At 35.4% G+C, this 67,643-nt stretch overlaps 4 protein-coding genes, 1 long non-coding RNA gene and 2 other non-coding genes across 8 annotated transcripts; 3 read left to right on the forward strand and 4 right to left on the reverse strand.

Annotated features, from left to right (window-relative positions):
- The first annotated feature begins 7,704 nt into the window (after positions 1 to 7,704).
- Positions 7,705 to 10,037, forward strand: LOC112027457 (uncharacterized). The gene is made up of 3 exons (XR_002884470.2): positions 7,705 to 7,851; positions 8,460 to 8,515; positions 9,737 to 10,037. It is a non-coding gene; the product is annotated as an uncharacterized LOC112027457 (long non-coding RNA).
- A 12,665-nt stretch (positions 10,038 to 22,702) lies between these two features.
- Positions 22,703 to 28,073, reverse strand: LOC112009365 (protein SIEVE ELEMENT OCCLUSION B). The gene is made up of 7 exons (XM_065777303.1): positions 27,856 to 28,073; positions 27,230 to 27,322; positions 26,603 to 27,048; positions 25,764 to 25,858; positions 25,498 to 25,628; positions 23,699 to 24,157; positions 22,703 to 23,403 (listed from the first exon to the last, which is right to left on the reverse strand). Exons 1-7 carry the CDS (start codon positions 28,048 to 28,050, stop codon positions 22,807 to 22,809), a joined length of 2,016 nt encoding a protein of 671 aa, XP_065633375.1. The 5' UTR covers positions 28,051 to 28,073; the 3' UTR covers positions 22,703 to 22,806.
- An 8,230-nt stretch (positions 28,074 to 36,303) lies between these two features.
- Positions 36,304 to 37,476, reverse strand: LOC136061532 (gamma-glutamylcyclotransferase 2-2-like). The gene is made up of 3 exons (XM_065777304.1): positions 37,289 to 37,476; positions 37,084 to 37,163; positions 36,304 to 36,973 (listed from the first exon to the last, which is right to left on the reverse strand). The coding sequence occupies exons 1-3, from the start codon at positions 37,435 to 37,437 to the stop codon at positions 36,759 to 36,761; spliced, it is 444 nt and encodes a 147-aa protein (XP_065633376.1). The 5' UTR covers positions 37,438 to 37,476; the 3' UTR covers positions 36,304 to 36,758.
- Positions 37,477 to 43,727: 6,251 nt separating this feature from the next.
- Positions 43,728 to 47,682, forward strand: LOC112032344 (trihelix transcription factor ASR3). Of its 2 annotated transcripts, none has more exons than XM_024065115.2 (3): positions 43,728 to 43,869; positions 44,263 to 44,844; positions 46,902 to 47,682. In XM_024065115.2, the coding sequence occupies exons 2-3, from the start codon at positions 44,361 to 44,363 to the stop codon at positions 47,429 to 47,431; spliced, it is 1,014 nt and encodes a 337-aa protein (XP_023920883.2). In that variant the 5' UTR covers positions 43,728 to 43,869; positions 44,263 to 44,360; the 3' UTR covers positions 47,432 to 47,682. The 2 variants fall into 2 exon arrangements, with proteins under 2 accessions (XP_023920883.2, XP_023920880.2); XM_024065112.2 differs by having other exon boundaries at positions 44,268 to 44,844.
- Positions 47,683 to 47,866: 184 nt separating this feature from the next.
- Positions 47,867 to 47,939, reverse strand: TRNAR-ACG (transfer RNA arginine (anticodon ACG)). The gene has a single exon. It is a non-coding gene; the product is annotated as a tRNA-Arg (tRNA).
- Positions 47,940 to 49,457: 1,518 nt separating this feature from the next.
- LOC136069112 (uncharacterized) lies at positions 49,458 to 50,066 on the forward strand. Its single transcript, XM_065777285.1, has 2 exons — positions 49,458 to 49,470; positions 49,537 to 50,066. The coding sequence occupies exons 1-2, from the start codon at positions 49,458 to 49,460 to the stop codon at positions 50,064 to 50,066; spliced, it is 543 nt and encodes a 180-aa protein (XP_065633357.1).
- Positions 50,067 to 50,501: 435 nt separating this feature from the next.
- Positions 50,502 to 50,574, reverse strand: TRNAR-ACG (transfer RNA arginine (anticodon ACG)). Its single transcript has one exon. It is a non-coding gene; the product is annotated as a tRNA-Arg (tRNA).
- Between the last annotated feature and the right edge of the window lie 17,069 nt (positions 50,575 to 67,643).

Genomic DNA, 67,643 nt, shown 5'->3' on the forward strand with positions numbered 1-67,643 from the left:
TTTAGACTTAATTGAAGAATGAAGAGAAAATGGCATGGTCCAATTGGCCTATTACCAACATAAGTTCAAGTAAGGATACGATGTCAACGTGAAGCTGAGACCACTGACACTTGGTGACTTGGTGTTAAAAAAGGTTTTAGGAGTTGCAAAGAACCCATCATGTGGAAAATTGGGACCCAACTGGAAAGGGCCATATCGTATCACATCAGTGGCTGGAATATGTGCATATTATCTTGAAGACCTGGAGGAAATGGCTATACCACACCCCTGGAATGTAAATAACTTGAGAATGTATTATTATTAATGAAAACTTTCTTCACCATATTTGGGTTTGTTATATTGTGTGTCATGTGTTCTATTATCTATCTAAGTATCAAACAGAACCTTAGTCCAGCTTGGATCCTTGGACTACATACTTTAGGTAAATTGATATCTTACAATTATTTTTCTAAGTATTAAACAGAACCTTAGTTATGCCTGACTCCTCGGACTATATGCTTTGGGTAAATTAATACTCTCTAACATCTATCTAAGTATCAAACAGAACCTTGTTCATGCTTGGATCCTCAAACCATATACCTTGGGTAAATTAATATCTTACAATCATTTTTCTAAGTATTAAACAGAACATCAACTATTCCTGGCTCCTCGAACCACATGCTTTGAGTAAATTAATACTCCCTAACATTTATCTAAGTACCAAACAAAACATTGGTCATGCTTGGATCTTTGGACCACATACCTTGGGTAAATTATCTTACAATCATTTTTCTAAGTATTAAACAGAACTTCAGCTATGCCTGCTCCTCGGACCATATACTTTGGGTAAATTAATACTCCCTGACATTTATCTAAGTATTAAACAGAACCTTAGTTATGCCTGATTCCTTGGACCACATACTTTAGGTAAATTAATACTTAATGACATCTTTCTAATGCACAAATAGAACCTCAGCTATACCTGGCTCCTCAGACCACGTACTTAAGGCTCAAATGGATGCTCATGAGCATCACTTAAAGCATTTACAAGCATACCTGTATTTGTTTGAGAATTGACTATCCCTTTGGCCCTTTAAACTCATTGATGAATATGGAACATAGTAAGTTTAAATCTATATGTATGCTACATTATTGTGTATATTCTTAAAGTTAAAATTACGCTTTGCCGAGATGATGGACTTAGTAGATTTAACTTGTTTTTCTGCTAACCATATTGGATGGGATAAATTTTCTACTACTTATGCAGATTAATGAGAAGAGTTTTACCTTATTACTACAATCATTAGGTATTAGATAAGATGCAAATTGTATCAACAACAGTATGTGAATCACAAGAAGAAAGAAAATATGCATAACTTTCATTAATAAAAGCCCTGAAGCAAGGCAGACTAAATACAAAGGGGTAACTTGGTTACAAACTATGAAAACCAAAACAGAAGTTGCAAAACAAAACAGAAAAAAAGAAAAAAAGAAAAGAAAAAAAGAATTGTACTAAATTCTACTTCTTTTTTATTACAATTTTCCTTGAGGCGGGGCCTGGGATTGTAGGATTGCAGCCTCCAAGGATCCTTGGCCTGTGCCTTTGGGGTCACCTTTGGCAGGAAGTGGAAGAGTTGCAAGAATGATCTCCATCCTAGGTGCCTCCTTGTCTTTAATGGGATCTTGGGGAGTAGCCAGGGGCTTGGTTGCATCAAGGGCCACTCCTTTGGTCATCTCAGCCTCTTTTCCATTCGCCCCAAGCTACTCGACCACTTTTTAAGGGCTGCTGAAAGGGGGAGGGACCTTGCTAGGGCTGCTTTTCTCAGGATTTGCCACCTTATGAGGGGTGTCTACCTTGGAGCTGCTGAAGGAGGAAGCACGGATTGCTTGAATGTAGTAGACACTTTCTGCCTTCCTAAGCATGGAAGAAGCCTTAACCCCAGCTCGGTTGAGAGCTTCATTCCATACTTGAAAATAGTAAGTCCTACACACCCCCTAAGACCTCAGCCTTAAGGGTTTCCTCGATCTCAACCACTCTAATGTCATACCCATGTTGCTCTGGCTCCTCTCAAGCTGTCTCCGCCTCTTCCCTAGCCTTCTCGGCTTGGCCTTTAACTTTCTTGACATCCTCCAATCTTTTCTTCAAGGTGATGATCTGCTCCTTAGAGGTGGCCAGTTGATCCTCGGCGTTCTGAAGAAGCACTCGTTAGCCTTCGGCTTGTTTTTCAACGTTATCTAAGGTGGCGGTAAAACTTTTTCTTTCTCGCTCTACCTCGATTAGCTTAGCCTTCAGGTCCTAGTTGCTCTTCTTAGCCACCTGGAAGGCCTCCACAGCGGCATTATGCCTTCCCTCCTCCTCATTCATCTGCCAGTGGTAGTTGTTGGTTATCTCCTCCACCTGGAAGGAGGCTTGAACAGCCTGCCGAGGAAAGAAACATGGATTAGTAAAAGAAAAAGAGGAAAGTAAATATATATATATATATATATAAGAAAAAAAAAGTGGTCAAGTAGAGAACATACCATAGCAAGATACCTCTTTAGGCTGAGGAAGATCTCGTGCCTCCTCATTGTTAGGAATAGAGGAATTAATCAATGGAATTTGTAGTAAACCAAGCCTTCAAGAACAGAGAAGAGGTATGAACATAGAAATTGAGAGAGAATTAGAGAGAGAGAATTGAATAGAATTGAAGAATTGGAATTAAGAATGTATTATCTGATACAAGCTCTCCTCTTCCTAGCCTTTTAATACCTTCTCCATGTCTCATTCTCTAACTGCCTAACTGCCAAGCCAGCTGTTAACCAGCTGCCAATATTCTAACAAACTAACCGTATGTAACTAACTCTTATTTGGGTACAATCACTAGTGCCAGCTCAGCATATAATGCCAACTAAGCAACACCTAGCAACACCACCTGATGCACCTCCTGATGCACACCTCATCAGCTACTCCTGCATGCCTCATCAGCTACTAACACACTCACCTCACCAGCACTCCTCATGCAACATCACTCGTCTCTTCATGCAGCATCATACACACATAGCTACCCCACATCACACCCATCCATCAGTAGATACTCACACTAACATAGTCACACATCCTAACAATTTCCTCCCCTTCAAAACACCTTGCCCACAAGGTGAGGGAACTTCTGTTGCAGCATAAAAAGACTTTTCCAAGTTGCATCATCCTTGCTTTCATCTTGCCACTGCACCAGCACCTGAGTGATGAGTCTACTCCTCAACTGATGTGACCTGGTAGCTAAGACAGCCACTGGTTCAGGGTTAGGAATCTGGTCCACAGTCACAGCAGGTAAAGCAGGCCTAGGAACCACCTTAGCACCTAATTTAGCTTTGAGATTGGAGACATGGAACACTAGATGGATCTGAGAACCAGCAGGCAAATCAAGCTTATAAGAAACCTCTCCAACCTTCTGCACCACCTGGTAAGGTCCATAAAAATGAGGGGCTAACTTGCCAAACTTCTTGGACTGAATTGAGGACTGCTTGTAAGGTTGCAGTCTAAGATACACCCAATCTCCCACAGCAAAAGACCTATCTACCCTCTTCTTATCAGCAAACCACTTCATTCTCTCTTGTGCAGCCAATAAATTGTGCTTGAGTAATGAAAACAGTTGCTGCATATCCTGCAGAATTGAATCTACAGCTGCCACCCTTGTAGTTCCTGGAACATAATCCACAAGCTTAGGAGGAGGATATCCATAAAGAGCTTCAAATGGCGTCAGCTTAAGAGAAGAATGGAAATTAGTGTTGAACCGAAACTCAGCCAAAGGAAGCCAGGCCACCCAAGCTTGAGGTTTGTTAGCAGCAAAGGCTCTCAAATAATGTTCCAAACTTTTGTTCACAACTTCAGTTTGGCCATCAATTTGAAGGTGGTAAGAAGATGACATAGCTAAACTAATACCTTGCAATTTCATCAACTCAGACCAGAATTTAGAGGTGAATACTGGGTCCCTGTCACTTACAATGGTTGAAGGCAGTCCATGTAACTTAAAAACGAATTGCATGAACAACTGAGCCACCTTAGCAGCAGTGTAAGGATGAGCCAATGGAATGAAGTGAACATATTTAGTGAATCTGTCCACAACAACAAACACCACTGACTTCTGCTGAGATTTTGGCAAGCCTTCCACAAAATCCATACTAACGTCAAGCCATGGCTTATTTGGAATGACCAAGGGCTGTAACAAACCAGCAAGTAAGCAGGTCTCACTCTTCAACCTCTGACATACATCACATTCTTTAACCAAAGTCTTTAAGTTCCTTCCCATTCCAAACCAATAGAAGTCCTTCTTGAGTCTATGGAAGGACTTTAAGTATCCAGAATGACCCCCTAAAGGGCTATCATGTACTTGCTGCAAGACAAGAGTCTTCAAAGACTGGTTTGAACTTCCCAAGTATAGTCTACCCTTATAGAACAACAAATCATTACAAAGTGTGAATCCCACTGGAACATCCTGTCCTGATTTAATTGTCTGTATTGTTGGCTGGATGACAGGATCAGTTTCATAACTTGCCTTGAGGTCATCAAGCCAACTAGGAGTAGGAAAGGAGATGATGCATAGAGTACCAACTCCACTACAATCAGCATCAACATTCCTAGTAGCTTCTCTTCTGGAAAGGGCATCAGCAACTAAGTTTTCTTTACCATGCTTATAATCAACTATAAAAGCATAACCAAGTAATTTGGTGATCCACTTTTGCTGAGCAGGGGTACCAATCTTTTGTTCCAGCAGATATTTCAAACTTTGATGGTCTGTTTTGATTACAAAAGGTCTTCCAAGAAGGTAAGGCCTCCACTTCTTTACAGCTACTACTAAAGCCAACAATTCCTTTTCATAAGTGGAAAGAGCAAGTGCTTTGCCCTTTAAAGCTTGATTGTGGAAGGCAATGGGCCTTTGGTTCTGCATCAAGACAGCACCCACTCCCAACCCAGAGGCATCACATTCCACAACAAACGGTATGGTGAAGTCAGGTAAGGCAAGCACAGGTGGGCTGGACATAGCATCTTTGATCAATTGGAAGGCATGAGAAGCCACAGGAGTCCAATTGAATGAATCTTTCCTTAACAGAGCAGTTAAAGGGGTTGCAATCAAGCCATACCCTTTCACAAACTTCCTATAGTAACCAGTCAAACCTAAAAACCCTCTTAAAGCCTTTACATCATGAGGAATAGGCCACTATTGCATAGCAGCAGTCTTCCTTGGATCTGTTTTCACCCCTTCACCAGAAATTAAATTTCCTAAATACTCTACCTCTTTGCAAGCAAACACACACTTTGATTGTTTGGCATACAATTGATGATTTACCAAAGTTTCCAACACCAATTTAAGATGACCAATATGAGCAGCCAAATCCTTACTATACACAAGTATGTCATCAAAAAACACCAAGACAAATTTCCTTAAGTAAGGTTTAAAAACTAAATTCATAATTGACTGAAAAGTTGAGGGTGCATTGGTTAAACCAAATGGCATTACCAAAAACTCATAATGACCCTCATGAGTCCTAAAGGCAGTCTTGGGAATGTCTTCCTCCTCCATCCTAATTTGGTGGTAATCGGATCTTAAATCCAATTTAGAAAACACAGTGGCACCAAATAGTTCATCCAACAATTCATCAATGACAGGTATGGGATACTTATATTTAATGGTCTCTTGATTCAAGGTTCTATAATCAATACACATCCTCCAAGAGCCATCAGCCTTCCACACAAGAAGAACAGGTGAAGCAAATGGACTGTTACTATTTCTAATGAACCCCACAGACAACAACTCCTTAACAATGTTCTCAATTTCATTTTTTTTGATAGTAAGGGTACCTATAAGGCCTCTGAGATATAGCTGGAGCTCCCTCCTTCAAAGTGATACGATGTTCATGATCTCTCAAGGGAGGAAGACCTTCAGGAGTAGCAAAAACAGCCTTGTAATCCAGTAACACATTAGCAATAGCTTCAGGAATCTGTACTTGTCCTTCTGCAGTCAACAATTGAGGCTGCAACTGAACTGAAATCTGGAGAATCAATCCTTTCTTCACTGATTGTTTCAAAAAATTATTACCATCTTACAGTTGTGAATTAGCACTCTTCAACCCTTGTAATTGAACATGCCTGTGTCTATAAAAAAAACTCATTGTGAGCAATTTAAAATCCCATTGGATTACTCCTAAATTTCCCAACCACTGAGTGCCTAAGACTAAGTCACATCCCCCCATTGACAGCACATGTAAGTGTACCAAGAATTCCTCTCCTTGCAACAAGATAGGTACTGCCTTACAAACACCCTGAGTTTTAATGACATCACCATTAGCAACCTTTACTTCCAGAATTTGAGAAGTATCTATCTGGATATGTAACTGTGAAACCAGCACAGCATCAATAAAATTGTGAGTGCTCCCTGAATCAACTAGGATCACAAAGGACCTCTGATTAATCTTTCCCATGACTCTCATTGTTCCTGAAGTAGGGGTGCCACTCAATGCATAGAAAGTAATCTTTGCATCTTCTTGATCATGCCCAAGCTGTCCAATATGATCTGCATGTCCATTTCCCTCCAATTCAGTTAGGTGAACCCCGGGATTTGCATTCTCATGAGTCATTTCTGCATAATCCAACAAGAATAACATAGCACTCTTGCACATATGGCCAGGAGCCCACTTTTCATCACAATTGTAACACAACCCCTTCTTCTTCCTTTCTTCCATTTGAGCAGGAGAAATCCTCTTAATAGGTGGCCTTGGTTTAGACTCTAGCAGAGAAGGAACTTTTGGAGGAGCTCCCAAAATAGAAGGCTTGCCTTGATCCCCTTGAATCTTGGAAAACTTCCTGCAACTCCAATTATACTCCTCCTGAATTTTTGCCAACCCAAAAGCCTCATTCAAGGACTTAGGATTAAGCATTCTCACTGGCAGCCTTATCTCATCTCTTAATCCACTTAAAAAACAACTTAACTTGTGAGCTGCAGATAAGCCCTTAATCCTATTGGACAACACCTCAAATTGGGCCTTGTACAATGCCACTGAAGCAGTTTGTCTCAGTCTAGTAAGCGTTTCCATAGGATCATCATAGGCCGTAGCACCAAATCTAATGTGCAATGCTTGAATCAATGACTCCCAATCAACAAAGAGACCTACTTCTTCACTATCTTGAAACCAAACTAGAGCCTCACCCTCCATATGGAACGAAGCTAGCATCAATTTCTCTATAGCTGGTGTATTGTAATACTTAAAGTATTGATTGGCCTTGTAAACCCACCCTGCAGGGTCTTCTCCAGAGAACCTTGGAAATTCCAATCTCACAGGATGAGACATAGCCATTGTAGATGAATTCGCATCCCTAGGCTCACCATACGTTGGAGACTGAGGCAATCCGTTGTGGTCAGGGCCATTACACCTCTGCACCAGGATTGCTAGTTGTTGATTCATCTCATTCATAGTGCGTGTATGCACTTCTTGGATAGTACGCATCTCTTGAATCTTTTTACCATGATGATCACTTGCAGTCCTTAGCGAAGCAAGAGCCTCCTGAGTCGCAGCAGAAGTTGAATGAGTTTCAGCCATGGCTGAGGAAAGCCTTTGTAACAGCCCAGCCCAATGGAAGGAAAAAAAAAAAAAAAAAGTCAGATTTTTTAGCCCCACACGTGCCCTACCTAACCCCACTACCCACTCCCTCTTATTTCTTTTTTGGCCGGCACCCTCATCCTTGTTCTTCTTTTCTTTTTCTTTTTCACTCAACACAACACACATACACACACTCCTCTCCCACCAATACACTCCTCATCATCACCTCCACCATTTTTCCGGCAAGATCACCGGAAAAGCCTCAAGAACATCACACCTTCACATAAGTTATTTGAGGTAAAAGTTCTAATCTCTTTTGATAGGTATTATGTTTTTTTGTTGGAGGTTATTTTACCCAAGCTTTAATAATGATGTTCTTGAGATTTATGAGCTTCTTGGGTGATATTCTTGTAACTTTGTATATGGATTTTTGATTTGGTGGATGAATTTGAGTGAGTGGGTTTATGGTTTCACTAGTGGTGGCTAACTAAGGTTTATGAATGGTGAAAACTTAGGGGTTTTGAGGTATGTCATGTGAAATAAATGGTGAATATAATTTTTATGGTTTATTTGGAGCTAGTAAAGATTTAAATTGTTTGTTTTGAAGAATATTGTGATTTTGGTGTCATGGGTCCCTTGATGATGTTGTGAAAATCTTGTGGAAACTACTCATAAATTATTGAGGTTTTGATGTTAGAGATAATGCCTTGAATGATTCATAAGTATAATGAGAGTCTATGCCTTGTAAAGTAATTGGTTGAGAAACTTTGGAAGTGGAAAATATTATTTGTGAGGCTAAATTTAGGCTTTCCTAATTTAGTGCTTATTTGGCAATTCCTAATGTGTAACTAGATACTATTTCAAGTTTTATGCTTATTGTGATAGGTTTGCTTGGTATTGTTTAGGTTTTAGCTAATCTTATTTGGAGCTTGGAAAATTAGGCCTTTTTACGGGTTGCAAGGTAAGTAGCTTTTAATGGGATTTTTGGAAAATAATCATGTTGTATAAACTTTGTTGGGGTCAAACATATTTTGGAAAATTAATGATGGAACTATGTTTTTCTAAAAATATATTGTGTTGTGACCCTACTACTTATGATTATATATGAAAATGTATATTCTTATTGCATATGGGGAATTGCATGATTTGTTAGCATGGAAAAGATAATCATCTTTTATAAAATTCTTGGGAATGAATTTTATGAATTTATTGCATTATTTGCAAGTTCTAAAGATGCTTTATCTTAGTTTGTATTATTTGGTAAATGCACACAAAATATTTATGACAAGAAATAGTTTAGAGGACGTTGAAAATATTGTGGCTATTTGGTTATTGAAATATTTTATGAAACTACTTGGAAGTGAACTGTTTATTTCAAATACATTAGCTTGTGAGCTTTTGATGTGGCTTTGCCCTTGTGTTATGATGTTGGTGATTACCCTTCTTGGCAACAACAAGCCAAGTTGTAGACTCACACTTCGCATGACATGGGTAAATCCTTGAGTGTGTGGGTGAGGCCGCTGCCTATAGGGCCAAAAGACCACATGCAAAAGGGGTACTGTGCGACACGTTATTCCCTGCTGCCCATGTGGGGGTGTGGGGGGGGGAGGGGGGGGGGGGGGGGGGGGGGGGGGGGGGGGGAGAGAGGTAAATCCTTGAGTGTGTGGGTAAGGCTAGGTAGGGCCAAGAGACCATATGCAAAAGAGGTACTATATGACATATTATCCCCTGCTGCCCATGGAGGGGATAGGTAAATCCTTGAGGGTGTGGGTGAGGCTTGGCAGGGCCAATAGACCACATGCCAAAAGAGGTACATATCATGCTAGTGTGTTTGGACTCTAACTTGTTTGTGGCGTTATGATGTCTGGGTGATATCTCTATCCTTGTTGGTCCTTGTTGCATCTTGGGTGAGGTTTTGTAATTTTGAAATGGTATTGGATGCTTATATAGCTCACAGTAAATGGAAAGTAGTTCATAGTTATTTTTGGAAGCTTGGTACTAAACTATTCCTATCATTCTTGTCAGGTGGTTAATGAAATTGTTTTTGCATAGATTAAATGGAAATTCCCAAATTGTAACATGTTAAATGTTCATTATCATGAAACTTGCATTTTCCCCACCCCCGTTAATTATGCTACTTACTGGGCTCTGTCTCACCTCATTATTTTTCAAACCTTTTCAGAGTAGGCAACAGTCTTTCGAGACAGCTTTTTGGTGGCTAATAGTAGTTAGACTAACTACTGATAGAGGCTGAAACTTTTGTAATGGGTATATTAGATGGTGTACATCTTAGAATAGGCTTGACTCATTCTTTTGTATTTTAAAGTGGTTGTGACGTTATTTCCACTGATGGGACAAGCTGATGTTATGTAATTAATATTCAGACCTCTATTCTTTTGTGGCCAATGGTCCTTGTAATTACTGCTTAGAGCTCTGACTTACTTTGAGAGTATATTCAATGAAATTATTATGATAATTCTTGATGTTGGTATTGGACATGATTTATGTGGATTGGATTGTTAAAAAAAAGGGAAAATCTACAGGTTCTTTGAAATGTCTTTTTCATACTTTGGACCCTTTGGGGTTTGGGGTGTGACAGCCTTGCTCTGATACCAAATGTTAGGAACAGAGGAATTGATCAATGGAATTTGTAGTAAACCAAGCCTTCAAGAACAGAGAAGAGGTATGAACATAGAAATTGAGAGAGAATTAGAGAGAGAGAATTGAATAGAATTGAAGAATTGGAATTAAGAATGTATTATCTGATACAAGCTCTCCTCTTCCTAGCCTTTTAATACCTTCTCCATGTCTCACTCTCTAACTGACTAATTGCCAAGCCAGTTGTTAACTAGCTGCCAATATTCTAACAAACTAACCGTATGTAACTAACTCTTATTTGGGTACAATCATTAATACCAGCTCAGCATACAATGCCAACTAAGCAACACCTGGCAACACCACCTGATGCACCTCCTGATGCACACCTCATCAGCTACTCCTGCATGCCTCATCAGCTACCAACACACTCACCTCACTAGCACTCCTCATGCAACATCACTCGTCTCTTCATGCAGCATCATACACACATAGCTACCCCACATCACACCCATCCATCAGTAGATACTCACACTAACATAGTCACACATCCTAACACTTATGGACCGGAGCTCGGCCATGTCCTCAAGGAGCAGTAGAGCCTACTCCACTGCGTCAGCCACATAGCTCGCTGTCCTTCCTTGGAAGTCCCTGATGGAAGCACTGGCTGGCAGAGGAGCCCCATCTAGCATTGGGACGGGGAGCCTAGCTGGGGGTGCAACTTGAGGATCACTTCTTTTCTCAGCACCCTTTTGCCCCACCTTGGCTTGCTTAGCTGCTCGTTGGGCTTCATCCTCTTAAGAGGGGTGGGTTTTTCCAACTTCCACCACCTCCTTGCCATTTGGCTCCCTTTTTCTTTTTAAGTTAGTAGGTTTTGGTCGGAAGGGCAGGGTAAGTTAGGGGGGGGGGGGTGGGGTTGGGAAGCCTGGTCTGGGCTGCCTTCCTAGGCACATTTCCCCCTAATTAGGACTCTAGTAATTCTTGCAAGGTAGACCTTATTTTGCGTTGGATGCCTATGTTGTCTAGAGGGGAAGTAGCTTCTTGGTGTTGGCTAGTTTGAGCTGGAGAAGAGTGGTCGAAGTCACCCAATGAAATCTCCAGAGACAAAAGTTGGTTAAACACTTCAAAGTCATCCTCGGAGTCAAACACTTCAACTACTTCTTCTTGTTCTTGTTCTTTTTCCTTTTCCTTAGTGATGGGGCAGGAAGAATAAGCCTCTACCTTGGGTATACCTTTAGGTATGGGGTTGGTGGAGAGAACGCCTTATGGGATTGTGCCATTGATCAGAAAGTCGGGGCTACAACACTGATCCATTGTAGTTGAGAATCCCTAGCTTTAATAACGCACTTAGGTGCCTGGAAACTCTTAGATATTGAATGTAGTCCAATATCAGGTAGGCTACCCTAAGCTGGCCGTCAGTGTGGACGAACACCTCAGCCTTCAGGATCTTATCCAAACTCGCTTAGTTCATAAGATTAAAATTGGGAATAGTCGCGTTCCTATCTGCAAAGCCATCAAGAGAAGCAAAAAAATATATCATTAATGAAATAAAATAGCGTAAACCGAAGGAAATTTCATGTACAAGCACGATCAAAAGAGAAAGAAAACGAGGGATAACTTTAAAGTAATCATTCTAGGTCTAAAATCCTACCTAGTTGCCCTTCTCTCCTCAGGCAGGGGAGGTCATCGTGCCATTCCCCTGACACGATCAGGAAATCTTTTTTCAGGCCTTTGTTGGATTCAGGCAGGCACTAAATGAGCCTAACCTCAGGGTACCTAGATTTCAGGTCATACCCCTGCCCCTTTAAGTGATGGAGGTTGTAGACTCAATTGATATCATGGTGAGTAAGCCCTAACCTCATCCTCTCATTAAGGGCATCTACATAACCTAATATTTTGAACATGTTGTGCACACACTGGGTAGGAGCTAACCTATGGGCCCTAAGGTAGTTCCTAGTAACAGTACCCATAGGGATTCTCATCCCTCCTTCTATGAAGGCAATCATTGGGATCAACACTTCTCCCTCTTGTCTTTTCTCATGCCACTCTCCATCCTTGCAATACCTAATGCCTACTCCTGGAGGGATCCTATATTGGGCCTTAAATCTCTCTATTCCCTCCTCGGAGTCTACCAAACTCTTGAATCTACCCATTTCTAAAAAAGTTTGGGAGAACTAAAAAGATTGAGAGGAGAAAAGGGAGCCAAGGAGAGGAAAAGTACAGAGAAAAGAAAAATATATGGAAAAATAAGGTGTAGAGATTTTTGAAGACTTATAGAAAGAAGAAAAGTATCCTCGAACTGGCTTTGGGTATTTTTAAAGGCACAAGTGAGTTAGGGAAAGTTGCCCAGTTCAGAGTATATGTGCTAGAATGAAGTGAATGCTAAAGTGAGATGAGTGATTGATTTGAGTGGTATTTGTATCAAAGAGAAAGTTACAAAGTGGGAAAATTCCCGCCTAAGTCCTAACAAAGTCCTTAGTCGTTGGATCCGTATCGCGTTGTAGAACATAGGGGACAAGAAGCCACAAAAAATTAATGAAGGAGTGTCTTGTATGCCAAAGCATTAGGAGCATGTCTTAGGTAGTTAAAAAGGCATCTACATAGGCGGATGTGATGTATGATGAGCTTGGACTAAGGTGACATTGAAATCCTCATTTCTTTCCGAGGAGTAAGAAAGAAGAATCTCGAGGGGCTATTGTAGAGGTATTGGGCCCAGAAGCTCGTTATTTGTATATATATTGGGCCTGGGGCCCAATCCCAGGATAAAAGGTTGTCTGAAGAGGAGAAAACATTGTCAAAGGGGTCCGTGTTAATAAATGAAGAAGTTAGTTTTGGTTATAAGGGCCCAAAAGGGTAGGCCGAGGATGAATGCCTCCTCGGCCAACCAAAGCCGAGGTTCGAAGAAGTGGTATGCCATCCAGGGAAATGTTCTAGGAAGTCATGTAGGTACAGATAAAAATTATAGAAACCTAGGACAGGGGAGGGGGGAGTCCTAAAATATCTAAGGAGAAGACTGCTACCACTGCATTGAATGCTCTGTAGCTAACTTTCTGACTGGATTAATGTGGAGAAGACCCCTGAACAATGCTGCACTGGCTTCCCCAACGCATAGAGGGCCTAAGAGGGTGTCCAATGGGACAAACACTTAAGTAGTATTTTGGACAATCAACAAGTGAAAAGTCAAGATTGTCTAAAGAGAACTATATAATGGAAGAGACCTTATACATGTGAAGGGATCGAAACTAAGAGAAAAATACTATAGCATCAAGAACTAACTTTGTAATCAAACTTGAAAGAGATATATTAGAACCAATCTCCTCGAACTTTGCCGAGAATGATTTTCTTCAGTTTAAACTTGTTTATCTTCATTCTTTTGTCTTCAAGATCTACCTTATTTGTTGTTTGATTCACTAAAGCCTAATTTTTTGAACCCACTCTCTACAAATGCATTCTTTTGGGCTTCTTGGACCTGAGTCTATCTATCTTTTGGGCTAGGGACTTAAATCTGGTCTTTACAACACAGTATATTCAAATTCTCTTTTTATTAAAATTTGTTAATTTAAGTTTCTTAGCGACCCCCTTCAAGAAATTTCCTGGAGCGGCCATTGTTTTGAAAACATTTTTTGATTAATTAGCTCTACCAATTATCAGTACAAATTAATAGGAAGTGGAAGATTTGTCATAAAATAAATTAAAAAGAAGGTAGAAATATCTTAATGATTGAATTAATATTATATCTTTTATTTTTGACAAATTTTTAATTCCATACTTTAAGTGTTTTTCTAAGACTTTATCTATTTTTAATTTAGTCCTTTTTAGTTTTGTCGAATGTCATCATTAGTTTTACTTATTTCATTATCAAATTTTTTGTATGAAAAAATAAACGAAATTTGTGTAAAGTTAAGGGGTAAAACCAATATTTTAACATAATATTTGTATATTATTCTTAAAAACAATTAAGGGAAAAAAATGTTAACAATCATAGAAAATTAAGCTTAAAAAAGAAAATAAAAATAAAAAATCCAAAGCATAGAAAATTAATATCAAGAAAAAAACAGTGTTGGTTGCTATATTCTTACCCTTTCACCACTTTCATATATACAGCTAAACAAATCACAAAACATCTAATCCATAAAACCGAGATTCAAAAATTGCCAAATCAATCTCATAAACCACCTATACTATCATAAACATATAAACCATAGACAAGAAAAGAATTAAAAAATAAAAAGTGTCCAATTTTACAAAAAAATAAATAGGAAAATGGAGGGACGATTGTAATTGGTGATAGCTTAAGGTGGATAAAGTTAAATAATTTTTATGTATTTTTAGAACACTTACAACACTAATTGAAAATAATAAAATATAAGTATACATTGTGTTCCCACGTTTGTAGTCTTCCTGTCCTAGACACATTAGGTAATTCTAAGGAGGAATTTCATAAGATCAGTTTGTCTAAAATACAATACTGGCTAGAGGTTTCAAATCCAAAAAGCTCATGGATCTTATGCGAATTAGGAGCCCAATATCACATCAAACACACATGGGGTAAATACAGGGATGAATCCCTTAGAAGTGACTTTAAAATACCAGCTAAATATTTCGAACGCAATATAATCTCGTAAGGTCTTAAGAACCATTAAATCAACTTGTGGTTATAAGTAAATATGATATTATTCACTTGCAAAGGCGCCATTCTTAAATTACAAATAAATTTAGTAAAAACACAAAATAAATTTTATATATATATATATAAGAGAGAGAGAGAGAGAGAGAGAGAGAGAGAGAGAGTTCCTTCCTTCAGTAACAGTTATGCTTTTATATTCAAACAAATATAATAATTATTCATTAAAAGATATACAAAAATCATCTGTAGCTTGATGGTTGACATGTATTATAATGAATGGGAGGTTTGTGATTTAAAACTCTCCGCACAAAACTCAACTATATTTCAAGGGTTTTAATTGATATTATTTAAAAGTCCGATATTCAATTTTAAATTAGGGTTCTTCTCAAAAAAAAAAAAAAAAGAAAAAAAAAAAGAAGGAAAATTATAAGATTTAATTTGTAACAATCTTAAATTTTAGAATATAATTTAAAACTTCTAAAACTATAGGGTTCAAGTTAAACCACCCATTTTCAACAACAACAAAAAAGTTAAGGGCCTATTTGGTAGCAGTATTTAAGTATTGTTATTTAGTTTTTAGTGTTATGAAAATACATATTTAAATGTTATAGAAATATTTATCCGAAATATTATTGTTGTTTAAACGATTAAATTTGCTGTTTAAACAACATTTCCAAACAACCCCTAAACCAACAAAAAAAAAATGTAAGTTTATAATTTGTCTCCAGTAAAATATCATAAAAGATACAATGTGAGAAAAATTACTTAAAATAAATAAAAAAGAAATAGTCCAAATTTGTCTAGTCAATAGCAACCACGCGAGCTGAAGTTATTTCACCAACCAATCATAAATATTAAATAAATAAATAAAAACCAACTCAACTACTAAAGTCATACTTTATATCTTAATAAATCTATAAAAAAAAATGCAAATGTTGTTAAATCATAAATATGATAATAACTTCGTATTTATTACTAGGCCTATCCATTTTAAGAGTAATTGGTAATTATAAGTACATCTTTTACGATAAATATGTGGCCCAACTTCAACTACATATTTCTAATTCTAGAGTCTATCAAAAAAAAAAAAAAAAAAAAAAATTCTAATTCTAGAAATCAAGAATCAAGGTAAGGTTATAGCAGTTTGTCGTGAGTGTTTTTGACAGATTTTTAATTCCATACTTGTACTTTAAGTGTTTTTCTAAGACTTAAGGTTTGTTTGAGATCTGCTTATTTTGTTGAAACTGAAATTTTTTTGCTAAAAGTATGTAGATAAATGTAAATGTTAGTTGAAATAGTACAATGGGATCTATGAATAGTACAAAAAAATACAGTAAGACCCATAAATAGTAACAAAAATAACCTGAATAGTAAAATAATTTGGCAAAAAATAAGTTAGTCAAACAGATAATCTACTTTTAATTTATTCCTTTTTACTTTTTTAGTTTTGTCGAATTTAATTATTAGTTTTACTATTTTCAATTTTCAAATTAAAAAAAAAATGTGTAAAGTAAAGGGGTAAAAAGTAAAAACAATATTTTATTTTAATATTTATATATTATTCGTAAAAGAAATTGAGGGAAAAAAGTTTAACAATCAAGCTTAAATAAGAAAAAAAAAATCCAAAGTATAGAAAATTAAATCAAAAAAAAAAAATGTGTTGGTTGCTATATTCTTACCCTTTCACCACTTTCATACCAACTAAACAAAGCTCAAAACATCTGATCCATATAACCCAGATCCAAAAATTGCCAAATCAATCACCACCAACACTATCACAAACATACAAACCAAAGACAAGAAAAGCATTTTAAAAAATGAAGAAGAAGAACCAGTGTCTAGTTTTAAAAAAAAAAAAATTAAACAAAGAGGAAAAGAGAGGGACGATTGGAATTATTGACAGCTTAGGATGGAAAAAGTTAAGCAATTTTTGTGTATTTTCAGAATACTTATAACACTAATTAAAAATAATAAAGTATAAGTATGTATTGTGTTTCCTTGGTGTGTAGTATTCCCGTCTTATATACACTAGTATGTAACTCATGCGGTAGCATGGGAATTGATATATTATTAATCATAAGTTTATTTATGTTTAAAAGGCTCAATTAAGTCTAAATTCATATTATTAACTATAAAATTTTATTAACAAAACTTTGTAGTATATATATATATATATGTGTGTGTGTGTATGTATAAAAGAAAGTGAGTTGAACCATAATATATTGATATTGTATACAAGTTACAGTTACAGTCATGCATATATTGAAAGGGTAACTAAGCCCATACAATTAATTGGTTCTTAAGTAAATAAAACTTTAGAGACATTTGGCACATCAATCAAACTTAAGTAAAAAAATGTTCAAAAGTAGCACAACTATAAGCCAAAATAGAGTAATATGAAACTAAATTGGCAGCCATGAAGCTACTAAGAGAGAGGTGTTTGCCATAAAGGGGACTAATTAATAGGTTTAAGAATTCACAAGGTTGACATTGGATATTCTTCCCATGTGCTAAATATTGTTTTCAGTAAGGTCACACCAAATAGGTTGAAAGTCATCTTTGTGCAAGATTGATAGTTGCAAGAGAAGTCAATCATCAAGCAAGGACCAAAGGATTTCAAAAAATATTAATATTGACTCAATGTATGCGCATACATACAAACCCATCACTATATCAATTAAGAGAATCAAAACTAAATAAAAATATTACACAGAAAGATGAACCTTGGTGACAATGTTTATCCAAAAGATTCATTCACGCTTTTGAATCTTCAATCTCTATTGGTGATTGAAATTTTCGTAGCTTAAAAAATTAAAAAAAAAAAAAAAAAAAACCCTCAGAGTTGTTCTCATTTTGTAGTTTTACGATGGGTCATTTTGTAACAAGACGGGCATTTGTGTGAAAAAAAAAAAATCTCTGAAGTTGCATGGCTGATAAAAGAAATTCTCTCCAATCTCTTTTTATAGAGAGATAGATTTGTGCGTGTTTTTATACATCCTTCATAGTTGTATTATCACGAAGCAAGTCCAATAAATTTAGATTGGTACTACCGATTCCTAAAGCATGAGTATTTAATGTTATTAATTTCATCTCATCTCATTACCAAGTCCAATGAATTTTAATTGGAATTCAATTTTTCCAAGTGGTGCATCTCTTGCAATATTCTTTCATTTTTTATTTTTAATTAATTTTTTTGAAATTTATTTTCAATTCCCATGGCCACTTTCCATATTCAGCTTCTTGTTATAGTTCCCTAGGCACTTTGAAGTTTCAACCAAGAGAATAATGAATGTACGTAAAAATATATAAAAACAATGAATCAAAGTAATGGTTCTCTCGAAAACAACTCCAAATCATATTATATTTTTCTGATTATTTTCTCTTTACTTCACCTTTTATTATATATATAGATTAGGTAATTATAGGAAAGACTTTTATAAATAAATAAATATATATATATATATATATATAGAGAGAGAGAGAGAGAGAGAGAGAGAGAGAAAACCCCTTTAGTAACTATTATGCTTTTATATTCAAACAAATATAATAATTATTCATTAAAAGATATATAGAAACCATCTATATATAGCTTGATGGTTGACATTTATGATAATGAATGGGAAGTTTGTGATATAAAACTCTCCGCATAAAATTCAAAATGTCAAGGGTTTAGAGAAATTATAAAATATAATTTGTAACAATTTAAAATTTAGAATTTAATTTAAAAATCTTCTAAAACTATAGGTTTCAATTTTTTTTTTTTTTGTTGTATAATTGCGAGGGATAGAATCTCCAAACTAAAAAACACATAAAATCCCGAGTGCCACTAGGCTACACGACTAGTGGCACTATAGGTTTCAAGTTAAACCACCTAAAAAAAATGTAAGGTTATAATTTGTCTCCAATAAAATAACATAAAAGAAATAACGTGAGAAAATCAGTTCTTATTTTATTAAATATTTTTTTGTGAGCAGAGAAAAATTACTTAAAATAAAAAAGAAATAGTCCAAATTTGTCTAGTAAAAAACAACCACGTGAGCTGGAAGTCACTTCCAGTTATAAATAAATAAAAATAAATAAAACCAACTCAGCTAGTAAAGTCATACTTTTTGTCTTTTGTAAACAACTACCATCTTAATAATTAAGTGAAGTCTAGCAAACCTCAAAAAATAAAAATAAAATGCATGCAAAACTAGTTAAATCATAAATGTGAAAACAACTTCGTTTTTATTAATGGCCTATCCATTTTAAAAGAGCAATTGGTGATGACTCACACATCCATTTGGATCTATCTAAGCGGAAACTCCAAGAAGGGAAAAAGGTTGAAAGACATCTCATTTTCACTGTTTGGTTGTACCAAAGCGAATATAAATGGATAAGGTGGAATGATATTTCATGGGTCCATTTTGTTGATATCAGCTCAATATGGGCGGAAATGGGAGGAAAGAAAGGAGATTACAAATTTATGGGCCTGTCATTTTATACTATAAAATGACTAATATATTTTTAATATTTTAAAAAATTACAAGTGTTATATATGAGGCGTTTTTTTTTTTTTTTTCCGCAGACTAAACAAAAGAAAGATGCAATACTCAACATCAATTTATTTTTCTTTTCTTTACCCATATCTAAACACATTAGCAGAGAAATATCGTCTCCCTTTCCCTTTCTCTTTTCCCTTCTCTTCCCATTTTCCAAGTACAACCAGACAGAATAATTGGTGATGACTTACACGCCACACCCATTTGGAGCTATACGCGGGGGAACTCCAAGATAAATTCACGTGCAACACGCAGCACTACCACTGCAAATGAAATAGGTGGGGCTGGTAACGATTTTTTTTTGGCATATCCAATGAGGCGATAACACATCAATCAATCAATCAATCTATCACATTGTCTTTGTTTTTAGCTAATTAGTAGTGACCACTGACCACATTGTCAGGTAAGGTACTAAGCCCCATTGCGCCAACAGCAGGAATAGAATATGCTCCTTTCCATTGGAGAATATCTTTTATCTATTTGTGGCTTCTTCCCCTTTCTATTATTTTTTTATTTTTTAAAATTTTTTAATTGAAAGTGTAATATTAGAAATATAAAATTTTATTTATTTTATAAATATAATATTAGTAAGTTATTATTGTTAAATAAAAAAGTTGTATTAATGATGAGTTTAAATGAAAACTAATAGAAGTTGATTACATTAACTATTTGTAAAAATATTGTAAAATATTTATAAATATAGTATTACTTTTACTTATAAAAAAAAAAAAAAAACTATTATCTTACACTATAATGCCAAAAAAAGAAAAAAAAAAAAAAAAAGGTTTGCCTTTAGACAAAATTTGTGCACAAACCTTTACTTGACCGACAAAGGCATAAATCATTAACATGACAATAGGGTAGTAAAATTGTCACACATTACTCAGTTTCTTTTTTTTTTTAAAAAAAACCATCAAATCAAGTTTCAAATATTTGTTTCTCTAGTCAACTAAATCCATAATCACAAGCATTGAGAAGCACCAGGCTCTAGGCTTTCTGATTAACATTGTTGGCAACTTTACTGCATTCATAAACATAATGTCCAAATCTTTAACAATAGAAAGTGATACATCTACAATATTTTTATAATAAATTATAAATAGTTAGTTATTATGTGTTTTAATTTAAACTTATCACTAAAATTACATTTTTTTTCTAACCTGTAATAATCTGCCATTTAAAATTTATTTTAAAAATATTGTAGATATAACATTTCTCTTATAATTATACATTTTACAATTTTTTCCTGTATGTCTTTGAGAAACTTCCTCTTCATAATTAGCAGGGTTACGACCATTTCTTCGTAAGATCTTCTTCCTTGACCGTCTCCAAATCCTTGACCTCTTTGACTACTTTGACACCATCCTTTGTCATATAAGGTAAGCTAGCTTTGATTGTAAGATTTGGTCCAAAGGCTCTTATTTCTTCTTATTGTTGAGTCTTTCTTCAAGGGATGGTAGAAATCCCAAAAGTTTTGTCAACGTTCAATACTCCAAACCTTTTGACTCCTCAATCGCCACGATGATATAATCAAACTTTATAAGCTAATGACTTGAGGATTATTTCTACTACACATTAATCATCAACCAAGTTCTCACATCTTTTTATTTGATTCACAATGACCAAAACCCTTGAAAATTAAATTAAAAGTAATCCAAAGCTAATTTAAATTATCTCATGTGCAAGCTTTCGTGCTAATCTCTCAATATTTGAAGGTGAACTTTCTTCACCTCATCAACTCCCTTAAGAGAGTTTTGAAGAATCTCCCATGCTTACTTGGATGAATTTGCAATTTTCTCGACCATAATTTCATCCAAACCTCGATAAATCAATGTAGAGGCTTTTTTTTTTCCCAACCATTTTGTTTTGCCAGGCTTACTTTGATTTGAAGTCAAAATGCTTTACATTGTGACTAAACATAACTCTGTAACCCTATCTTTTATGCATATTGGGATGTAAGCAATGCCTTCATCCAAATACTCAAGTTATCAAAATAAAATTTTCTTGGTAAGTCAATAAAATTGGAATGACACTATCCAATTGGAAATTGCCATTATCACCACAAATCAATTAGCTCTGAAGCCAATTTGTTGGAAGTTGGTAGAGTTGGTATTTTTGTTTTGTTTTTTTTTTTTTTTTGGGGTAGATGACACTAAAGGACACTATTTAATTGGATATATACATGGTCAACGACAAGTAGTGTTGGTATTGAATGACTTGCAATTTGCCTTATTAAAGTGTGTTGTGGACCGTAGGTCAAGCATGATATCCAAGTGAAACTACAACCTGTTTTTTACTCTCTTATAACAACAATTGCATGACGCATCGTTTTAATTAAAAAACTTAACCAAAATCTATTTTATTATTGGACTTTATTAATGAGTATTTGTTAATAAATCATTTTTAAAAAAATTTAATACTACTTTTATGAGATATATAAAAAATTGTTAAAAAAAATGGTTTTTTTTTTTCTTTTCTCATAAAACATTTTTAAAAATATTTCTTATAAACTAATACCCTTAGAATATCTATTAACTTTTTCATTTTACTATTATAGCCTTTGTAATTAGTTCTAAATAATTATAGACTCTATTATGAGTTAATTAGAATAGAGACTACTAGATTAATCATGCTCATCTAGCAAACTATAAATATCTTGTACTCGCTAATGCCATTTGTTTTCAATTTTTTTTTTCTCATTAATCTCGCTCTCTCTAGCCTTGAGATCAGTTTCTCTTTCTATTCAATTTTCTTTCAGACATTCACGTGCTCAAACTTCCAAACACTCACACACCACTCACAATAAAAGAGACTCACTTTCACAAAGCACTTTTATAGAGTGGAGAGAAGAGGAAGAAAACTCTTTCTATTCTTAGTTCTTCTAAATGAAATCAACCATGTCTTTTAAGTTATTTAAAATAATCCAAAGGCTAACAAATATTTTTATGGCAAATCGTGATATCAACTATGAACCCATTCCATTCACATCTCATAGCCTTTACGTATCCTCTTTTATAGTTCACTAGTTGAATGTAATAAATTTTTAGACATAACACTTTTGATGTAGCATGATTTTTATGGTTCGGGGTGCTAAAATAGCTTTTGCATGGTTTTACGTTCTCTATTGTGAATGTTTTAACGAGGTATTATATTTCTTCAAAGTTCCATCTTTTAACCTAGAAAAAGATTATTTAAAAAAAAAATGCTAGCAAAGTGTCATACTTATAAATAAAGATGTCTTCCATTATTGCAATGTCAAAATTTGACGTTATACAAAGATGCAACCCACAAATGTGGGCATCAGTCACCAAATTAATCAAGATGTACGTCTTTTATCGAAGCATTACTCAAACACACACACCCCCATACTAGTGGCACTGATTACTAACCAAAAAAATCTTAAACATTATATTAGCATATAAAGAAAAGTCTTAAACATAATATTATTATTTAGTAGCGATACAAGCTAGCAGAAAGAGAAGTAGGGATCTAATGCAGTCCATTCATAGCACTGTCAATGTGGCAACACTTGAAACTAATATAGGCCTCCATGACTCGTGGACACTCGGGACATTTCATATGCTCTGGGATCTTTCCAGTAGTAATGGGGATATCCACACGGCAACAACGTCGAGTAGTGTGAAGAAGCTTGTCATGGTACTCCTTGAAGCAAACTTCGAAGCCTATTTGGCGCACATACTCTTTCCATTTCTCAAACTCCTCTAACACCTTAAAAAATGAGGTCCCATGTCCACTCACCACCACTCTAGACCCTTTACTAAGTACAGCCCATCCACTCTCATTCTTGTACGAAAGCAGCTTTTGGATTTCATGTGTCACTGGGTCGGGTTCACTTTTCCTTTGTGTTTTGGAAAAGAAAAAGCTATCTATACGGTTCCAGAAATGCCCTAAGATACTGTGGTCATCCTCACCTTTGTTGCTCTTTCCAACACAAAGCAACTCAATAGAAACCCTTGCATCCTTTATCACTGGATCGTTTACAAGGGCATTTGCACTTTTAGTAAATTGTTGAATCCACTCTTTGTCCTTGCCACCATAGAGGAAAATGTACTTCTCCTCTTTGATCTGATTGAGCAAAATGTTTTAATCATCAGTTTTTTTTCTGCATGAACATCACTAGTTTAATTATGTGTGAGATTAAATCACAAATGTCTACTCCTCAGTATTTCACTTTATATACTATCAATTATATCAAAATTTTTGTTATTTTAAATGGGAAAAAAAATATGCATGACAAAATGTGCAGTATAGAAAGTGGAACATTTAGAGTAAAATAAAAGATTTTTATTCATTTCTGAATGTGTGTGCTAGTGCCTAAGCAATTGTGTTTTAGGACTTGTATTAGTTAAGTTAACTTTACCCAATTATGTAAATTTGGGTTTATGCCAGTCACTATGGATCCCATCCAGTCTCTTCCATTTGATAAAGCTTCTTCAACAGAGCTACTGAAAGGAAAGGCCCTCATTCCCCATACCCGAATCATATGGATTGCATTTGGGCACTCCACCTTTCCTTTTGGGTTCATCACCACGATAATAGGCTTGTTCTTGAAGTGCCACTCCTCTTTTATGACCCTGATACCAGCTATGGGTGAAAAGTACTGCACTACGTACCATGGCATCTTGGACTTGAGCATCTCAAACTTCTCACGCGTGTCATCGTTCCATTGGTCAACAATCGGGATCCATACAATCTTGTACTGCTCCTCCTTCCTTATTTCATCATAAATTGGCTTTAAGATTGAAATTTCATCAATAGAGATGTCCACGCCCGAAATGCACAATAGAATATTCTTCTTTTTTAACACTTCAATGCTGACCTGTTTGTCAATACAATTGAGAACATCAGAGTCTCTATATATTAGCACCAACTTTTTGCTCAAAAAAAATATTAGCACCAACTTCATACCTGATAACCTAATTATTCTTTGATTTTTTTTTTTTTTTTTTTATTGCATGTGATTCAACGAAATTAAATTACCAGTGGGTTCTAAAGAACTTGGTATTCGTTATGGTGACACGTGGTTATATCTTCGTAATGATATTATGTTTTCTTTTCTGAAAAAATAAAAGTTATCACTTTAATAGCAGGAGTTCAACTTTCTTCCATATTAAAAATCAGTGTTTTAACTTGATGAGAAAAACTATTGTAATGAAACCAAACATTATATATTCAAATTTTTATCGTCATTATTATTACTCCATCCGTTCCACTTTTTTTGTCATGTTTGAAAAGTCAAACTTTATAAGGAAATATAATTTATTATCTTGTCTATCTTTTAAAAATGTATAAGTTTCCAAAACTACTCTTAAAAAAATTTATCAAAAAATTGAATTAGTAAATTGATAGGGGGTATAATATGAACATTAATAAATTAATGACTTTTATTTTTAAAAACATGACAATATTTTGGAATATCTCAAAATGAAATAGAAAAAAAAAAAAAAAAATAGGACGGATGAAATATTATTTTTTAGAAAGTCTATATTATTAGTCAAGTTAAATTATAACTAATGAAATGTTTAGATTCTTCGCACCATTTTAGCCGGTATAATGACAAAGATGCTTTATTCTCTTTCCAATCCCCTTTTCTTTTCTCTCACCTTTAGAAAATGCTTTTACCTTTTTTCCTCGGTCCTATTCCACAATTATTTCTTGACAAAAGATGAAGTTATTTGGACCTTGGTTGCAACATTGCATGTGTGGTATTCTCTCCATATATAAAATATTTGGTGTTTTATCATGTGTTCCACTGTTTTAGAACATGGTATCTGGAAGATATTATCTTACAGAATTTTTTTTCCTGAGAATCTTAAAGACAATTATGAGTGGCAAACATATAGGGCTTTTTTAGTTTATAATGCAAATATATATAGGGATACAATTATTATAACCTTTTTGGATTCCGTTTCCATAAGCTTTGGCTAAATATGACCTGATTATATGAGTTCTAATTAACTCAATTCATCAAGTCTCTTGTGATCGAATAAAAAATTTAAGTTTAATCTTCGTTTATTTTAAAAATTAATTGGTATTCTTAGTCTAATAATAAAAAATAATTATAATAAAAGCAGCTACCAGTACAATTGAACTTGTGGCTGTGATAAGGGTTAACAGTCATGGTAACAAACTATATAATGACGTGTAAAAAGAGCGCACCGTTTTCTGAGTAGAACCATCAATGAGCAGCTGCAGATTATTCTTGGCATAAATAAGTGCCTTGAAAACCTCCATAATCTCATTAGGGGTTTGTAAGAGTTTCTTGATCTTTCGATGAGCCTCCAGATCCTCTGTGTAAACAAGGATTTTTCATGAGCAGTGTGGTCCATTTTGAAGACATTGCATTGCATTTTGCAACATAGCTATGTAAGATAGCTTTCAGCATCTATGCATTCTTAAGAACGAAACCGCTTAGTGGCCTTTACCTATTTGTTGTTTGCAAAGTTGAATCTGCTTCTTTAATATGCTGAGGACAATGTTGAGCTTCTGAGCAAAGTGGGATAGTTCCTGCACCTGGTCCCTGAAAAGTGGGCAACCATTTGCGTTAATTTTTTTATGGAAAAATTACAATTTATTCTATGTGGTTTGCTTCTATATATTATAACTCAATTTAGTTCTCAAATTTTTAATTTTATAATTGATCCCTTTAATTGAATCAAATGAAATTGATAAGCTTTTGTCCAAAGTAACGGATTTTGGGGGACGAATTTCAATTACAACCTATTTTATTTCTTGTAGTTTAACTCTATTACAATCTAGTCACACAAATATTTTAATTCCTAAATTTTGAAGTCCTAAAGTTTCTATAAGAATAAAATTATTAAAGGATTTTTGAAGGGGATTCTGACGATTTCATTTTGGTCACGGACACCCATATCCACCAAGAGCTGTATGGTAATTTAGCCCAATTTAATAAAAAAATTTATAAATAAATATTTTTAATGGTAAATGATAATATCTTTTTAGAACTATCAACAATAATTAGATTTCTTTCTATTAATTACCCACTTATATTATAACAACAATACCATTTTCACAACTTCTATTGAAAAATCTTTCACAAGATAATTTTCACTCAATTGTAAAAACTAAATACCCATTTCAAAACAGAAAACGTGGGGATGAAACTTCACAAAAGGTTTTTGACTAAAGTTTGTGAAGAGAAGATTGCTCGTACGGTAATTAATAAGACTTATAACTCGTATAGGATAGGGAAGTACTTCAAAGATTTGATCAAAACAATTTGACATAGATAAAAACTTACTCTTCATTAGTGAGGCCACACATCTTAGTTGAGCAAGCTACAACAGTTATGATAGCCCAATAGACATCGACTGGAATACGGTCCATGGCAATTAACAATGCAGGTACATCCCTTGTATCATAGATAGATAGCTTCTCCAACTCAAAGATGCACTCTATCATTTCCAATGTGGCCTTGATCAGGTTGTTAAGTTCAACCAATGCTCTTCGATGTTTTTGAAGGCCTGGGCGCCTTAAGATAACAGGTACTCGCTTTAAGATCCCAATTGATTTGGCGAGTTGATCTGATGGGTGAAGTTGGGCAAGTAGCCAGAAATCCCCATATTCTAAAGCAAAAGCAGCAAGTGTGAGCACTGCCTTTGCATCCCACGAATAGCTTGACAGTTTGTTAAGTATTGACATTGTTGTCTTGTGTGCAATTTCCTCACCAGGAGTCTTGCATTGCATCTGACATTACAGAGCTTTTATTATGAAAAATTTTAATCTAGTAATTTAAAATGATGCTTACTGGTATAATAATTGATAAATTTAAAAATAATGAATTTAATCACTTAAGCATTATTTAAACACTTTTAATTATAAATATTAATTTAATTATTTTGAAATAAAATTATTTCATTCTGATTACCTCGCTGGAAATTTTCTTCAGTGTACACAATGGTGGATTAAAGTTGGCCTTAGGGGTCTTGTCTTCCAAGCTCTCCAAGTGTACTTGGGTACCCTGCAGTGAGTGTAAATAATTGTATTGAGAAGAATAAAGAGGAAAATTATTTTTCTGAGTAATGTTAGTTGAGTTGGCATTTTTATTGGTTCTTGTTTGGTCACATCACTTCATTAGTTATCATTAACCATCTACAATAATTAAGAAATATTTTATGAAAATTGTTGTACTTAACTCTAAAATTTTTATATTTGTCCGGCCTCAGTAATCTAGAACACACCCAAATGCTTCAACTTTGATTCTCATACCTATGCTCATACCAACAAAATGGACTTGCATTACATATCCCTCATTTTAAAGAAACAAAAAATGAAAAGCAACCTGCTGTGCTTATTCCACTTCGTTAAGGCTGAAGTGGTTTTTCAATTTCTTTGTTAAAAGTAATGGCTAGCCTACCTCACTATAGTGTATTCCAAACTATGGAATGCTTCAGTCCAAGTTAAAATTCCGACTTAGGAAAAAGAAAATTAACCAGAGAGAGAGAGAGAGCGAGAGAGAGCATCTTATTCTAATAAAGAATTATGGTAGTGTACCAGTGCAACATGGTCAACAATCAGGGTGGCACGCTGAAGGATGTTTTCGACGAGAACGAAAAGAGACTCAACATCAAACTTTTCGTCACCATGAACATGGGTTGCATAAATGTGGTTCATGATGTCGTGGTCGGACATGGTTAACACGCTCAGCTCACTTTGTTGTACTGAACTCGGCACCAACTTGCTGCCCATAATGGATTACTAATTGGGTAACACAAGAAAAAAAAGAAAGGTTAGAAAATCACAAGGTTTGGGGCAGAAGAGTGAAGGTTTGCTTGAGTTCTTGTTGCGAAAAAACTTAGAGCTTTTTATAGCCATCCAACACCGAGTACTATAGGTCACAAGGAAAATCTAGTACTATATTATTTTCTTTACGAAATAAGCCCCCAGAATCCACGTCAGCGAGATATTAACATTAAGCCAAATGCACAGGTACACTACCACAATTAATTGTTCTTCTTTTTTTTGATGATCTACCACAATTAATTGTTCTATTTCTCGCCAATCGAGAGTGGTCCATTTTGTTCGCTTTATCCACATGAAATGTATGCAGAACAGGAAGAAGTGTGTGAATTATTGAAAAAATAAGTCACTAGTTTGGGCCCGATCATTCATTTCTGTCTGTTGTTTTGGAGTTCCTGCCATTTGATTCAATAATTGATGCCAATGGGAGAAGGGGTCTAATCAATAAATAAGGAAAATGGTAAAGAGTTTTCGGATTTGTGGTGGAGTTGGATACTTGGATGCAATGATAATCGTAAACCAGCTAGCTGAAACAATCTGGGAATGAAACTTTTCAACCTCACCCTTTGAGTGTCTTGATACTTGATTGCAGGTACCTTCTCAACAAATTCCACTCTCTTGAAGTCAAGTAAAGAAAAAGGAAAGGAAATTTTGGTGTAAACTTTTTCGCAAGGGGGGTGTGAGATAAATGAAGCTTTTATACTTTATTGAGATCCCATACATGTATGTTAAGCCTAATGCTTCGGGAGTTTTCTACCCTACCTATGCTGTACTTAAACTTCTTTTGTTATTAATTTCCAAAAAAAAAAAATTCTTTTGCTATTTGTTAGGACATATGTGTTTCACTTGTTAAAAACATATGTCACTATTTTATGTAATTGACTAATCCTTTGACAAAACGCACTTTACTTATAATTGGGTAGATCTAGGCATTCTTAATACTTCAAAAAACAAGGTTTCAAAATCAAGTGTTAAAGCAATTCAAGTTTGTCCAAGAAACAAGCTGAATAGTGCAAGTTCATTAAAACTCGACAGCTGGCTCAACAGCTGCATCTATTGAGCTTAAGAAGCTATTTCAGCCCCGTGTGCTCAACACCTGCTCGACAACTCCTATTTGTCAAGGTTTAAGAATTTCAGGATTCTGATATGATTTTTTTGGGATCTGTGAATGTGTCTTTGGGCCTTCTTTTCTCCTAACTCTAGACTTATAAAAAGATTATTTTAAGGGCCGTCAAAGAGTACACAAGTTGCACAAACTTTGAGAAAAGTTTGCTCAAGCAAATTGTGACCGGAGATGAAATTTTGCCCTAATTCACCTCTTCTGAAAAAGTTGTTGTATTTGTACACCGTATGGTTTTGTAACCAAGCATCTTCTTGATCTTTATCGTGTGGATGAACTGAAGAACTTTGCAGCTAACAATCTTCTTTATTTAGTGATTGAAGTCACGTACTGGGATCTGCGCAACTGGTTAGTCACGTACTTGGGAGCCATGCATCAAAAGGAGAAATTGTCACTATAGAACAAATCAAATTGGGTATTGGGGTAAGGGTTTAACTGTAGGTTGGTATAAGGTACTGGGATTCCTTTACTTGTAACTGCTTGTTGTGATAATAGTGGAGTTTCGAGAGTGGTGACCTTAAAATCACCTGGTGAGATTTTTACCGTGTAGATTTTTCCCATTCGTAAACAAATCACCATATTAATTTATTTTCCACTGCATACTTTAGTTATTGGTAATTTGTTTGTGCTACTACTGCTTTGCATGTTAATTTGATTAATTAATAAACTTGGGTAATTAATCAATTAATCCATCACAAGGGGGTCAATATGTTTTTGGCCTATCATTATTAAAGTAGTGTCTTAACTTGCAATCCCAAAAAGAATGCCAGTAAAAATGTTGCCTAGAAATCATAGGATAAAAAAATGACTGAAACTATAGCTGTTACAAATTATGTTTTAATTTTTAGGAAAAAAGTTTCTCCTGTAGTTTTTTTTTTTTTTTTTAATTCTATTGAATTACAATTTTAATCTATTTTTTATTTTTAAGAATATAAATTATCTAATTAGATTAAGGATATTTTTGACATTTTCTGAAGTCATAACTAATTTTTTAAATCCTCTTAATATATAGAGATATATAGAGATAATCATATATATTTTAAAATTTTCCTAAAATGGCATATGCTAGTAAAACTCATAATAATTATTATTTACAAAAAAAAAAAAGCATATTATAATCACCATACACTTATATATATATATAGCATAAGACGTTTCATTTTATTTTATTTTTAACTCTTCCATATCATGCCACATAAGCTTTGGTAGCCTTACAATTTTTCACATAATTTTTATATATTTATTTGACACATAATTTTTTTAATTCCTTATTTATTTGATAAAAACTAATCAAATGTCAATAACTCATTTTAATACCCAAAACATAGTTTGTATTTAGACTCCCATTAGGATTTTTTTTTTTTTTTTTTTAATGGTGTATAAGTCTTTGACTTGCTTCCAAAAGCATATTTGTATACTCTCTTAAAAATCATGTAAGATTAAAAAAGCTAGGCTAAGCTAGACTCATACATTTATATAGGAAGCAAAAACCCTTATAGAAAAATTAAACAACATTGTAGTTGTAGTTTTAACTTTCGAGCCATGGTAAACCTGCTGTGGAAACATCAGCGAGACATATAAAAGAAGAAACACACCATGACTAAGTACAAGAAGATCATCCAATCTTCACATGCTAAATATGTGTAGAGCCCATGCAATCAAACCATAAATTCAACTACAATAACAACTATGTCACTTTATATATATATATATATATATATATAATATTAATTTGAAATAGAAGTCTACTCTAGCCTAATCTAAATATATATGTGTTTGAATTTCTCTCTTGGAGATTTAAACCCCAGCCCTTGTTCCTTGCATCTTACAAGCACTTACACTTGTAGAGTGATCATCGCATCAAGGGTACAGGGGGATAGTGTCACCCTTTTTATGATGTCAAATACATCGAAACTCATATTGACAACAAGGTGCCAAACATTGAATGTCCTATATTTATTTATGATGCATGAATTGCATGTTTAAATAAGAATTAATAAATAAAACTCAATATCATATATATTCTATATTCATATTTACTACCTTGCTTTGAAGGCTTCAAAACATCATTATTTTATTTATTTTATTTTTAAAACAAATGTTACCATCACAAACGAGGTTTCTCTTATATTTATGTTGTGTACTTTAGTCCACTTTGATCATATTTGGTCAACTTTAGTCCATTCTATTCACTTTGGTTATATTTGGTCCCCATTGATTACTTAGTCCACTTTGGTCATATTCGACCCATTCTATCCACTTTGGTCATATTTGGTCCAATTTGGTTATATTCGGTACATTCTGTCTTGGTCCATTTGTTCTTATTTGATCCAATTTGGTTCTATTCGTTCTTATTTGGTCCACTTTGGTCCTATTCGGTCAAATCCGGTCCATTCTGTACTTTGGTCATATTCAGTCCAATTTGGTCCTAATGGACCACTTTGGTCTTATTCGGTCCATTATGCCACTTTAGTCCTATTCGGTCCATTCTGTATAGTTTCGTCCATTTGGTCTAGTTCAGTTCTATTCAGTCATTTCGGTCCATTCTGTCTACTTTGGTCATATTCGGTCCAGTCATTCTTATTTGATCCAATCCAGTCCATTTTGTTCACTTTGGTCATATTCAGTCCAATTTGATCCTAATCGGTCCATGTTCATCCTATTCGGTCCATTTTATCTATTTCGGTCTTATTCGATCCACTTTGGTCCATTTTGTCCACTTCCGTCCAATTCGGTCCATTCTGTCCACTTCCATCTAATTCGGTCCTATTCGGTTCTATTCAGTCATTTTAGTCCATTCTGTCCACTTTAGTTATATTCAGTCCAATTTGCTTCTATTCGGCCCATTCTGTCAACTTTGGTCTTATTCGATCCAATCTGGTCCATTCTCCTCGGTTGTGTTTGGATAAGAAAGTTTTAAATTAAGAGATTTGAAGAAATGGTTTGGTATTTATTTAACCACATATAATAATGTGGACTTTAAAATTTTTGTCCAAACAACAAAACTTGTAATATTATGAATTTGAAATGACATATCATAAAAAAAATCCACATATTAGTAAAACCCAAATCCATCCATAAATTTCACTAATGGAAAAAAGGAAAAAGAAGAAGACTTTTTGTACTCTATTCAAATTATTTGAAATAAAATAAAAATATAATTTTTCATAGTCTAGCACACCTTAATGCCTTTTTTTTTTTTTTTTTTTTTTTTTTTTTTGAGAAAGACCCTTGTAGGGGTGATAGGCCCAATAGTGTGTATCTATGTATATATTGGGGGGATCTAATCCGAAGACATTAAGTAGTTCGAGGACATGTAAAACATTGTTATGAGAGTCTGTGTTAGTGAATGAAGATGTGAGGTTTGATCATAAGAGTCCAAGAAGGTAGTCCGAGGATGAATGCCTCCTCGGCTAAGCAAAGCCGAGGTCCGACGATGTGATCTGCCATTTAGGGCAATGTTCCAGAAAGTTCTGTTGATAAGGACAAGCATCCTAGAAGCACAGGACAGAGGGAAGCTATATAATATCTAAGAGAAAGTTGCTATCACCGCATGAATGCTCTGTAGCTAACTCTTTGGTCGCATTAATGAAGAAGTGATACTTGAAAAGTAATTTTCAGCCTTACAGCTATTCTCCAAAGATTTCAAGAATGTGTTGTTGAGATAAGAATCAACACCAACAATCTAATCTACACGTGGAGGGTAGAGATGAAAGAAGAAAGATAGTATAAAATAGAAAGAAGACCCTAAAGGGAAAGTGATCGGAAAATCGCGAAAAAAACATTGTAACAACAAGAACTGTGCTTGTATCCAAATTCAAGAAATATATACAAAAATTGATCTCCTCAGATTGTGCCAATGACGATTTTCTTTAGATAAAACTAGTCTATCTTTGCTTTGTTGTGAATTGGATCCATTATAATTGTTACCCAACTCACTAGAGCCTAGTTTTCGAACTTACTCTCTACAAATTCATTGTATTGGGCTCTTTGGGCTTAGATCGTTTCTATCTTTTGGGCTTAGGAACCAAATTGCGTCCTTACAATCCTAATACCTAATAGGATTCTTTATTATTATTATATAGGATTCATCTTCTTCATAATAGAATTAAGGCAGAAGATTTAAAAAAAAAAAAATTGATCCAAAAAAAATCATTAAGTAGAAGTACAACTGTATTTTTAAAAATTTGATTCATTGAAAAGCTGTGCATAAAGTGACTTAAAAAAAAAAAAAAAACTAATAAAAAATGACCAAACTTATAATGTTTATTATATATAACATATATGTATGCAATTTTATTAATAAAATTTTAGAAAGTACAAAATTACAAAGCATGTATCAGAGACCACCAGGGGGTGTAAGAAAAGAAACTGAGGACATTCCTTAACCCACACATGGTTACAGTCCTGGAAAATGGTATAGTGTGCTAAAGCTTTGGCCGGTTTGTTTTTACATTGCATTCCTAAGCTAACCTTCCATACACAAACGCTTTGCAAATTGCAACAACAGCTTAATATCATTAATAAGATGACCCCATGCAGAAAATGATGGAGCAGAATTACTAAGTTCCCTCAAAGCCTAGTGATTAAGTCACCAAGGTCAACTTCTTGAGCAATTTTATTTCAAAAGAATTGAAAAATCATATACAACAGAACACCTGAACCAAAGAGGTGAGAATAATCAGCTCTAATACAACCTACACCAAATCAATAAGAAACACTGAAACAAAAGGGGATTCAACCTAAAGAAGTGTCCCTAAAAACAGAATGAGAAACACACCAAAAACAACAAATGGCTTTGTTAATAACAGAGTTACAGAAATCTTTCTGAGATTCCAATCTGCACTTTACTTCCCATTTGATCATCTTCAATATATATACCTTCCTTTACCCTTCAACCCCGCCTCTCCCCAACTTATGACTTCATTCAAGTGGAATTTTGGGTGTCTTACAAGGCACCAGTTTGAAATAATTTTCAAATTCTTTTATAAAAAAAGGGCATTGGAAAAACAAGTGATCTTTGTCCTCTATTTTGTTCCTACATAAAGCACATTGTGGATCAATATTGAGCCCCCATTGTAGCAATCTACCATTTGTTGCTAGTCAATAACCAGCCAACCTATAAAAGCATGCTAGGGGTATGGCTAGGAAACCAAACCACTTTCCACTAGCTCAATTATGGGTTTTTGCTTCTGATGTGATTCCAGGGGTTTGCACTAGTGTAATGACTAGATTTGGACGGAATCCAAACTGGCTTGTCTTCCTCTCCCAATACCACCAAACCAATCTTGCTTTGTAGGTTCACTAAGGGTCCGTTTGTTTCGGGTGAAAACGTTTTCAGGAAATGATTTTACGGAAAATGGTGTGTTTGGTTGTTACTTCAAATTTGGTCAAACTGAAAATAATTTCCGGTTGACCGAAAATAATCCCAAAAACGGGTGAAAACGTTTTCCGGTTTCATTTTCACTTCAAATGAAATTTTCCGGAAAACAAACCGAGAGAACAAAGAGAGAGAGACAAAGAGAACGACGAACCCAGAGCACGGCAAACCCAGACCTAGACCCACGAGCACGACCAACCCAGACCCACGAGCACGAGCACGACGAACCCATCGCCTTCACCCAGACCCAGACCCACGAGCACGCCTTCACCCAGACCCACGAGCACGACGAACCCATCGCCTTCACCCAGACCCAGACCCACGAGCACGACGAACCTAGACCCACGAGCACGACGAACCTAGACCCACGAGCACGACGAACCCATCGCCTTCACCTAGACCCATCGCCTCCTCGAGCTCGCCGATCCACGAACCAGACCCATCACCTCCACACTCTCTCTTCCTCGATCTCTCAATTTGTTTTTTTTTTTTTAATTTGATTGTTGTTGTTGTTTTTTTTTTTTGGATGAACTGATTGTTGTCGCCGGAATTTATTGTTGTTGTTGTGTTGTGTTTTTATTGCCGGAATTTGTTGTTGAATTGGTTGTGATGTTGAAATTTTTTGTAATAAAATTTGTTTGGATGCTGAGAAAATGTGAAAAATTTTCCAGAAAATAGCATTTTTAGAATACATCCAAACACATGAAAATATTTTCCACAACAATTTTCATAATTCAACCAAACACTTAAAAATATTTTTCTTTTCCAGAAAATAGCATTTCCGAAAAATATGTATTTTTCGGAAAACGTTTTACACGAAACAAACACAGCCTAAATTTCTTTGGATGGAATTCAAAGCACCTATTTTTCAACAAATTAGAATGAACCCAAATAGCCCATAGTGAACCTGCTTGAGCAAATAAACTCCATATAAACCCCATGATAGCTGCCTAATTTGTTCCACTCTCTCAATCTCCTCAACCCTAAACCTCCTTATTTCTTTGGATTACATACCAAATCCAACCTTACCTTAGCTCCTGTAGTAGTATGATCAGATCCCTTCCACAAGCATTCTGGACCAGTAGCCTTACAAGCTAAACAATACTGATTTAATTAGTTGCAATCATCTCTACTGAAACTACTGTGAGAGGTTCCAAGAAGTTATTCATTGAATTTAATTGCCATCTCCTAGAGTAGTGCGGGATCTCCTACTGCCCTTGATTGTAATAATAAAGGCATCTTATAGTATTCCTTGCATTTCTAATGGACACAAATTTATTTTAAAAAATGAGGAATTATGATCCCCCCAAATTGTGGCATCTGATTCTTTCTTTCCGCCTAAAAAATCTCTCTGCTGTCTACATTAAAGATTGGTACATATAAGGGCTCTCCCTCTCTTGCCTAACAAGGTTAGGATCATTAAGATTTGTAAGCATGCGATTCTGTACCAATTCCAAACTTAGTTTATCTTTTAAGACTAGTGATGCAACCACCGGGGTCAACTTCAGAAAAGACTATAATGAATCAGAATCTCAACGGTTAACTGGATGTGATCATCCCCTACCAGAATTATCGTGGTAATAAATATTGGCACATCAATGTAAAATTAGGAAAATCCATAACACGAAACAATTTGCTCCTAGGTTATGGGTTTTAATCTGCATCTGAGTTTCAATTTTGATTGTTGATTTAGTGTCAAAACTGATCCAATCATCATCTTGAATAACATTAATAATCAAATTATCAAAAATAAACTAAGTAATAAAAATGAAGGCATAATTGTCACCACAACACACACACACACCATATACTACTGTATTTCGCATGAAGTAACAATTGATTTCTCTTCGTTGGAAAATGGAATTAGCATATCACCATCGTCTTCTACTTTCTGTATTTCGTATGAAAATTGTTAGTCACTCATTTCAACTCCAGTTACCACTTTCTTGCAGCGCCTCAAAGCTAAGCTAAGCAAAGATTATTGACTTCCAAAAAAGGAGTGACTAACTGCCGTGTAGTAGTTTTGAAAGGCAAAAAAACTGCTAAAAAAACTGCCCTGTTGTAGGAATAGAATAAATAAGCGCCAAAATAAGGTAATAAATGGGTTAGCAGACTCTGGAAGCTTGTGCAAATCCTTTAGTTGGTATCTTTCTCAGGCTAGGAGGAGTCCATAGCAATGGCTTCTGGAAGTGGATGTAGTTGAAGGGTGGGCATAAGGGACTTGTTGTGTGGGATGTGGGGTGGCCCAACCAACTTCCTCTCCTTCGGAATTCCTTCAATTTCAAGTACCGACTTCCTCTCCTTCGGAATTCCTTCATCAAGTACCTTCCTCACCTCGTTTGCAAGCTCTATCACCATGTCTTCCTCATGGCCTGTTAACAAATGTTCCAGAAACTCCGTCAAAGTTTAAACCAGGTCTCTATGTTCAACAAAAGGAAAGTCTGAATGTATTATGATATTTCATGTTGGGTGGAAAACTCACCAATTTGAGACATGGCCTTCTCTAACAGGAAAAGATAGTCTCTATTGTTTCCGCATGGCCCATTAGCAGTTGCAATTTGCCTGAACAAAAGCACAAAAGAAATCAGCTTGAGGAAGAAATTTTCACAAAATGAGGGGTAGAAGTAGAAGAACCAAATTAGGTGATGGTGAAAAGGAAAAAAACAAAGAATTACTAATCACTTTACCTGGCCATTTCCTCCAATGGCGCAGGTCCAAGATAGTACTTGTTTGATTCTCTGTCTGGAGTGGATGTGAAACTGCAAAAATAAAAGAAAGGTTCTGTTAGGAATATTCCACCAAACATACCATATCTAAATGCACGATATGCTGTCATTATATCATTTAAAGGTAGAGAGAGAAACCAATTTTTTTTTTTTCGNCCGAAAACCCAAAAAACCATGGTTGTGTAACACCTGCCAAAAGAAAATGATCCTCAGGTTCACATTTAAGCAAATAAATGCTTTTTCAAGCAAATGGGTTGGGATTTATTAGTTTGTGCAGCTTGAAGCTGGTTAGACATTATTAGATTGCTTTGTTAAGTTAAACATTGTTTACGGGATTGAACCAAAACTCAAATCAGCAGTTGCCACCATACAAACACAAAACCGCCCAAAACTTGATCAATCAAATACTATCAAAATATATAGAAGTTTTGACTTAGGAAGCACGAACTCTTCATTTAGGTTGCCATCCATGTCTGTGCTTCCTAGGTTTTGACCAGTAATTTAAATGGATTCGTTTATATGGTAGCTTAAATCCAAGTTTGTAAAAACATTGAAACACTATACCTTTTATTTTCTTTTAATTACTAAGTTACACCAGCACCAACTGGGGTTAAATCACAACTTTTATCTTACTTATACCCTAAATTTCAGAATTCCCAAAAACCCATCAGATTGAATATTAAGTATTGACCATAGTTTCTTGCACCCTTTACCTAACACCTTTGACTCTCAACTCTCAAGCCTATTTTGCGTACATTCCCAAAAAAACAGATCTAAACCTAAGTGAATGACTGAATTCCACAAAAGCATTCAACAAGTTAAATTAGTCAACAATTTCTTTCTTTTCTTACTTATGTTCTAATTCTGGAACAATATGACTATTTAACCATTGACTTCATTCTAATGAAATAAATTAAGAGGCAAAAAATAGACAAAACCCAAATTTCTAGGAGTTGAGTTTTCCATTATCTTGAAATCAAAATAATGACATAAAGAGGGCTTAAATTAAAATTTTGTTTTTCGTTCTACGTTTTTTTCTCAGCAACCAAACAGAAAGCTCAAATCACAATGCATAACCACAATTCAACTTATATAAAAAAAAAAATAATAATAATAAAATAAAATAAAAGAAGACACACAAAAATAGAAAGTCACCAGCATTGTTCAACGCATCAAAAGTAAAACCCACATTACACTAATTAATCAAAACAAAAATAAATAAATAAATAAATATTAATAATAAATCAAAGGGAATCGGTTCTTACAAAGAAGATCGTGGAATTCTTTTTTTTCCCGAGAAAACTCTAGAGAGAGAAAGTCGTTAGATTTTCAGATTTATCGTTGCTTTATGGTGGCAAAGAGAGAGAGAAACCAGAAACCCGCGTTTAACTTTCAGCGATTAGGGTCTCTCTCTCTCTCTCAATCTCTTTGTTTCTCTCTCTAACTCTCTGTCTCTGTGTCTTTGTGTTTGGTTGGGAGAGCGGAGACGAGAGAGTAGAGCATTTATAGGAAGCTCACGCCCATGGCCAGGTCGTAGGAGTAATGCACGTGACTCGAATGGATGATGTTTTGTTGATGTGTCTTTATGTATATGTCTCTATATGTATGCCAAATTAATGTTTAAGTTTTAAAAAAAAAAAAAATTCATTTAAGTATATATTGGTTTATTTTTTTTCTTTTTAAGGACCTCGAATTATTTTAGGAAAAATGTTAAAACGATTTTATGGAAAATATAAATAAGTTATTTGTTTCTTTTTTCATAAAATGTTTCTAAAAATATTTTCTAAATGAATGCTTTAACAAATTACAAAATCATTTTTATTATTTTTATCATTAATTTTTTTTTCAATTTATTAAAGATAGTATGTGTCTTGCAATTTAGTTGGTACTTATTAGAGATTTAAGATTCAATCACTACTTACACAAAAAACCGATTGGTGTTTTAATCTTATGATAAGTAGCTATCATAAAAAACAGATGTCATATATTGAAACTGTCTAAAAAAAAATTTTAGTACTTATTAAATTGACTTGTCAAACATAAATTAGCATGTTATTAGATTTGAGTACTTTTTTTCCCTTACAATAAGGGATTTGAGTGTTTGATCCGTAATCTCATACAAATACATCACCAATTCTAATTTTTCTTTTTATGAATAAGAATATTCTTAATTTTCTTTTTATGAATAAGAATATATTAAGAAGAAACCAAAGAGGAGCTCGTTCTATTCTTAATTTATCATATTCTTAATTTGTTTAGCTTTTTTTTTTTTTTTATCACATGATAGTCGAGTTATATAACTATTTTCAGCACAGAAAATCTTACCTATCTTAGTAACATTATCCATTTCTTTCCACCAATTTCAATAGTCATAGAACAATTCCTTTACTTAAAAAAAAAAAAACTTATTAACAATTTTATATATTATATATTATGAGTTATTCTATAAATACAACAAAATATTGCAATATTTTTACAATAAATTGAAATATAAATTTACCATATGTCAAAATAAAATAAAATAAAATAATGCTATAATTCATTATGGTATATCATGTGTTTAATTTGTTTCTATTTTAAATTTTGTTTATTTTATATAGAAAGTCCAATGATCACATGACATTATAATTGGTGGAATATTAAAAAAATGTAGTGCAAAAGATAATTTTTCGAAAATGAGAATGTGAAATTATTGTAAGATAATGAGATTTTGGGTTTTGGGTTATCCCAAGTTTTTCTTTTTGTATGTCTATATAATTTATTCTATAACCATAATAAGTTATATATATATATATTCACAGTTATCTTACGTGGTAGGTTTAGACTAACTTAAAACTTATTACTTTTCTATAAACTTTTAATTTTTTTTCCAACCCCACAATCAAAATGGGAGTGAAATGTCTTAAAATTTTTCATTTGACATACATGAATAGTACGCATAATCTACGGAGTACTTAAATTTAGGAGCATAAATCATGCATCCATGTCATGGAGTACATAGACGACAGAAATCAAATTGTGAATTTAATGAAGGTTCATTGAACCTGGACGTATTAATTTACGAATGCGTCCTTTTAGAGGCAAGTAGAGATCATCGTTAATCGAGTCGCATCTGCCTACAGTGCCTTTAGCTATTACCTATTACTTGGTACCACAAAACGTGTGGTGCACTTGTTCCAGTCAAAAAAAGCATGAAGCTTATTAAATTTTGGTTCATTGAACCTAGATACAATTTCGCCACCAATCCTAGATGTTAGGTTTAAGCAATCTTTTGGGATTTCAACGCAATTGGGTGTGGTTCTCCTGATCTAGATTGCCTTTATAACATCCACGTAAAGCACCATTCCTCCATATAATCACCAAGAAAATATATATATATATATATTTTTTTTTTATCTTAATCATAATCCACGTAAAGCACCATTCCTCCATATAATCACCAAGAAAATATATATATATATATATATTTTTTTTTTATCTTAATCATACTAACGAGTGCTCTTAAAATAATAATTAACAATTTATTTTAAAAAAAATTTGACACAATTTTTATAGAAAATAAAAATATATGTCAAAATATTTTTTTTCTCATAATAACTTTCTTTAAATGGATTATTAACCATTACCCTAAGGCATTCGTTAGCATTTTTCTTTTTATATAATAAAGTCATACTATCAATTTATATATAATAATCATATTATCCATGCAACTATGCAAAAGGTGATTGGTAAGCAAAGGTTATCCATGCAAGAGAAGCTGAACATACCTTATTTTGAGTGAGATTGACAAACAAAAATAATAATAATAAAAAAAAGGCAAAGAAAGAGAAGATTGTTTAATACATGAAAGTGGAGAAGATCTTTACTATAGCTTGAAGCTTTTGAAAACTCATAACAAAACAATTCTTGTAGGTGAAGAGAAGTTGAGTTTGGTAAGAATAAAAACTTTCCAAAGGAAGAGAAGATTGAGAAAGTAAAAATTAACAAGTACCTTGCTCATTTTAAGATCCATGGCTCACTTTGTCATCCAACAACGAGACAAGTGTTACTGGTAAAAAGTTGTAATAATACAGTTGTATTGATAGATGAAACTTCAGTAGAAGAGGTTTGTTTTGAGAAATACACTGAGTGAGTGCAAAAATTGGAGGAGAAAGTGCGCGTTGTAGTGGGAAACTTATATATACATGTGTGGTGCCTGAACCTAAAATGCTTAATAATTTTTGGGTCAGACTCCCCAATTTATTTGTTTGGATGGGTATGGAATTTCCTAAAATGGGAAAACCTCCGAGAGCCAACCCAACAACACAAGAGAAGGTTCTTAAGCCTACTCTATCTTCTTTACTCTTGTGTGTCTGTTTCTCGAGAGGCCCAAGTTATATTGAGCTGAAACCTTCTCTCTCTCTTTCGTCGTTCTTCACTCTTCTCTTGTGTATCTCCCCCCAAAAAATGCTAGCCTTTTGTTATCTAGTACACTTTCCCTTTTATAACGCCCTTCTAGTGAGGTCCCAATGACGATGTTTCTTCCACTTTGTCACATAGACTTCACTTTTGTTCAAGATTTTTGATCAGGTGGGACCTTTTGAGAATTCTCTTGAAACTTGCACTTGACACTGAAGGGTGCTCTGCAAGCGATTTTCCCCCAAGACACTATCATTCTCATTTGTTCGGGCTGGATTTGGTCTCTAGCCCATCAAGGGCTAATGGGTTGGTCTCGACTTGATGTTGGATCCCGACCCCATAACTATATGAAGGCTAATGGGTTGAGCCCTGACCGAATATTAGGCCTCGGCCTCTTAACCATATGAAGGATAATGGGTGGGGCCCCGACCTGATACTCGTTCAACATGCTTTTTAAAAAGTTTTTAATTATTATGTTGTCTCTTTCTTATAAATCATGGTAGATAAAACTTAACTTAAAGATGTTTGTTTCAAGAATTACATAGATTAAGGGCATAAATTGAAGGGGAAAATGTTCAGTGTAGTGAAAAACTTATGTATATGTATATATGTATGTTTGCTAAATCGTTTTGAATTATTATCTTGTCTATTTCTCATGATAGAAAAAACTTAAGTTTTTTTTTGAGAAAGTAGAAAAAACTTAAGTTAAAGATGTTTTTCAAGAAATACACTGAGTGAGTACAAAAATTGAATCATAATGTATTTAGTGAAATGAAAACTTACGCAATGTATATTTGATAAAAAGTTTTGAATGCTTTTTTTAAAGAAGAATAAAAAGCATTCAAAACTTTTTATCAAATATACATTGCGTAAGTTTTCATTTCACTAAAGAAACACTAGCAACACTCTTCAAAAGTTTTAGGATGAATACTCTAGCAACACTCTTCAAAAAAAGAAAAAAAAAGAAAGAAAAGAAACTAGCAACAAGTACTTAGCAATTTGCTCAATTTACTTTTGAAAATTTTATTTTAGAATAATTTTTTTTGAAAAATATTAATTTATAGGTCCATCAATAGTTAGAATGTCATATAAGAAAAAAAAAAGTTGGAATGTCAATTTGACTGGTATTTTTTCTCTTCTACTTTTGACAACTCGGTGTTGAAAAAGAATTAGTCAATGAGTATATGCGGCCATAATAAAGTGAAAATTAATTGGGGATGGGGTTGTTGTTTGTTGAAAACAATGGAATGGTTAATTTGAGACGTGAAAACGTGCGACTACACGGTCTGGATTTGGGGGCAAAAGTGGGACCCTTGGCTGCTAAATATATAAATATTTTCTTATGCCATACTTCACCCAAAATATGGAAAATAGTAAATATGCCCAAAAAAAGAAGAGAGAGAATTTTTTATTGGGTCGGCCAGCCCATCAAGTTTCAAAATTTACTGGAGCCCAAAAGGTATAAAAATCTGCTCACTATTCTTTTTTATAAGAAGGGTTTTGGTCCCCTCCCGGACCGGACCGAATTGGAACAAACTCGACCGACTATTAAGTATTATAAATTTTTATATTTTATACTGTATATTTTTTTTTAAAAATAAATTACAAATTACACCTTTAAAATTTGCCAATAATTGAGTTTTATATCTGTTTTAGAATTTAGATTTGTTTGAAAATATTTAGATTTTATATGCTATAATTTCAAATTTTGAATTTTACCCTCTAACTTTTAGAATTATTTAGATTTACTTTATAAAATTTTAAAATTTAAAATGTAAAATTTAAACACTCAAAAACTTTAAGGGTAAAATTTAAATCCTAAAACATTAATGTGTAAAATCTAAACACGGATAAATTTCAAATTTTCAAAGCATAAAATTCGAGCAGCCTTAAAATATAATTTGCAATTTACTCTTTTTCTTTCTTCTTCTCTCTTTCTTTTATTATTATTATTATTATTTTTTTATTTTTTTATTTTTTTTTACCGAAGTCCAAATTAATCTCTCTCTCTGTAAAGTACTATGAAGGTGTCATCTGGGCCTTACCGTTCCCAATTGAAGACACTGTCACAGTGACCTCAGTTCCTAAGTTGAAGATCACAATTCACAGCTCATAGCTCACAGCTCACGCCTATGGCTTACCTGGTAAAGCTGATTTTCTAATAGCCTTGCTGTTTCTATTTCTTAATTACAGTAATACTATACGACTAAATTAATACTATGTTGGAAATGCTATTGTCTGCCTCTGTCATTGCAATTTGCAACAGTTTTCTTTTTGATTTTTGTCATAATATCAAATCAATGCCACTTTATCATTATTTTTCTCAGTTTCCACTGTTGTTTTTTGTTGTGGGTTTTTGTTTGAGTTTTCAATGTAAATCATTATAATTTTTTGGCAAATTACTGCATGAGGTTATTAGTCTCATTTCTCATTAAGGAAACCCCGATAAGTAAGTTTTTCATTGTCAATTTTTTTAGTGTAGTTGGGATTCATCATTTGTTTTTTAGTCTCTAAGAAACCACTTTATTATTTTGTAGGAAAGGCATAGACTTTGATTGAATGGGGGAAAAAAATGAAGGTAACCCATTAGGCTGAAAAGCTTGAAAACTAACTTAGACCCCGAAAAAGAAAAGACATGAAGAAGTGTAAAATGGAAAGTGAAGAGAGCAGCCAATTGCGTGCTTCAGGATCTAGACACACGCGTTCTCAGGCAGCTCCAGAGTGGACTGTAAAGGGTGCCTTCATTCTTGCAAATGAGTATGCTGCTGTTGAAGCAGATTGTTCAGATGCTTTGTCTAGCTACCAGAAGTGGAAGATAATAGCTGAAAACTGCACTGCTTTAGATGTGCCACGAACTTTGAATCAGTGCCGGAGGAAGTGGGACTCCTTGGCTACTGAGTATGGCAAGATCAAGAAGTGGGAGTTGCGGTCCAGGAGTGGTTCGTATTGGTCTCTGGAAAGTGAAAGGAGAAGCAAATTTGGGCTTCCAGAGGATTTTGACTACGAGCTGTTCAAAGCAGTTGATGATTTCATGAGTGTAAGGGAGAACCGATCGGATACTGAGCCAGAAAGTGACCCAGAAGCAAAGGCAGAGATGGCTGATGTAGTTGAAGAACTAGGTATGGTTTATCTCCAAGTCTAAGAATGGTACTTTTTAATAAAATATATTGAATACATGTTATTGTTCATCTCCAAAAATGTCACTTGTGGATTTGTTTATCTAATGTATTTTCTTAAATCGTTTATTGCATTGAAATCCTGAGTAGATATTAGTTCTGTTGTCATCTAGTTGTTATCAGTTGCCTATTTTTTAACTTGAAATGCACTGAAGTATTTTATTAGGCTGTGGTTACTTGATGCTGTATAATTTATAATGCTAGCATGCCTAAATCTTCTCTAGGTTTTAGCAAAGATACATTTTTAAAGATTTCTTGATTATTTCTGTCATAATGCATTAATGATAAAGAAGATTAATCCTTTTCTGTTGACTAACTCTCCCAAGTTTCTGTTGGGGAGTTAGATGGATAGGTGGTCTCTTCTGTGCACATATTTCTGAAGATTTGTTTTGTAATTTCTTTCTACATGATTGATCCACCCCTCCCCAATAAAAAGGGAAGGTTTTGCATGGCGTTAGGAATACCAAGAAAAAAAAAAAGAAGGTTACTTGCTGATAAGAGGAATGGTGTCTCTTAAGAATTTTTTTCCCTTAACTGAACATTTATTGTTTTGATGTTCCATGTGTTACGGTCTGCCATGTATGACCCTGCCAAAGCATTTATCAGTATTGGAAGCTCTGTTTGCTGATTGAGATAAGAATTTTCTGACTAACACATGTTCAACTCCACCTTTCAGGGGTAGCTTCATTATTTCTTAGTTTTAAAAACTAAGAATTATTAAATTAAGTCCAAACAAAAAGGATTTTGGTTACGGTTTTTTTTTTTTTTTGTTTTTGTTGGCGATGTTATGGGATGTAGCAATTCTTATATTTCAGTTTGGGAAGCTTTTTAATTTGAAGTTTTCTTGATGTTAAATACCATTTGATGGGTTACCTTTTATTGACTTGGGAACACGTCATGTTATGGTGGGGAGGATAAAGTTCAATGGTTTAATGAATCTTCCACTTGTTAGATGGGATGGTTAAGAAATATTGTATGGTTAAATTCTGCACAAATTATCAAATAATATAACCCTTTTGGTCTGTGTATTCAGTTTTAGGTGCTCTGATTTATTATATTCCTATATTTAGGATCTGGCTTCTATAATTGATACTAATAGTTTTCTAATTAAAGTTTAATTTGAGGTGTGTTTGAGGATCACATAAGAAAAATGTTTCAGATACAAGTACATCTGAGTATAAAAGAACCTCACTGAAATTTCTATATCAATTTATCTGAAGAAAGTGGGAAAACTTTTGCTTACATAAAGCCAAAACTAGAAAGAAACATTAATGTGTTATTAACTGTAAAATTATGATAGGCTTTCATCAATATGTTAACATTGAAAATTGGAATTAATGGCTGCAATGGGAGGGGGGCAAATTTGGCCTCCAATACATGGACATGGCATAATGATTAATAGATTAGTAATAATCATAACATAGATAGAAAAATAAGCAGTACAATCAATGATTGTGAGACATCTTTGTTAGATTAATGCTTAAATGATCATATTAATCATTTCTTAATAACTTATAAAAAAAAAAAAAATCATTTCTTAATTGCTTAAACTTTTAGGACTAATGGTAGTTTATCATGCACGTGATCTTGAGTTAAAAAGTTAAAAATTCCACTTGTTTGATCTCATTTATTAAGGAGTATGAGTCTATATGTAAGGGGAAGTGTTAGAATAATGGTTAAATGATTAGTGCACCCGTTCCTAATGGCTTAATCTTTTAGGACTAGTGGTGGTAGTTTATCAATCTGAAAGACCAAATCACAACAGAACTGATAATGGTTTGATTCTGTTTCCTATTATTTATCCAGAACAATGCAACTTTGCTTAGGTGTAATCTCATTTTCAGGATTGTGAGCGGATGACCTTGTGTACACCAAATGATTATTGTAGTTATGCTCCACTGTGCAAATCAAAATTCTAAAAATGCAAGATGCTTGTTAGAACCTGTGTTACTGAGTTATAAGTCAGCACCATCTTTTTTCTTAAAATGATGTATCACCAGGGTCCAAGAGGCAAAGACGGCGGTTCACATCTCCGAAAAGCTGGCTGGAAGGAAAGCCACTGAAATGCCACATAAAGGAAGAGCCTTCAAGAAGGTCCACAGAAGAAAAGCCTCAGAAAAGACGCCTTGAAGATCCTGTGAATAGCCTAACAGAAGAAAATCCTCAGAAAAGCTGCATTAAAGGAAAGCATCAAAAAGGCCACGTAGAAGAACCTGTGGAGAACCCTACAGTAGAAAAGCCTAAGAGAAGTCATGGTAAAGGAGAGACTTGGAGAAGTCATGTGGAAGAAGAGGAGACAATCAGCACTGAAGCAAAAGAGCAAATGATGGTTATGAAATTGCAGGAGAATGCAGAACTGATCAATGCCATTGTTTCTGAAAATGTCGGCTTAGGGGCTGCCAATGTGAGTAATGTGGAGGACTACCGAACTGATTTTGTAAGACGTCAAGGGGACAAGCTTATTGCATGCCTCAGAGACATTGTAAGCACCCTTGATCAGCTCCACGGTCACGTTCAAGAATGTGAATAATTGTTAGCTTTCCTTAATTTCCTTTTGATTAGCGAACTCGACCTTTTAATTAAGAAAATGATGTGAATAACAAAATCAGCGTGAATTTCCCCCTTCTAGCTGCTAATCTATGTAATGTAGTTCAAAGTTGGTAGTTAATCTGCAGAAAGTTTATAATGTTACTGGGTGTTTATATGCCCAAAGGTTAAAAAAAAGTTCCATGTATGTTTCTAGACTCTATCACTTAAACAAATTCATTTTTGTAAGGTTCATTACCATGTTATTTTGCAAGTGAAGAACAAAATCAGCATGAATGAATGAGAAAATACTCTGTTCTAGCCATGTGTAGTTCAAAAGTCGGGGTTAAGAAAAAAATTCATTATGTTTTCATTTCCCTTTTCCCATTTAGAATGTGCATTTTAAAATGCATAAAAATATATGTAAAACCTGGGCATGCGACTCCACTGGGGATCGAACCCAGAATCTCTGGTTCCGTAGACCAGCGCCTTATCCATTGGGCCATGGAGTCATCTGCTTGGTTGGCAACTTGACAATTACTATATTAAAGATTTAATTAAATATATTACACGTGAACTTCCGTGGTCTACCAAGATATGGATACTTGGTTAATGCTTGTAATAATAGTTAGGTTCTATATTATTTTCAACAATTTTTTTTTTTTTTTGTCAAGTGGTTATCATTAATTAAAACTTTGTTACATTTTATTTATATAACTCCCCGATAGTTTAGGGTGGTTTCAAATTAAATCCTAAATGTTTAAATGTACTTATTAAAATCATGAACTTTAAAATTGTTTCAATTCGCATCGGCCATATTTCATTATTAATTGAAATTAACAAAAATTTACATATTGTGAATGAAATTTATCTGATGAACATGAACAACTTCATNGGGATGTAGCAATTCTTATATTTCAGTTTTGGAAGCTTTTTAATTTGAAGTTTTCTTGATGTTAAATACCATTTGATGGGTTACCTTTTATTGACTTGGGAACACGTCATGTTATGGTGGGGAGGATAAAGTTCAATGGTTTAATGAATCTTCCACTTGTTAGATGGGATGGTTAAGAAATATTGTATGGTTAAATTCTGCACAAATTATCAAATAATATAACCCTTTTGGTCTGTGTATTCAGTTTTAGGTGCTCTGATTTATTATATTCCTATATTTAGGATCTGGCTTCTATAATTGATACTAATAGTTTTCTAATTAAAGTTTAATTTGAGGTGTGTTTGAGGATCACATAAGAAAAATGTTTCAGATACAAGTACATCTGAGTATAAAAGAACCTCACTGAAATTTCTATATCAATTTATCTGAAGAAAGTGGGAAAACTTTTGCTTACATAAAGCCAAAACTAGACAAGGAAACATTAATGTGTTATTAACTGTAAAATTATGATAGGCTTTCATCAATATGTTAACATTGAAAATTGGAATTAATGGCTGCAATGGGAGGGGGGCAAATTTGGCCTCCAATACATGGACATGGCATAATGATTAATAGATTAGTAATAATCATAACATAGATAGAAAAATAAGCAGTACAATCAATGATTGTGAGACATCTTTGTTAGATTAATGCTTAAATGATCATATTAATCATTTCTTAATAACTTATAAAAATAAAAAAAATCATTTCTTAATTGCTTAAACTTTTAGGACTAATGGTAGTTTATCATGCACGTGATCTTGAGTTAAAAAGTTAAAAATTCCACTTGTTTGATCTCATTTATTAAGGAGTATGAGTCTATATGTAAGGGGAAGTGTTAGAATAATGGTTAAATGATTAGTGCACCCGTTCCTAATGGCTTAATCTTTTAGGACTAGTGGTGGTAGTTTATCAATCTGAAAGACCAAATCACAACAGAACTGATAATGGTTTGATTCTGTTTCCTATTATTTATCCAGAACAATTGCAACTTTGCTTAGGTGTAATCTCATTTTCAGGATTGTGAGCGGATGACCTTGTGTACACCAAATGATTATTGTAGTTATGCTCCACTGTGCAAATCAAAATTCTAAAAATGCAAGATGCTTGTTAGAACCTGTGTTACTGAGTTATAAGTCAGCACCATCTTTTTTCTTAAAATGATGTATCACCAGGGTCCAAGAGGCAAAGACGGCGGTTCACATCTCCGAAAAGCTGGCTGGAAGGAAAGCCACTGAAATGCCACATAAAGGAAGAGCCTTCAAGAAGGTCCACAGAAGAAAAGCCTCAGAAAAGACGCCTTGAAGATCCTGTGAATAGCCTAACAGAAGAAAATCCTCAGAAAAGCTGCATTAAAGGAAAGCATCAAAAAGGCCACGTAGAAGAACCTGTGGAGAACCCTACAGTAGAAAAGCCTAAGAGAAGTCATGGTAAAGGAGAGACTTGGAGAAGTCATGTGGAAGAAGAGGAGACAATCAGCACTGAAGCAAAAGAGCAAATGATGGTTATGAAATTGCAGGAGAATGCAGAACTGATCAATGCCATTGTTTCTGAAAATGTCGGCTTAGGGGCTGCCAATGTGAGTAATGTGGAGGACTACCGAACTGATTTTGTAAGACGTCAAGGGGACAAGCTTATTGCATGCCTCAGAGACATTGTAAGCACCCTTGATCAGCTCCACGGTCACGTTCAAGAATGTGAATAATTGTTAGCTTTCCTTAATTTCCTTTTGATTAGCGAACTCGACCTTTTAATTAAGAAAATGATGTGAATAACAAAATCAGCGTGAATTTCCCCCCTTCTAGCTGCTAATCTATGTAATGTAGTTCAAAGTTGGTAGTTAATCTGCAGAAAGTTTATAATGTTACTGGGTGTTTATATGCCCAAAGGTTAAAAAAAGTTCCATGTATGTTTCTAGACTCTATCACTTAAACAAATTCATTTTTGTAAGGTTCATTACCATGTTATTTTGCAAGTGAAGAACAAAATCAGCATGAATGAATGAGAAAATACTCTGTTCTAGCCATGTGTAGTTCAAAAGTCGGGGTTAAGAAAAAAATTCATTATGTTTTCATTTCCCTTTTCCCATTTAGAATGTGCATTTTAAAATGCATAAAAATATATGTAAAACCTGGGCATGCGACTCCACTGGGGATCGAACCCAGAATCTCTGGTTCCGTAGACCAGCGCCTTATCCATTGGGCCATGGAGTCATCTGCTTGGTTGGCAACTTGACAATTACTATATTAAAGATTTAATTAAATATATTACACGTGAACTTCCGTGGTCTACCAAGATATGGATACTTGGTTAATGCTTGTAATAATAGTTAGGTTCTATATTATTTTCAACAATTTTTTTTTTTTTTTGTCAAGTGGTTATCATTAATTAAAACTTTGTTACATTTTATTTATATAACTCCCCGATAGTTTAGGGTGGTTTCAAATTAAATCCTAAATGTTTAAATGTACTTATTAAAATCATGAACTTTAAAATTGTTTCAATTCGCATCGGCCATATTTCATTATTAATTGAAATTAACAAAAATTTACATATTGTGAATGAAATTTATCTGATGAACATGAACAATTCTTCAATATGAAATTACAAGACCACTATTATGTTGTATGAGAGTTGTTAATTATATAATAATTACTTTTTTTAAAAATATTAATAATAATAATCATTTAGTTATTGGTACTAAAACATTCAAAACAAAACAAAATATGATATAAATCCATTATGTCCAAATCATATAATATCATCTATATATATATATATATTATATAAACCGAAATTTTTGACTTTTGGTTGACCTCTCCACAATTTTCCACATCATTAATTTTTTTTCCCCCTTTAGCCATAATCTCTATATAATATCATGGAAACTAATTGGTCATCATATATATATATATATATATATTCTTTGAAGTCCAAACCATTGTTGCTTCATTCATATATACTTTAGAAGTCTACTATGCTATATTCTTAAACTCTCCCTCACAATCCATAGTATAATATACTTGGAAGTCTACTTCTAGGCTAATACGTAGCCTACTTTCAGGCTACGGCTACCTCTATATATATAACACATAGTTATAAAAAAAAAAAAAAATCGACCCTACTACAATTCTTCACGATTCGTTTTGTTCTTATTTTTCCCACATTGTTGAGTGCCAAAATTTCACAAGAAAGCTCATTCCATAAAAAATAAGAAAAGACCATGGACCTTAACAAACGAAGGCCCAATTCATGAAGTTAAGAAGGATCATGAAGGCCCAAAGTCCCAAAAAGAAGGAAAAAAAGAAAGAAATAATAATAGTAATAATGAAAAAAAGAAGAGGACCTCGGTTAGGCCAGAGGACATGCAGCAAGGACCTCGGTCAGAGAATATGTAGCAAGAAGAGCATTAAGGCCCTAGGACCTCGATGTGTCCTTTTGAAGCCTTGAGAAGAGGACCTTGGCTAACACATGGGAAAACCAAAATGTATGTTCAGATTTCTAGTTAAAAAAAAGCCATTAAAAATCTAGCAAAATAGGTATTTTCTTTGTAACCCATGGTCCAAGCTGTGGGATCCTGAGTGGATAGTAAGGGAGAAGCGGTTTGGTCGATAAAGAGTGATTTCTGGTGAAAGGAGGATCCAAAGGTTTTCCTTGGGTCATATATTTGCTTGAATGCATTAACTAATGGAAAACTCAGTTCTCCCATATGCATGACACCTCCTCAAAATTTCCTCTCAATTGTCACTTTTAACTAAAGCTGTCATCTAGTACACTGAGCAGCCCACCCACTCCTTTGACTTTCCAAGAAGGAATCTTTTATTTATAGTTAAAGCCAAATGCTCCTTTTGAGTTATAATTGCCTAAATAAGCTAAACCTCTGCACAATGCACTTTTCAGGTTCCAGAGACATGGTTTTACCCAGCAAACCAAGGATGTCCTCGCTCGGGTACCAAACCATGTCCATAAAAGGAACATTAAGGCATAGCAGAAGGTGGGGGGGGGGGGGAATGGGAATTCAGGGGGAGAGTTTAGATGTTCAAAACATATATTCTTAGAGCTTTAAAAGCCTAGCAAGGGAGGGGAAAGAAAAAAGGGACAAAACAAGAGAGAGGTAAGGAAGAGAAATTCGTCTCATATCCTTGAAATTATTTGAAATATCACTTAGCCTCCAAAGAAACATATGCCAAAAACATGCACACATCAGATATTACTCTCCCACAAAATCCTCCTCACCTAACTATCTTGGAAGGCAATGCCCAAGCAAAGCCACTTGGACTTGAGTTCCAAATCTCACAAATCTTGTGCAACTAAGTCTATGAGAATTGGGGCCATGATCCTCGTGGTTGACTGATTCTCATGAAATTCATTTACATATATGTATATGTATTAAAATGTATATCATAATCTAAGAAACTAACAATTATTTGAAGATATGTGTATTGTATAGTGTGTTCTTATGCAGGACCTATAGAGGTAAAGGGAAAGGACAAAACTCCATTGCAAAATAAGCATGGAGAAAGATCGTATAATTCAGAAAATCAGTATTCTGAGATTACAGGCCTAGTACGTCCGGGGTACCACGACAGTACGCCCGTTGTACCAAGTGAAGGAACTCTTTTAAATGTTTACACGATAAAAGATAAGTTTTAAATATTATATTTCAATCTCTTTCTCATTGTGAATATTATGAATAATTATTTAACTTGTTTCATAAGAGTAAATGGTCATTTTATGACACTAAAACACTTATAAGGGTATTTTATTACTTTAGGAGGAATCGCATTTTTGCCTTGAGGAGTTTTTTGTGACTTGTGCACAACTTGGTTTGTAATTTGCCTTATTTAGCTGCAGTGAATCAAGCCTAGTCCACCAAATAACAAGTAAAAATCCCAGGATCCTTGTTTTTACTTGAGCCTAGGTACTGTCCAAAAAAACGATGCTCACACACATCATTAATTTTTTTTAGTTTTATTTTTATAAAACTCTATTAGAATCCGTTCAGCCGCAAAAGACTACTACTCTCAGGCTACTTTTATGAATTACAATTGAAAACAAAATCCCAACCATTCGCTTCCCTTATAAGAACAGTCTCAACCTCTCTTCTCTAAGGACTTATTCAGCCACATAGCCGATTAGATGACTCAATATAATCAATAAATGTATTGTTTTTCTACATCCATTTTTTCTTATATCAAACTCAAAATTTTAAATAGTAAAACTTCTCCTAAAAATTATAACCCCGCACACGGTCAACAACTTTAGCATTCCTTTATTGTTTTTCATAAATGAGTCTTCAGTCTATTATAGGTGAGAGTCGTAGGGTAAGTTTTTTTCTTTTCCTCCTTTTTTGGTTTATTTAGAGAAGTCTCCTTATGGTGAAAGTTTACTTGAGTAATTTGGTGGCTCTATTTCTTTCTCTTCCCCCCTTTAAATGCATGCCATTGTATAATTGCATTGCATATTTGCATCTTTATAAGAAAAACAATAGACTATATTGCAACTTTTGCATTGTTAAAATTTCTATCTCTAATTTCATGATTTAGGTTTGTATCTTACTGAAAAATAAATAACTAAATTTATAAGAATCATAAATAAATAAGGGAAAGATTTTGTTGTATACTTGTATGCTGCAATTGCCACATAATATCTAAGGATCTAATATGCATTGCACATGACCTTTAGACACATATTGCTTTCTTTTTGCTATCCCAATAAATAATTGTTGACGTTATTTAATGGTACCCTAATTTTAGGGTTAATTAATATAAGTATTGATTTATTTCGAATTGTATGTACTTAGCCAATTTTGGACCAAGTTTTGCCCTTGAAATTGGGCTGTTTATGTGTTTCATATTTGACAAAAATTTTAGTTGAAATTTCAATCACAATAGGTTTGGAATAGATTGGATTATGCATTCCTAAGTAAAGTTCCAGCCCATAGATATCTGATTTCGTTTAACAAGTCCTCTTTCTCTTTGTCCAATTGGTTTTTGTATTATTATTATTATTTTTATACCATTCTAGAAAACAAGAAATTACAAAAGAGTTTGATTAACCATACAGTAATGGATAGGCATTTTAGTTGCCATCTTGGCTAGGTTGCTAACATGACTAATTATAGGTCTTGGAACATACAGAGAGTGATAGCTAGTGTCATTGTGTGCTAAATGAGACCAATCAGCCAACAGACTCATCTCTTGCCAGGTTGGAGTCCACTTCCTATTGGTAACTTGAACAACTCTCTTACTATCACTAAGAAACACAAAATTATTGTAGCCCAAATCCCTAGCCTTCATAGCTGCTTCAAACATTGATTCATAGATGTTTATTGGAACCGTCTTCCTTGTACAACTTGATACCCCCTGCAAAATGATATCCCTTTGCATGTTCTTGGCTTCATAGGCAAAACCAGCTTCATTAATTCTCTTCAGTCTTGCTCCAGCCACCTTAATGATGAGCTACCATGGTTTTTCAGGTAATTTGTTCAAATTGAGGTGATTAAATTTCCCATTGGAGGGTGTAGAACAGTTGGAATAAGCTTCACTGTACCTGCAAGTAAGAGAATGAGCAGTTAGTGTGACTTCCATTGGGCTTGGATGTTTACCTTCATGGACTACCAAGTTCTCGTGAGTCCAAATGGTCCATAAAGTGACAAAGAATCCTTGGAGGTAAAGCATATTATTCTGCTTCATATCTTTGTGAAGTTGAAGAATTTGCCTAACACACTGCACAATAGACATGTGGGTGAAATCTGAGGTATGTATAGCTAGAGAAGATCCATGCTAAACAACTCTAGAGAAGGGGCAAAACATAAACAAGTGAGATGGGGATTCATCTTCCTCATGGCATAGGGGGCATGAGCTTTGAACATGAACACTCATGTTCTTCAAGGTGACAAAAGTGGGAAGACTATCATGGAGAAGCCTCCACATAAAGTTGCAAATTTTCAAAGGAACTTTAACTTTCCATATCAACTGCCATAAGTTTGAACCAAGGAGTACAATTTCTTTTGATAGGAGGTTATAAGCTTTTCTAACTTGGTAGAGACCTGAAGAAGAGTGTTTCCAAACAAGTTGGTCAATCCTAGTTCCTGTTTTAGAGATAGGAAGGTTCAAGATTTCTTCACTAATGGGGGTGAGGGTACAGAGATTTAACAAGACTAGGATTCCATGAGTGGTTTGTGTGATCAATCAAGTTTGCCATAGTACCCTCACTTAAATTATGCTGGTTTAGCAGCTGTGGTTGACAAGGGAACTAGGCAGAGTGATTGAGAGGGATATTTGTACCTAAACCTATGATCCATCTTCCTTCACTTAGAATGCTATTTTTCTAATTAATATTGCCTTTCTAGAACCAGGAATGATGGGGCTTAGAGGAGCATTCATGGATTGAGGTGTTGGGGAAATATGTGGCTTTGAAGGTTTTGGAAATGAGGGAATGGGGGTTCTGACTGATTCTCCAAAGTTGTTTAGCCAGCATGGATTTATTCATGGTCCAAATTTTCTCAAACCTAAACCTCTTTCTCTCTTAGGTTTACAAACCTTATCCCAACTAACCAAGTGCATCTTTTTTTTTCCCCCCTAAATCATGACCCCACCAAAAAGCTCTAGAGATTGTGTCCATCTTGTTACAAATAGCTTTAGGAACCTTGAAACATGTGAAGGTGTACATAGGCATGGATTGAAGGGTGGATTTGATTAGAATAGTCCTACCAGCTTGAGATAGGAGTTTTGCCTTCCATCCCTGCAATTTAGAGTGCATTTTATCTACCAAGAACTGGAAATCAACAATCCTCTTACATCTTAAGAAGAAGTTTAAACCTAAGTATCTACTAGGGCTTTGAATCAGGTTGACACCAAGGTTTTGAGCTAAAACTCCTTTCACTTCCTCTTCCATGTTAGGTGAGCAATACATGTTAGATCTAGAGAGATTGATGCTTTGTCCAAATAAGGAACAATACTAATTGAGAATTTCTTGAATATTGATTAAGGACTAGTTATCTTGTTGGAAGAAGAGCAAAACATCATTAGTAAAAAATAGATGAGTGAAGAAGATGCAATTTTTGCCTATCTTAGCCCCTATTATTCTCTTCTAATTTTCAACCTTCATGAGTGCTAGAGAGAGGATGTTTGCATACATAAGGACTAAATAGGGGGGATAGGGTCTCCTTGCCTGAGCCCTTTTCTAGGGGTAAAAGATTGAGTGATGTTGCCATTTATGAGAACGGTATACTGGACAAAGGTAACACAATCCATGATCCACTACACCCATCTATCATTAAAATTCATGGCTAGAAGAACAGCCTTCAAGAAACTCCAATCAACCATATCATATGCTTTGGTCATGTCAATTTTCAGGGCCCCAAAGCACTTTTTCCTGCCTTTTTTTTTTGCCTAGATAATCAAAAATCTCATGTGCAATCAGGACGTTATTAGCTATGGATCTCTCTCGGATAAAAGCATTTTGAAAGGGTGTAACAAGATTGCCCATTAGAGGTTTGAGTCTATTGACCATTAGTTTTGAAATGATTTTATAAATGACATTGTAAAAGCTAATAGGTCTAAAATGAGAAACCTCATCAGGGAAGGCTACCTTGGGGATGTGAGTGATGAATAACTAACTTTTTGCAAAGGCTATTTGGTTATCAAAAAAAAAAACTTTTTGCTATTATTTATAATTTATTTATGAATAACTAACTTTGTCTTTATTTCTAATTATCTCTTTACCTCCTTTTATCAAGTATTGATTTGACTATCATTCTGTTTTAACTAATTGTAGCATTGAAAAAGTGAATATATATATATATATATATTTATTTATTTAACACTTGCTAACTATTCCGTGCATCACACGGGTTAGCAACTAGTATTCTATATAATAAAAACTATATATTATAGATTGAGGTATCATCAAAAGGATTCCTTATTTCTCTAATTTTTTTTTCTCCTTATGTCATGTGACACACTTTAGGTACTGTGGGTACTTGACTCCACACAAAGGATTTTATTCGCTTTGGGGAGCCAGGCCCTCACGAATTTGTCCCCTGACCGAGTGCAGGCGTTCACCCCTTTGAGGCAACTTAGTCCCACATCGGAAGGAGAACCCTCCCACTAGCGCTTTATATGCTTCTGGAGCTTGCACTAGTGTATCACTACTACACACTGCAAACCCTCCATCACAGCTGCAAAACCCATAATTTGCAAACCAAAGACATAAAATCCACAAAGAGAGAGAGAGAGAGAGAGAGAGAGAGAGAGAGAGAGAGAGATTATTGAAGGAATAAAAGAATATAAAAATATGTTGCCTAAGCTAAAGACTTATACAGTCTAGATAAACATTATAACTAAAATACATTTGGGCTAATGGGTTGCTAATCTACTGTGGGTAATTTTTGTGTGCTAGTTAGGCATATCTTAGCTGGTTGCTCTTGGGTGTAGTGTATGAATATTATATATGTCGTGTTGAGCCTAGTTGACATTTAATGGTTACTTAATTAATGGATAATATAGTTACGTTGTTGGTTTCTCTGGCACGCTAGGGTTAGGGTTTTTTCTCTTCCTTGGCTGCCTGTAGAATTTCGTCCTTAACAAAGTTTAGGTATCTGTTCCCTTCGAGCTCTTGTTGGTTAATAGGACAGGCTCTCTGGTGGTGTAGTGGTCTGATAAAGTGTTCTCTTTTTATTTTTCATTCTTTTTCCTTACGGTTTGTAGCTCTCATGGCTTCTCTAGATGATATGTGGGCACGTTTCTCACTTATGGAAGAAGAAGAAAGGGGTGCTGAGGTTCCGAAAGAGGAGGACGAGATTGTTTATCGACTAGCAGGTCGGTTTTATATGAAGAGGGTTCTTAATGTTGATGTAGTGGCTCGTACGTTCAAGCCTTTATGGAGAACAGCCGGTGAACTCAAAATTAGAGATATTGGAGAGCATATACTGTTGTTTGAGTTTGAGGACGTTCTGGACCTGGAAAGAGTGATGGAGTTTGAACCATGGTCATACGATAAGCACCTTGTGGCATTCGAACGTGTCCTTGACATCGAATCAGTGCCATTCTTGGAATTTTCTCGCGCTACTTTTTGGGTTCAAATGCACAATATTCCGGAGAGGAGCCTGAAGGTTGAAGTAAGGGAGATGATTGGAAAGACCATTGATAGGGTCATTCAAGTCGTCGGCCCGGAGGACGATGGTGCTGGCAGTGAATTTCTGAGGGTGTGAAACAACATTGATATATCAAAGCCTTTACCTCGGTGTTCTAAATTACGTTCAAAGGGGAAACAAGTGGGCTGGGTTGGTCTGAAGTATGAACGGTTACCTAATTTCTGCTATTGGTGTGGCCGAGCTACTCATGGAGAGAGGGATTGTGAAGTGTGGTTGTGGGGTAGAGGGTCTTTGAGGAAGGAGGAATAGCAGTATGGTGAGTGGCTTCGAGCAAAACCATTGAGAGTTTCTCGCAAAACTGTGGTGGTGGTTTCGGGTAGTTCACGCAGCCAAGTGCTATGGTGGAGGAAAAGGGATAACAATAAGGGCCCATCAAGCAACTATCCAAGTAATAGTAGCAATAAAGAAAATGCAGATAACTCTAAGGAAGTACACTTATCTGCTCACTCGGTGGCTAATATGGTAATGGACTATGGTGAGGTCTCCAAGCCATTTGATGGCAATGATGGTAAAGTGAATCCTGTGATGTAAAGTGAATCCTGTGATACAGTGTCACGAGTTAACCCACGGTTTGCATGTAAAGAAGCAAGCCAAGGTTTTGGAAGAGGTAGTGGTGGGCTTAACTCTAAATGATAAGTTGGATGAGTGTGTGAGTGAGACAAATGGTGAATGCATGAAGATGTTCGTGGGTCTAGGTGTTAATGCAAGAAAGTTTGAAGTGATGCCCATGCAAGATTGTACCAACCAGATCACAAACTCTACTTTAGTAGGGTCCACGAGAAAATGGAAGAAACTTGCTAGGGAGGTGGGTCAAGGTGTGGTGTCACCTTCACCAATGATTGTGGACAGGAGACCTGTGATGGATGATATTGATAGGAGTGTTGGTAAAAAACAATGTTTGAGTGGCGGTAGCTATTCGAATAAAGAAAATTATGAGGTGGCGGCTGGGTCCCAGCGCCACCGGGCATCATGAGTTGTCTTAGCTGGAACTGTCGTGGGCTTGGGAACCCACAGACAGAAGATGAGTTGGTTGCATTGGTATGCAACAAAGATCCCAAGTTGTTGTTTTTTATGGAAACAAAGGTGGAAAAAGTGGTTTTAGATCGTATTGGCCGTAAGATTCAGTTTTGTAATTTGTTTGTGGTCCCTCGTCACAATACAGGGGGAGGGTTGGCTTTATATTGGCCAGCTGACATGAATGTGGATGTTCAGACCTTCTCAGCCCACCATATTGATGCTATTATTGACCTTGGAGCGAATGATGCTTGGCGGTTCACAGGTTTCTACGGAGACCCTGAAACTGCCAACTGGGAAAGCTCCTGGTCACTAAGACAACTTAGTCAACTGTTAAACTTGCCTTGGGTCTACATGGGGGATTTTAATGAGATTTTGTTTGCTGAGGAGAAACAGGGATGGCTTCTTAGACCGGAAAGACAGATGCAGGGGTTTAGGGATGCTCTTGACTACTGTAGACTGAGGGATTTGGGATTCAATGGGTTCCCATTTACTTGGTGTAATAGAAGGCCGGGTGGACAGAATGTATGGGTTCAGCTAGACAGAGGGGTAGCTTCAGTTGAGTGGATTTTGAGATTTCCTTCATCTTGAATACATCACTTGGATGCTTTTCACTCTGATCATAAACCCTTGCTACTTTGCTCAGATTCTGAGTTTAAAAGGTTCTATAGAAAAGGTAGGCCTTTCCGCTTTGAAGCTATGTGGTTGAAGGATAATTCTTGTGAGGGTGTGATTCGGAATTCTTGGGACTTTAGGCAGCTACCGGGTTCAGTATGGGGGTTCACAAGAAAGATAACGGCTTGCCAAGAAAATCTTAAAGTTTGGAATCGAACTAAATTTGGCCATGTCCGGTTTGCTCTGAAGAGGAAGATGGCTGAATTGAAGGAAGCCGAAGAAGGGGATTGTTATAGAACTGACCCAGGCCGTATTCAGTTGCTTAGAAAGGATATTGGTAACCTCTAATCTAGGGAAGAATGTATGTGGAAGCAAAGGGCCCGTAATACTTGGCTTAAAGAAGGTGATCGTAATATTGCTTACTTTCATTGTAGAGCTAATCAACGGAATAAGAGGAATTTGATTCTGGGATTGGAAGATGACAATGGGGTGTGGGTTGAGGATGAAACTGATATGGGTGGAGTGGTAGAGAAGTATTTTCAAAATATCTTTTCGACCTCAAACCCATTTGGATTTGATAGTATTTTAAATGGAATTCCGTTCCCTGTGGAAGTTGATGTTGATCCGTGTTTGAAAGGTGAGTTTCAAGCTTTTGAGGTGAAGCAAGCACTCAACCAAATGGCTCCTAATACGGCCCCTGGCCCCGATGGTATGTCGCCCATTTTTTACAAATCCTTCTGGCATATTGTTAGTGAGGATGTAACTACTGTTGTTCTCCAAGCCTTGAATTTAGTTATTGTCCTAGAATCCCTTAATACCACATTTATCTCCCTGATTCCCAAAGTTAAAAACCCTAAGAAAGTTTCGAAATTTAGACCCATAAGTTTATGCAATGTTGTTTATAAATTAATTGCAAAAGTGGTGGCTAATCGGCTGAAAAAGTTGCTGGCTAAATTGATTCTAGATTCTTAAAGTGCATTCTTATTAGGGCGATTAATCTCTGACAATATTCTTGTGGCATTTGAAACACTTCACTTCCTGAAAAGGAAGACTCAAGGGAAAATGGGGTATATGGCCCTCAAACTGGATATGAGTAAAGCTTATAACAGGGTGGAATGAGTTTTTTGGAAAAGATAATGCACCATTTGGGCATTGAGGAAAGTTTGATCAAAATTATTATGTCTTGTGTGCAATCTATTTCTTATGCAGTTCTCCTCAATGGGCAGCCGGTAGGTAATATCAAACCCACAAGGGGGCTTCGATAAGGGGACCCCTTGTCTCCATATCTGTTCCTTTTGTGTGCCATGGGATTGCAGAGCCTGATTCATCAAGCTGAAGTGGAGGGACATATTGGAGGGGTGGCTATCTGTAGAAATGGTCCTAAAGTTTCCCATTTATTCTTTGCAGATGACAGTGTGCTGTTCTGCAGAGCTACTGAGGCTGAATGTAATAAGATTTTGGAAATATTGGAGGTGTATGAGAGAGGGTCTGGTCAAAAGATAAACAAAGAAAAAACAAATATTTTTTCAGTTCGAACACTCCTTTGCCATTGTAGAATCGGATTCAGCATCTCCTAGGTGTCCCGGCAATCCGTCAGTATGAAAAGTATCTAGGGTTACCAGCTTTAGTTGGCCGAGCAAAAAAACAAAGCTTTATATACCTAAAAGAGAGGGTGTGGAAGAAATTGCAGGGGTGGAAAGAGAAATTATTGTCTCAAGCGGGAAGGGAAATCCTCATCAAGGCAGTGATTCAGGCTATCCCAACTTACACCATGAGTTGTTTTAAACTTCCTAAAGGATTGGTTAGGGAAATAGAGAGTCTTATTCGGAAATTTTGGTGGGGTTATAGCGGTGATTCCAGAAAGGTGCACTGGGTATGTTGGGAAAAGTTTTGTGAAGCGAAGGAGGTGGGTGGCATGGGCTTCAAAGAAATTGAAAAGTTCAATGATGCACTCTTAGCAAAACAGGTTTGGAGGATGATAAATAATCCGGGGTCACTTTGTTTTCGCGTGTTTAAAGCTAGATTTTTTCCAAATTGTTCCATTTTGGAAGCAAAAGATTCCATAGCTGGATCTTATGCTTGGAAAAGTATTCTTAGTGCGAGAGATGTTATCTGGAAAGGTATGGTGTGGAGAATTGGGAATGGCCAATCAGTGCGTGTTAAGGAAGATAAATGGTTGCCTAAAAGAGAGTGTAGTTCCATCATTTCCCCCCTACCTATAGTGCTACCTGAGCCAAGGGTCAGTTCATTCATTGAAGCTGATCGGAGAGAGTGGAAAACAGAGGTGATTCAAGAGTTATTTCTGCCTAGTTAGGCATCGGTAATTTTGGGAATTCCGTTGAGTTTGAGGGACATAGAGGACCGGGTCATCTGGGCATACACTCCTTTAGGGGTTTATTCCACAAGTAGCGCTTATAAGCTACTATCTGGTAGAAACTTGCCAGGCAGCTCAAACAGTGAGCCACAGAGTCGTTTTTGGAGGGCAATATGGGAGCTGCGTATACCTCACAAAATAAAACACTTTGTGTGGAGGGCTTGCCACAATGCTCTCCCCACAAAGTGTAACCTGTTTCGGTGAAATATCATAAATTCGGAGGTGTGTGATTTGTGTAATGAAGGTTGTGAGGATGTGCTACACGCTTTGTGGAAGTGTCGGGTGGTGGAAGGTGTAAGGAACTGTCACAGTTGGTCTCAACAAGCTGTGAACCCCCCTCCTCTAACTTTTTGCGATTTATTTGATCGTTTCTTGCAGGTGACGGATGACTTCAGGAAAGAAATATTTGCAGTAGCGACTTGGTGTCTTTGGAATCGAAGGAATGCTCTTCATTTTAGGCGTCAAGTGCAACCTATCGCTAATATTAGCTCGCTGGCTAGTAATCTACTATAAGAGTTCTTGGCGGCCCAGGAAAATGAAGCTCAACCAGTGCATTTGCCTATTGCCCAACACCAGTGGAGACCTCCAGAGCACGACCACTTCAAAGTAAACTTCGACGCCGCTGTTTTCAAGCATCTCAACATGGCTGGTATCGGGGTTGTCATCTGAGATTGGCGTGGAGAAGTAACGACAGCTCTGTCTATGCCGATTGCTCTAGCCCCGACAATTGTGGATTTGGAAGCTCTTGCATGTCGCCATGCTGTGATGTTTGCTGCTGAAAAGGACCTGCAGAAAGTTATCTTTGAAGGAGACTCAGATTCAGTAATCAGTGCTATCTCCCAAGAAAGCCCGGTGCTGAATTCGTATGGTGATATTGTGGACGACATTCGTTCCTTAGTTTCTGCTTTTCAGTTATTTAAATTTGTTTTTCTTCATCGGTCTTGTAATGTGGTCGTCGATGCTTTAGCTAAGAAGGCCAAATGTCTAGTGGGGTCTAAGGAACGGTTGGATGACCTTCCTACAAATATTTCCTAGCTAGTTGGCTTTGATGTCCCTTGAACCATTTTAGTTTTCCCAATAAAGTCCCAGTCTGCTTGGCTGGTTTCTAAAAAAAAAAAAAAAAAATTAATGGATAATATACACAAAGACAAAAATAAAAGGACAAAGTTTCGCTACAAAATTGGTTGTAATCTTAATAAAATAAACATTATTACATATTTTAAAAAATCTTACATTTAAAATGCATGTTCTTTACACTTTTAATATACATATTAAATTTTGTGTTAGTCGTAGAGGTGTACATAGTTCGGTTCGGTCGATTTTGGAGAGGTTTTTTGCACCACACCTATAAGGTGCGGTTTCACCCTATGCTTAACCGCACCTTGCTTTTGGAAGATAAAAACCAGTCTACACAAGGTGCGGTTAATCTTAGCGGCTCAATGCGGTTCGTTCGGTTATATGGGCTGGATTTTTAAAAATTCCTATTCTAAGCTTTGGGCTTTTAGGCCTTTAAAAAATAGCATTTTGATCCCATTTTGACTTCTTTTTAACTAAGCCTTTCTTTATCAAGTTTCAACTAGAAGAAGATAACTCCAAACTAGTCACCAGACTCATAACATTCCAAATCAAATACACAATTATAGAATATCAAGTCTCAACTATAATATAACTTAAATTCAACTTGTCAAATTAAATATGTATTTATTAAACACATTAACTTGTCACAACATTCCAAATCAAAAGCACAATTATAAAATATCAAGTCTTAACCATAACAAGAGAATTCTAGTATTGCAGCAACATTAACATTAATATTTCTATCATAGTAATCACATCAAATATAAGCAGTAGCATAGCCTAAGGAGGAGGAGTAGTGCAGCACTACAAAATAGTCACTATACAAATATATATAATGGATGTTAGACCAGAATATACAATTGGTACACTACACAACTACATATTTTTCACAAAAAATGGAGGCAGTCTAGTCTACTAAGACTAATAGTCTAATAATTTTCAAGTGTGTTCAGTGTTTGTGTTGTCACGTGTGCATCTAGTAAACAAAAATAAAGAAGAGAGCAGCAAAGAAGCAGCAAGCCAGCAACCAGCAGCAGCTGAAGCACCCAAACACTCCTAATTTGGCCCTCTCCATGATCAAGTCAACAATTCAACCATAAAAAATTTCAACAATTAGCCAGCCAACAACTCCAATTCCAAGTCATCATATACAAAAAACTCCATCCCTACAATGTCAATCCCCAAAAAATAATGATAAGTAGAAAGTAGAAAGCAATACATGACAATTAACACTATTACAAACAACAGTTAAATTACATATGACCGGTTTTAGACCCCTTAAAAACAACCAGATTGGTTAGCCTAGATTAATTAGCCAAGTTGTTACTTAGTCAAATTAAACAATTCTAGGTTAAAACAATCAAACAATCATATCAAGATATAAAGCAGCGGAAAATAAAAGAACACAAGATATGATGACCCAGGAAATCACATGGTAAAAACCTGGGGAGAATTTGACCTAGCTATCCTCAAGGTAAACCTGAATCCACTATGCGAAAGAATTGAAGTTCATACAGAAGGACTACAAGCTCCCCGCTTGACTTCCTAATGCTACCCACCAGTAGAACTTACTGACACGACCACGTGCAAGCTCCGAATCCACGGACTCCTTCTTTCTTGGATTCTTCAATCAGCTACAAGCACCCTCGCATGATTATCTTTAAGCTTCAATGGTAGCAACCAAGTTGATCATCAAGATGTAGATAATATCTCTAACTTGAAAACCCTAAACTTTGTGTAAAGGAAAACTCCTCAAAGATCTCATAAGAGATTTACACAAAACAGCAATGTATGAGCAACAATATAATTGGAGCAACTCTCAAAAACGTGGCTAGGGTTTTGTTTATATACCTAGGGTAAAAACATAAAACCCTAAACGTTTAATGAAGTAGGGCTGAGTTGGAAATTCTGCAGAAAAAAACAACCTGTGCGATTTTCGATCGATCAAGTCTATTCTTCGATCGATCGAGCCAGGTTGAAAGTCCCAAGTACTTTTGCAGCCACTCGATTCCAACTTTACAATAATAAACCAACTTTGAGCAAGCCTAAACAAGACTAAATACATTGTTTTGATCATGGTTTGCCAACATTACAAATTAGAGTTCTAAATACATAAAATCCTAAGACCTTAGAACCTAACAAACTCCCCCTTTGGCAATCTGTGACAAAACCCTAATTAAAAGCTCAAAGTTTTACAAGTAAAAAGCCCTTTACAAAGAAATGCTCATAAATTTCAAATTCAGCCTAACTACTATCCATCGGTTGCAAGTGTAGACAGCAGTTAATGCTCAATTCATCAATTTGTTTTAAAAAAATTTCAAGTGGTTTCCAATTTTTGGGTTTTTGTTAAGAAATTCCCTGCTCAAGCCAATTTTGTCAATTTAATCTCAATTAAACTTAATTACTCACTGCATTAGTACATGCATCATGGCATTATATCTGTTCATGCATCATATAGATTTTCTTCTATTATTTTTGTTGCTAACTTGCAGCCTGCCCTTGGTTTTGTTTCTTGTGTCTGTTTGGTTTTCTCTTTTGTGTCTCTGTCCTTTCCTTAGCATCTGCCTAGGAAGACTAGAGCCCGTAGGTCCATTCCCTCTTCCTCTTCATCCCCTCCTTCCTTTGACACGTGAGAGGTTTCCGAGTGAGAAAAATCAAGATCTTTTTGAGAAACTTAACCTTAAGAGGAAGATTTGGGCTGAGCGTTCTTTTTGTTAGATGAGCTAGATCCTGACCATTAGGGCAAACTTTGAGCGTCGGGCTGGTTACCCTTGTTAGACATTTCTGATCCTCCTCCACCATCTGCCTTGATTAGAGAGTTCTATTCGAACATCTCTATCCACGTCTATGATTCCAACACTTTAGTAAAGAGTTGGATACGAGGTGTAGGGTACACCATTACTCCTCAGGTAGTGGCTGATGCTCTAGGGGTACTGTTGGTTAGGGATCCTTGTCTATCCTTATGACGAGTCTCCCGAGCTGAGCGATGTTTATCTTACATCACTGGGACTTCTGTCCAGTGGGTTCTGATCCTAGGATCACTTCTGCTGAGCTCTCCGGGTTGCACTATCTGTTCTTTAGGATAGCTTGTCATTCCATCTGGCCCATTTCTCTATGTTCACACCATTCCTCTTGAGCGGTGTGTCTTTTTGTACGCTCTGGTTACTGATGCTCCTATTAGTTTTCCCATCTCTTTCTTCGTTCTTTGAACGATGTTTATAGGAGTTCATCTTCTTCTCATGCCCTTGTTCATCCTATTTTATTCATAGGATTTTGCTCCATCTTGACCTTAGTGACTTCCCTTCCTCTGAGCCGTTCATGTGATAGCTCCCATAGGTGCGTCTTTTCTTAGACAGAGGGCCGCTCATCTTCGAGCTGGTTCTAAACACCCTAGGTCCGAGCCGTCTAGTAGCGCCCTCCTCCTTCTTCTTCTACAGGTACTGCTGGTGAGGATGTTCTGATCCAGTTGGTGATGATGCTGCTGCTGCTGATGTTCCTCCACCTCCTTCGACCGACTTTGATGTTCGTCGTACTCTGGAGACTGTCGTGACCGTTCAGGCGGCTCATGGTAGATTTTGGTGGACTTACTAGATGAGATTTGTGCTCTCCGAGCGATTTAGCGCGTCTTCATTCACCCTCACCACCTCCTTTTGATGGCGACTCATAATTGCTCTTTGGCATTCCGTCACAAAAAGGGGGAGTGGAGTTTTGACTTGTAGAGGTTTTTGTTGTTAGAGGGAGATTTTTGTTACTTGTGGAGTTTTTTAGATTGTATCTAGGTGCTTCACTTTGTATATCATTTTTTGGGGATATTCATGTTAGGGGGAGTAACATTGATTGATATTTTTTTATTGATTCTTGTTGATTTGTGATTCACTGCTTATTGATTTATATTTATGAGTTGATCATTTATATATGTCTTTATTTTGTGTTGTGTGAATCTTACAAGAATGTTATACCTGTTGTTTTATTCTTTTCTGTCACACATGCGTTTATGCGTTTGTTGAGTATTTCAGGAATATACAAGTTGATTCAACTAAGCT

This window comes from Quercus suber, unplaced genomic scaffold (assembly GCF_002906115.3).
Source record: "Quercus suber isolate HL8 unplaced genomic scaffold, Cork oak 2.0 scaffold_152, whole genome shotgun sequence".
NCBI classification, from domain to species: domain Eukaryota; kingdom Viridiplantae; phylum Streptophyta; class Magnoliopsida; order Fagales; family Fagaceae; genus Quercus; species Quercus suber.

Coding starts and splice junctions, on each gene's coding strand:
- LOC112009365 (XM_065777303.1), bottom strand. CDS start 28,050: ATGGGCAGCAAGTTGGTGCCGAGTTCAGTACAACAAAGTGAGCTGAGC. Junction 25,629..25,763: donor ACTTTGCAAACAACAAATAG/GTAAAGGCCACT, acceptor TTGTTTACACAG/AGGATCTGGAGGCTCATCGA. Junction 23,404..23,698: donor ACCCAAATTTACATAATTGG/GTAAAGTTAACT, acceptor TTGCTCAATCAG/ATCAAAGAGGAGAAGTACAT.
- LOC136061532 (XM_065777304.1), bottom strand. CDS start 37,437: ATGACAGCATATCGTGCATTTAGATATGGTATGTTTGGTGGAATATTC. Junction 37,164..37,288: donor CCATTGGAGGAAATGGCCAG/GTAAAGTGATTA, acceptor GCTTTTGTTCAG/GCAAATTGCAACTGCTAATG. Junction 36,974..37,083: donor GAAGGCCATGTCTCAAATTG/GTGAGTTTTCCA, acceptor ATTTGTTAACAG/GCCATGAGGAAGACATGGTG.
- LOC112032344 (XM_024065115.2), top strand. CDS start 44,361: ATGAAGAAGTGTAAAATGGAAAGTGAAGAGAGCAGCCAATTGCGTGCT. Junction 44,845..46,901: donor TGATGTAGTTGAAGAACTAG/GTATGGTTTATC, acceptor ATGTATCACCAG/GGTCCAAGAGGCAAAGACGG.